Below are 72,089 nucleotides of genomic sequence, written 5' to 3'. Positions count from 1 at the left end.
GAGGAAGCATGAAAAGCTTCTCTCAATACAAAGTCAAACAAAGCCCCCACAATAAAACTCTAAGTTTGGTGTTGAACCCCTACATTCAAACTCTAAGTTTGGTGTTGGGAGGTCCTAACAATGCTCTGAACATCTGTGAAGCTCCATGAGAGTTCACTGTCAAGCTATTGACATTAAAGAAGCGCTTATTGGGGGGCAACCCAATTTTTATTTATCTATATTTCTCTTTCTCTTTTATGTTTTATTAGGTTTATGATCATGTGGAGTCACAAAACAATTACAAAAATTAAAAACAAAATCAAAAATAGCAGAAGAAACAGTACACCCTGGAGGAAGAGCTTACTGGCGTTTAAATGCCAGTAAGGAGCATCTGGCTGGCGTTTAACGCCAGAACAGAGCATGAAGCTGACGTTGAACGCCAGAAATAAACAGCAGTCTGGCGCTTAAACGCCAGGATTACACCCTGAGGAGAGTTGGCGTTAAATGCCAGAAACAAGACTGGAAGTGGCGTTCAACGCCAGAAACATGCTGCAGATTGGCGTTGAACGCCCAAAACAAGCATGGAAGTGGATAACGCCAGAAACATGCTGCAGTCTGGCATTAAATGCCAGGATTGCATACAAAGGGCATTTTACACGCCTAAAGGATGCAGGGATGAGAAATCTTTAACACCTCAGGATCTGTGGATCCCACTGGATCACCTCAGGATCTGTGGACCCCATAGGATCCCCACCTACCTTCTCCCTTTCCCTCACACCTTTTCATAACACTCTTCCCCAAACATCATTCACCAATCACCTCAATCACTCTTCCCCATCACCTCTTCACCACTCACATCCATCTACTCTTCTCCATAAACCCCACCCACCTTCAAATTCAAAATCTCTTTCCCACCCAAACCCACCCTAAATGACCGAACCCTAACCCCTCTCCCTCTACTATATAAACCCCTCCATCCTTTTTGATTTTCACACATCACTACCCTCTCTTCTCCCCCTTGGCTGAATACACATCTCTCTCCCTTTCCTCCATATCTTCTTCTTCTTCATCTATTCTTTCTTCTTTTTCTTGAAGACGAGCAACATTCTAAGTTTGGTGTGGTAAAAGCATAGCTTTTCTTGTTTTTCCATAATCATTGATGGCACCTAAGGCCGGAGAAACCTCTAGAAAGAGGAAAGGGAAGACAAAAGCTTCCACCTCCGAGTCATGGGAGATGGAGAGATTTATCTCAAAAGCCCATCAAGACCACTTCTATAAAGTTGTGGCCAAGAAGAAGGTGATCCCTGAGGTCCCTTTCATGCTCAAGAAAAATGAGTATCCGGAGATCCGACATGAGATCCAAAGAAGAGGTTGGGAAGTTCTTACCAACCCCATTCAACAAGTCAAAATCTTAATGGTTCAAGAGTTCTATGCCAATGCATGGATCACTAGGAACCATGATCAAAGTATGAACCCGAATCCAAAAAATTATCTTATAATGGTTTGGGGGAAATACTTAGATTTCAGTCTGGAAAATGTAAGGTTGACATTCAACTTGCCTATGATGCAAGAAGACGCACGCCCCTACACTAGAAGGGTCAACTTTGATCAAAGGTCGGACCAAGTCCTCATGGACATATGTGTGGAAGGAGCTCAATGGAAAAGAGACTCAAAAGGTAAGCCGGTTCAATTGAAAAGACTAGACCTTAAGCCTATGGCTAGAGGATGGTTGGAGTTCATCCAACGCTCCATCATCCCCACTAGCAACCGATTCGAAGTAACTGTGGATCAGGCCATCATGATCCATAGCATCATGATTGGAGAGAAAGTAGAAGTTCATGAAGTCATCTCTCTAGAACTCTACAAAGTAGCCGAAAAGCCCTCCACCTTGGCAAGGCTAGCTTTTCCTCATCTCATTTGCCATCTATGCTACTTAGCTGGAGTTGTCATAGAAGGAGACATCCTCATTGAAGAGGACAAGCCCATCACTAAAAAGAGGATGGAGCAAACAAGAGAGCCCATTCATGGATCTCAAGAGACGCATGAGGAAGCTCATCATCAATAAATCCCTGAGATACCTCAAGGGATGTATTTTCCTCCAAACAACTATTGGGAACAACTCAACACTTCTCTAGAAGGATTGAGTCATGACATGAACCAATTAAGGGTGGAATACCAAGAGCACTCCATCATTCTCAATGAGATTAGAGAAGATCAAAGAGCTATGAGGGAGGAGCAAGAAAGGCAAGGAAGAGACATAGAGGAGCTCAAGAACACCATTGGTCCTTCAAGGAGAAGGCACCACCATCACTAAGGTGGACTCATTCCTTAACTTCCTTGTTCTTATCTCTCTGTTTTTTGGTTTTTGAGCTTCATGTTTGTCTATGTTTGTGTCTTTATTACATGATCATTAGTGTCGAGTGTCTATGTCTTAAGGCTATGAATAATTCCATGAATCATTCACCTTTCTTAAATGAAAAATATTTTTAATTCAAAAGAACAAGAAGTACATGAGTTTCGAATTCATCATTGAAATTAGTTTAATTATATTGATGTGGTGACAATACTTTTTGTTTTCTGAATGAATGCTTGAACAGTGCATATTTTTTATCTTGTTGTTTATGAATGTTAAATTGTTGGCTCTTGAAGGAATGACGAAAAAGAGAAATGTTATTGATGATCTAAAAAACCATAAAATTGATTCTTGAAGCAAGAAAAAGCAATGAAGAACAAAAGCTTGCGAAAAAAATTAAAGAAAGAAAAAGAAAAAGCAAGCAGAAAAAACCAATAGCCCTTAAAACCAAAAGGCAAGGGTAAAAAGGATCTAAGGCTTTGAGCATCAATGGATAGAAGGGCCCAAGGAAATAAAATCCAGGCCTAAGCGGCTAAATCAAGCTGTCCCTAACCATGTGCTTATGGCATGCAGGTCCAAGTGAAAAGCTTGAGACTGAGTGGTTAAAGTCGTGATCCAAAGCAAAAAGAGTGTGCTTAAGAGATCTGGACATCTCTAACTGGGGACTTTAGCAAAGCTGAGTCACAATCTGAAAAGGTTTACCCAGTCATGTGTTTGTGACATTTATGTATCCGGTGGTAATACTGGAAAACAAAATGCTTAGGGCCACGGCCAAGACTCATAAAGTAGCTGTGTTCAAGAATCAACATACTTAACTAGGAGAATCAATAACACTATCTGAACTCTGAGTTCCTATGGATGCCAATCATTTTAAACTTCAAAGGATAAAGTGAGATGCCAAAAGTGTTCAGAAGAAAAAAGCTACAAGTCCCGCTCATCTAATTAGAACAAATATTCATTGATATTTTGAGATTTATAGTATATTCTCTTCTTTTTATCCTATTTGATTTTTAGTTGCTTGGGGACAAGCAACAATTTAAGTTTGGTGTTGTGATAAGCGGATAATTTATACGCTTTTTGGCATTATTTTTAGGTAGTTTTTAGTAGGATCTAGCTACTTTTAGGGATGTTTTTATTAGTTTTTATGCAAAATTCACATTTCTGGACTTTACTATGAGTTTGTGTGTTTTTCTGTGATTTCAGGTAATTTCTGGCTGAAATTGAGGGACCTGAGCAAAAATCTTATTCAGGCTGAAAAAGGACTGCTAATGCTGTTGGATTCTGACCTCCCTGCACTCGAAACTGATTTTCTAGAGCTACAGAACTCAAAATGGCGCGCTCATAATTGCGTTAAAAAGTAGACATCCAGGACATTCCAGCAATATATAATAGTCCGTACTTTATTCAATTTTAGACGATGCAAAATGGTGTTCGACGCCAGTTCCATGCTGCATTCTATAGTAAAACGCCAGAAACACGTCACAACCAGAGTTAAATGCCAAAAACACGTTACAACTTGGTGTTTAACCCCAAGAGAAGCATCTGCACGTGTAAAGTTTAAGTTTAGCCCAAGCACACACCAAAGTGGGCCTCAGAAGTGGATTTCTGCACTAAGACTTATTTCTGTAAATCCTAGTAACTAGTTTAGTATAAATAGAACTTTTTACTATTGTATTTGGTATCTCTTAGACCATTAGTCTTTTTCCCTATTTTTTGAATTCACATGCTATTTGGGGAGGCTGGCCATTCGGCCATGCCTAGATCTTGCACTTATGTATTTTCAACGGTGGAGTTTCTACACACCATAGATTAAGGGTGTGGAGCTCTACTGTTCCTCGAGTATTAATGCAATTACTATTATTCTTCTATTCAATTCAGCTTATTCTTATTCTAAGATATTCGTTGCACTTTAACATGATGAATGTGATGATCCGTGACACTCATCATCATTCTCACCTATGAACGCATGACTGACAACCACTTCCGTTCTACCTTAGAACGAGCGTGTATCTCTTAGCCTCCAATCCGAAAGATCGGAGTCTTCATGGTATAAGCTAGAATCCATTGGCAGCATTCTTGAGAATCCGAAAAGTCTAAACCTTGTCTGTGGTATTCCGAGTAGGATTCAGGGATTGAATGACTGTGACGAGCTTCAAACTCGCGAGTGTTGGGTGTAGTGACAGACGCAAAAGAATCATTGGATTCTATTCCGACATGATCGAGAATCGACAGATATTAGCCGTGCTGTGACAGAGCATTTGGACCATTTTTACTGAGAGGATGGGAAGTAGCCATTGACAACGGTGACGCCCTACATATAACTTGCCATGGAAAGGAGTAAGAATGTTTGGATGAAAGCAGTAGGAAAGCAGAGATTCAGAAGGAACACAGTATCTTCACGCGCTTATCTGAAATTTCCACCAATGAATTACATAAGTATCTCTATCTCTATTTTATGCTTTATTTATTTTATATTCGAAAACCATTATAACCATTAGAATCCGCCTGACTGAGATTTACAAGATGACCATAGCTTGCTTTATACCAACAATCTTCGTGGGATCGACCCTTACTCATGTAAGGTATTACTTGGACGATCCAGTGCACTTGCTGGTTAGTTGTGCGAAGTTGTGACAAAGTGTGATTCACGTTTGAGAGCTCCAAGTTTATTGGCACCATTGTTGATGATCACAATTTCGTGCACCAGAAAACTGCTTCCAAAACTTCTATCCACCCTTCTATCTTCCCATTTATTTCCTCTTCCACTTTTCTAATATGACTATCTACCTCAAACATGCATTATACAGTGACTTGGATATGTTCAACTGGGCATATTTTACAGGCAAAATAAAATAAAGGTTGATCTTTTAGAAACAGAAATTAAAATTGTAAACCTGCCATGACTGCAATACAAAATATAAACGAACTACACAATTCTCATAACACTGTTTATAAAATTCATGAAGCCTCATGCCTCACTATGTAAGATACCAACAGAACAATAATGGAGAATCATAATTGCTACATATAATTACCAAATTGGCATGAATCTTAGCTACACCAACATGCTTGTAGCACAGAACAGAACAAATATAGCATACAATCCCTCCTTCAGTAATCACTAATGCTCAATTCCACCCCCAAAATAAAAATAAAAGATCACAATATGGCCATGAAAGCGAAAAAGCAACAAATTGTTATTTTTACCGTATAGCAAGATGGCACATCATCGTTCAATCACACCCGAACTACTAACCATATAACAAGATGATACATCATCGTTCAATAATACTCTAACTACTAACAATCAAGGATTTGGGCATTTAAACAAAATTTCTTGAAAAGAAAGCCACAATTATTGCTTCGCCTTTGGACCCAACGTGGACGCTGGCCTTGATGGATGACTTGCTATTGAACGATCAACGGGGAGGGAGAGCCTACGAACGACGGGGAGATGAATTGGACGGCAACGGCGACGGCTCGACTAGATGACGACGGCGAAGGTTGAGACCAGCGGAGAGTAGAGTAGGTGGTGGTGAGTTAACAGGAAAAGGAATTAGAAAGTAGGGTACCGTGTGGTGAGTTTGGAGGTGGGACCGTGGGACTGAATATAGAGTGATGAATTTAGGATTTTATTAGTTTAATTTTAAAAAAATTTATGGTAACCATCAAAAAATAATAATTATTATTAAACCCCATGTGGGATATATTTATAATTTATATTTTGTGTCTATTAGAAAAGTTCAAAAGACTTGAGCTTACTAAAGACATACTCTATTTTTTTCGTTTGAGAATAATTATAGACAACATGTATATAACATTTGATTGTTTGTGAATTGAAAACTAAAAATATATATTTATTTACAGAATTGATTATATGATTTGAAAATATATATGTATATGTGCTTGTTAAAAATTTTCCCAACACATAATAATTTATCGATGAATTTCCGATTTAAAACAAATCTTTAATGAATATTTGCTTCATAATAAAGTCTTATAATATTATAATATAAATTGATAATAAATATTCATCATAAAGTATATACCAATATAAAGTATAAAAGTTGCTAAGTTATGTTATAAAATTATGCCTCCGGTGAGCTTGCAGTGATTATTTGATTGATGATTGATATATTTTGAATAATTTTGATGTTAAAAAAATTGCCCTTGTCAGAGAAAAAAACCAAATGATAATGAATATTGTTTTTAGGTGGATAATCCACTTTAACGTATAACTCGTTCTGCTTAATGTTTGAATTTGTTTCATTTTGAGTGAAACAAGATATACGTCAGCTTTTAAAAGAACAATGGCAGTAGACACCTGTAAAATCACTTTAACGCTCAAGGTAGATTATAAAATGATAGGAGTATTACTCAGAGTGAACAACGTATCTGGTGAATATCAAAAGTTTTTTATTTATATGGTAAATTTGCTTATAGGTAATTGCTGATATTTGCAGAAATATTTGGGGATTTGTTTTCTTGACTTTGTGGTAGGCACTGTTGATATTTCTTGAATTGATCCGTTAGGAGAGGGAATCACGTCCCTTTAGTATAGCACATGCTTATTTTATGTCTTCTAGCTAGATTACAAGTTATAGGTGTGACAGGTCTGGATTTTAGGTAACGGAACACAACCCCCAAGTTTGACCTGTAATATTTCTCGGATGTAGATATGTTGAGCTTTTTGACTTATGACTCGGAATCGATACAATGGTAGCTCCCAAGCTCAACTTGTTTTCATCGTATATACGTGTTTTGATTGGTTTACTTGGAAACTAAAATTTGAAATTGTATTTGTAAAATAAATGAATAAATAAATAAAATTTGAAGTATGTAGATAGAGAAAGTGATGGGACATGGATAATGATTGTAGTTATAGTTACCAATGTCATAATAACTGGTTAAGTGTTGTGGTTCACGATGAACAGTCTGGATTTGTGTGAAGGTGAAGAGGTTGCTTGGGAGTTGTTGATTTCTTTATTTGTGGTGGTAAAAGTGAGGGTTTTGCATTGTCTTTTGTTTTCAAATTTTTTGGAATTTTATTGAAGTTCCTAAAGATGAGTAAAAAAGGTTTGTAGTTTTATTTACGCTGTTTGTTGTTTCGTGAATAGTCTATAGTTGTTATTTTTTGTCTTGGGAGGATGGGGAAAGATATGGAAAAAGGGAATGTGAAGGAAAAAGGAAAGAAGAAGACGAAGGGAAGGAAGAAGGGAAAGAGGGAAGAAGATGATAAGAAAGAAGAATCGGAGATCGTAGAGGTTGATGTAGTTGTAGATAATAATAATCCATATGCTTAGGTTGCTCTTGCTGTGAAGGAGTATGTATTACTATTTCGTAATGAGGGGAGCATTCAACAACTTGGGGTTTCAGGTTGGGTAAGGGAGGGACAAGAGTTTAGGGTGAAGTTTTTACCGTGTGGGTTATCTGACCGCATTTGGCATAGAGGGGAAGGAAGTAAGTATTTCTATATGTATAACTGTGTGTTTTTGGAATTGAAAATCAAATTCCCGTTTACTTCTTTTGAGTGTGTATCCTGACTCAATTGAGATGTGCACCATCTCAGTTGCACCCAAATTTTTGGGCTTTTATTAGAGGGTTTGAAATTTTGATAGAATTTTTTTAACTAGAGCCTTCGTTGGAAGTTTTCTTTGCGTGATTTCAAGCGAAAGATGTGAGAAAAGGTTTGTGGATAAATCTAGCTAGTACTCTGAATCGTTCGATTTTTAGTTTAAGGGGTTTAAGAGAATGTATGTGAATGTGAGGTCGGCCGAAGAATACCCGTTTTACAAGGACGAGTTTTGGGTAGAGAGATTCCCTATATATTGGCATGCATTTACTTGGCAAATTTTAGGCATGAAAAAGATGAAGTATAGAGATGTAGTAGTGAATTTTTTGTGAATAATATATCGTCGTCTTGATTATTAGCTATATCTGAGTTTCTTGAGTGAGAAAAAGATAGAGAGGTTGTAATTGAGTACTTAGGTAAAGATTTATGGTGTTTTGTATTTCCTGTTTGTTTGATGTTAATTTTGGGATTAAGCATCTTTTATTTTTTCAGGTGAAAGGGCTCCGAAAGTGACAACAAGTAGTTTGTGGACATTTTTTAGGAGAAAGAATGTGGAGAAAGAAAGAGCAACGTGAAGGCTGAGGTAGGGGCCAAGGTTAATCAACCTTCTCTTGCTAAGAGGGTGAGCTATAAAAGAAAGAGGGTGGAAGAGGAGAAAGTGGTGGATTTGACTGGCTCAAAATTTGCTAACAAAGAGGTAGACCTTGGTGATGTGGATAACTTTATTGAGAGTCAAAGGGTGTTACATGAATATAAAGGAAATGATGATCTTACTTCAATATGGAGTGAGCATTTTCCCTTTGTGCTTATGGCTAATGAGTATGAGCAGTGTTCTTCATATGTGAAGCTGGTGCAGGAGGTCGATGACGTTAGAGTGGGTGGTCATATGCAAGATAGTAATTTTGGCTTGGTGAGTTTTATAATTTTTAGTACACAACTCTTTGTTTAATGGGGAATATTTGTTATAGGTGATGGATGCTCACCTAAGTGTATGGGACACACTCAAGAGTTGAAGCATCTGAGAGATTCTTTTGATAGAGCAAGTATGGAACAACTGATGAAAGAGAATTTAGAGAAAGTTAAAAAGCTGCAAGAAGCTATAGAAGAGAAAAAGGTTCTGGGTAAAAAGGTAGTATAGTTAGAGAAGAAAGTGGTTGAACTTGGTGAGAAGAAAACTGGATTGGAAACAGGGGGTGGTTGAGTTGTCTATTGAGAAAAAGGGTTTAGAGACAAGTAAAGAAAAACATGGTTTTGAGATGTTTGCTGTTAGGTTTGACAGGGCTTTGGAACAGGCTAGATTTATTGCTCCCTCTATTGACTTTGCTGCTAGGGATACTTGTAAGGTGGTATTGAATGGGGAGCTTGTGGATGATGACCAGGACCAGGAAGGTGAAAACGAGAATGCTAATGTACATGATTCTCTTTAACTTTACTGTAGTTAGGTTTCACTTGTTTTGTATTTTGTGTTTGAATGATGTTAGTCTTTGATGAACTGCTGACCTAAGTATATCTTGGTCAAATTTGATACTTTAGTTTTAATCAATGTTTATGATTTGATGCTATTTAGAATTTTGGAATGGCAGTAGATGTTTTGTTTCTTCGAATGCATGTGATTTCTTTTGAAAATATGTTATCGTTCCATGATCTGGAGTTGTATTTTTGAGATTAGTATGACTTTTATCTGGGTTTGAGGTAGTACTCGTGAAAATGGCCAATAGTATTTTTAATTGTAATGTATGGAATAGTGAGTAACGTATAGCTTGAGTGTGCAAGGAGTAGTAAAGAGTACAAATGATGAGTTGTAGAATAGTGTGTCATTGATTTGAGACTTTTAAAAAGTTGGCAAGTGCGGGAGTATGCCTTGTTAAAACCTCTCTAGTAAAACCCAACTTAGGAATAAAATCTGGTAGTAGGAAAAAGAGTACATCACTTGTCTCGACTTATAGACTTAACTATATTAAAGTTATAAAGATGAGATATTCCAAGTGCTTGGAAGGGTATTGCCTTCTAATGTTTGTAGTTTATATGCTTCTCATCCAACGACCTTGTGTATGCGAAATGGATCTTCACAATTGGCACTTAGTTTTCCATGACCTGGTGGTTTTCTGGCTTCTTCTATTTTTCGGAGGACGAGGTCCCTTTCAAGGAATGACCTCAGCTTAATTCTTTTATTGTACTTCTGAGCTATAGTGAGTTGGGTTGCACATTGTTGAAGTAGTCCTTTGTCTTGAATTTCTTCTATTAGGTCGAGCTCGTTCACTCTGAGCTCGGCATTTGCTTCGTCGGTGTTGCTTTGTGTTCAGCTGGATTGATGTGATACTTCGACTGGTATATTGGCATCACAACCATATACTAGTCGGAATGGGGTCTCTTTAGTTGATGATTATTCTATTGTGTTATAGCTCTACAGAATTTTTGGAATGAGCTCTGCCCATTGTCCTTTAGACTCATCCAATTTTTTTCTGAGTGACTGCAATATGACCTTATTGGCAGCTTTAGCTAGACCATTAGTTTGAGGATGTTCTACAGATAAGAATAGATTCTAAAGTTTTGTAAAAAAAGTTGTGAACTTTTTTTTCTATAAATTGTCGGTCGTTGTCAGTTATAATGAAATGGAGTATACCAAATCTACATACTATATTTTTCCACACAAAAGATATCATTTTTTCAGAATTGATTTTTGCTAAAGGTATAGCATCTATTCATTTTGTGAAGTAATCTATAACAACAATTAAGAATTTGATCTAACCTGGTGCTTGTAGAAAAAAGTCGAGGATATCTATCCCTGGCTTACTGAAGGGCCAACTTACCTCTAGTGTGTAATTGCTCGGCCGGATTGTAAATGATTGGTGCATGGAGCTAGCAATGGTTGTAGTGTTTGACCTTGTTCATAATCTCTTTGTAGTGTAGGCCAGTAGTACCCTGCTCTTAGTATTTTGGAGGCCAAGCTTCTTCCTCCTATGTGTGTCCCATAGACTCCTTCGTGGACTTCATCCATGGCGAGATTGGCGTCTTCTTTGTTTAGGCATTTTAATAATGGTCTTGTGAACCTTGTTTGTATAACTCACCTCCCACCATTGTAAAAAAGTTGGACCTCCTTTTAAATTGTCTCTTGTCTTGGATATTCTCTGGTATGATTCCTATTTGTAAATATTGTTTAAATGGCCTTCGCCAATCTTCTTTCTGGAAAATACTCAACACACTTGTTAGCGTGATACTGGGCTTATGCAGTGTTAATTGTGATAAGCTCAGCTGATGGGTTTGGCTTCTAGTAGTTGCTAATTTGGATAGAACATCAACTCGGTAGTTTTGCTCCTGAGGTATGTGGAATATTTCAAATTTTAAAAAGCAAGAAATAAGATTGTTAACAATAGAGTTATACTTTTCTTAATAATGGATCTCGTACCTGAAAATTACTTGTTACTTATTGCACAACCAATAGGGAGTCACACTTAACTTTGAGGTGTGTTATTCCCAGGGTGTTAGCTAATTTTAGACCAGCTATAAGCACTTCGTATTCTGTCTGGTTATTGCTAGCATGGAAAGTGAATTGTAAAGATTGTTCTATAGCCAATCCTTTGCCATTTTCTAGTAATATTCCAGCTCCGGAGCCTTGCATGTTTGACGTCCCATCGACATATAACATCCATATCTCGTCCTATGAAAGGGGCTCATCGAGTATGAGTTTCGCTATGAAGTCGGCCACTGTTTGGGACTTGATGGCTCCTTGTGCTTGGTATTGGATGTCATATTCTGAAAGTTCTATAAACTATTTGATTAACCTTCCAGCGAGTTTAGGTCGTGTTAGGATTTGTCGAAGGGGGTGTTCTATCCGAACTATGATAGTGTGACTTTGAAAATAGTGCCTTAGACGTCTTACGATTGTAACAAGAGTTAGTGATAGTTTTTCTAGCTTTAAGTACTTTAATTCGATGTTCTATAGAGATTTGCTATGAAGTATACTGGGTGTTACTGCTTAGCTGTTTCTATTATCAAAACGGAACTATTAGCATGATCAATAATAGATAAATACAAGTACAGAGGTTTACCATGTTCTAGCTTTTGAAGTATTGGTGGGAAAGATATGTTCTTGATCTCGGTGAATACATGTTCACATTCTTCTGACCATATGAATTCTTTTTGTTTTCTTAATGTTTTAAAGAAATGATGTGAACGGTGTGCAATCCGTGGTAGGAATCGAGATAGTGCTGCTAGACAGGCAATGAGTTGCTGGACCTCCTTATTTAATTTGGGGCTCCTCATTTCCAATATAGCTTGGCATTTTTTTGGATTTGCTTCTATACCTCGGCAGGTTACCATGAAACCGAAGAACTTGCCGCTTATAGTCGGAGTTGTTGAAATATTTCCTTTAGATCAGTGATATGATCGCTATTAGGCTTGGTCTTTACCACCATATCGTCTACATATACCTTTATATTTCGTTCGATTTGGTTGACAAAGATTTTGTCCATCAGCCTTTAATAAGTTACACCTGCATTTTTTTGTCCGAATGACATAACCTTATAATAGAAATTACCATAGTCGGTAATGAAAGCGGTTTTAACCTGATCGGCCGAATACATAAGTATTTGGTTATAGTTTGAATATGCATCCGTAAAACTTAAGCATTGGAAACTAGGTGAGTTGTCAACTAGTTTGTCAATACAAGGGAGTGGATATGCGTCTTTTGGGCATGCTTTGTTAAGATTGGTGTAGTCCACACACATCCTCCACTTACCATTGTGCTTTTTAACCATGACAATGTTTGCTAACCAGCTTGTGAATTTGAGTTCCTTTATGAATCCAACATTGAGCAGTTTTTGGGTTTCTTTTAAGGAGGCTTCCCTCTTGTCTATACCGAGGTGGCATTTCTTCTAAGCTATAGGTCGACTTGCTGGGTTGATGGCAAGTCTGTGGCAAATTGGGTAAATGCCTGGCATGTTTGCCGGGGTCCAGGAAAATTAGTCGATGTTTTGCTGGAGTAGTGTAATAAGGAGTTCCTTTTCTTTCCCTTGTAAGGCATCTCCAATATAGGTGTGTTTGTTTTCGTCAGTTGTCAATTTTATTTTTGTTAAAGTGTCTGTAGGCATAGGTTGATCTTGATGGTTGGTTCGAGGATCCAAGTCTGCTAAGGCAGGTAAATCTTTCGAGTTATACACTGCTTGTACGTATTGTTAGCTGGTTTGCTTTGAAATGTTTGCTTTAAGACTTGCGTTATAGCACTGTTTGGCCTCCTTTTGATCGGCATGAATGGTGACAATTTTATTGTGCTGTGAGGAAAACTTAACACAAATGTAAAGTAGAAACAATAGCATGAAAAGCATTTAAAGAAGGTCTGCCTAGAATGATATTATATGGGCTCATGTAGTTCCCAACCAAGTATTGAACATCTAGAGTTTTACAATCAGAAAAATTGTCTAATGTCGTTTGTAACCATATATAACATCGAATTGGAACGTGCTCACCTAAGAAACCTACCAATTCTCTTGTTGATTGTTAGAGAGATCTGTCACTTAGCTTTATTTTTTGGTATGTGAAATAGAAAAGTACGTCGACGCTGCTGCTTGTGTCCATGAGGACTTTTTTCACCAATGGCTCGCCGACTTGTAATGAGATAACTACGGGATCGTCTAAGTTTTTGTCTATTGCTTTGTAATCTGAGGGACTGAATGTGATGTCCGGAGCGTCCACGTTGGTTGTGTAAGTTGGTTCAGAGTCAGTAACTGACATCATGGTCCTATAGGTCCTTTTTCTGGCCGAATTGCAACATCCGCCACCTACGAAACCACCGAAAATACAGTTAATAATTCTGTGATGTGGGTTAGGGTTTTCGTCTGCCTTTTTTCCTTTGTCTCTATGATTGTCATTTGATTTGGAGTGTTGATCGAGGTCTTCTGTAGTTCGCCGATATCCTCGGGTATCAATGTATTTGTCTAACAGGCCCTAGTGAGCTAGCTTTTCAAGAAGGTCTTTTGCTATAACACATCGATCTGTGGTGTGTTCATACTTTTTATGAAAGGTGCAATATTTAGACTTGTCCACATATCGTTGGTCCTGGAATGTCCCTGCTTTGTTTGGTGATTTGATCAGCTTTAAGTGTAGGATGTCTTTGATGTTGCCCTCTCTTTTGGTGTTGAAAAGGGTGTATGTGTCAAACTTTAGTGTTAATTTAAAAGTTTTTTATCTGTCTTATTATTCGGGTACTTGTTCCGCTTTTCCTCTTTCCTGTTAGGGTTGGGCCTTTCTATTTTCTGGATTTGTCAAAGCTCTTTTATTTCAATCTAACTTGTTGCTTTTTCTCAAAACTCAGCTAACGTCTTTAGTTTCGTCACAACTATAGTTTCTTGGAATTTTCCAGGGTGAAGTCCACTTTCAGGGCGTGTAGGTGGACTTCTGGTGGGTTGAGCTTAGGGATCTTCATGGTCGCCTTGGCAAACCTTATCATGTAGTCTTTTAAACTCTCATGTTGTCCTTGCTTTATAATGTTGAGGTAGTCTGAATCATGCACATAGATCGTTGATGCAGCAAAGTTATTTACAAAGAGATCGACCAGCTCGACAAAACTTGATATAGAACCTACAAGCAAATTAGAAAACTAGATCAAGGCAACACCATCTAAAAGGGTAGGGAATGTTCGACAGAGTATTGGATCAAATGCACTGCTCATAAACATCATTGTGTAAAACTTAGTGATGTGTATGTTAGGATCGCCGATTCCTTTATAGGGTTTCAGTATCGTTGGTAAAGTGAAATTTTTGGGCATCTGAAAGTTCATAATGCCTTTTGAAAAAAGATTGGTCCTTTTCACCACTAGCTTCGTAGAGGTTGTTATTATAGGCTTGTCTTCCGACGTGTGCTCGTCTTGGTCATCTTTGTTCTCAGCATTCTTATGCTCCCCACCTTACTTTCGCTATTCTGCTTCTAACGTAATAGGTCGGCCATTTTTTAGTTTTCTGCTCGCAAAGATTCGTTAATGGCCAATAGTTCAGCTTGAGTGGGAGAAGGTGAGGGTTGCTCAGTTCGATCGCCATAAGATATGTCCTGCAAGAGAGGGTAAACAATCGGAAAAAAATAATAGTAGGGTTAATAAATCCGGCCCCACAGTGGGCGCCAAATGTTCCTGGGTGGATAAACGGATTCAATGTATAACTTGTCCTGCTTAATATTCAAACTTGCTCCTCGTTGAGTGAAACGAGATATACGTCAGCTTTTCAAAGAATAGCGGTGGTGAGCACCTGCAAAGGCACTCCAACGCTCAAGTCAGAGTGAGTATAAGATGATAGGGGTATTATTCAGAGTGAATAACATATCTAGTGAGTATTAAGTGTTTTTTATTTATAGGGTGAATTCACTTATAGGTAATTACTGATATTTGCAGAATTGTTTGGGATTTGTTTTCCTAACTTTGTGGTAACTGCTGTTGATATTTCTTGCATTGATTTGTTAGGAGAGGGAATGACATCCTTTTAGTATAGCACGTGCTTATTTTATGTCTTTTAGACTCCGAGTTATAAGTGTGACTAGTCTGAATTTAGATAACGGATCAGATATTATTTAAATTAGTGTAATTGTATAGCAATTGTTATAGTTTATGTGAGGGCGATCCTTGTCTTTATTTCTCATTTCCATCCTTTTCAATCAAATGATTAACAATATAAGATAAAACCATGGCCTATATTAGTACATTTGGTACTAGGGATGGCAATGGAGCGGATAGGTGCGGATTTTTACTCTACTCGACCTCGCCCCGCCCTATAATAACCCGCATAGAACCTTTACGCTTCTACCGCAGGTAGTAAAAAGTTGAATCCTAACCCGCTCCTCGGGTACCCACCCCATCCCTACCTGCCCCTATCATTATTAAAATCTAATAAATAAAATGAAATTTTAAAATTTGTATAACCATCATCACATACATAATATAAATTAAAGTAAAATTTTAAATATGATGCAATATTATTAATCATATTACTAAATATTTTACATATATTACACATATTATATATCAGAATTATATATTATATATATACTGGGGCGGATAGGGATAGTATTACTTAAACCTGGCCTCGCCCAAGAACCCGCCCGGCTAAAAATCCACCCTGGTGTGGGGCGGGTAATTACCCGTTCCGTGCTGATAGGGACGGGGTGAGTACCCACGAGTTTAGATGGTGTTGCCATCCCTATTTGGTACTTGATGTTACTTCAGTTCATATAATAAAATATTTTCATGTTTACATTTATTATATTTTGCTTGACTTTCCACGCTAATTAGATAGGTAATGTTACATAAGATTTATGAACAAGTATTGAGAATTAATTTAGTTAATAAATATTAACTAATTTTAGAATTTAAATTTATATTTTAAAATTTAAAATTTATTATTTAAAATATTGATTTAAAATAAAAAAAATAATTTTAACAAAGTTAATTGATATTGGCTAAAAAGATATGGTTATTTAACATAATTCAAAATTTAATAACATAAAATGATCGGAGCAATAGTTATATATTGCTAGAGAATAAAAAATATATAATTAATATAATCAACTGATGACATAGAATTATTATGAATTTTTGGACAATTCAATTTTTGGTTGTGGGTTGACGAATGTTTTGACACATAACTTTTTATGGTAGAGTTGCTACTATTTTATTTGCAAAACTATCAAAGATGTAATTAATAATACCATGAGATTGTGTAGGTGTTTCGACTGCCTTACATTTTTGCCTTTATAATACCTCTAGCCATTGTTTATGTTGTATGTCTCTTCTGTATGTGGTCATCAATGTATTTGTCGAGGAGGTCCTGTCGAGCTAATCTCTCAAGGAGATCTTTTGGAACAACACAATCTTTTGTGGTATGCTCATATTTTTGACAGAATGTGCAATATTTTGACTTATCTACATATTTTTGAACTTGGTAAATGATGGCCTTGTTTAGGGGTTTAATGAGTTTTGTGTATAATGTTTCTTCTATATCCTTTTCCATTAAATTTTCTTGAAATTCTGGTAAAGTGATGCAAACATATCTTTTTTTATCATTCAAAGAACATGTTTGTAATAACTATCCCTTTTTTTATTTATTTGGTCAATGTCCTCCCACACCACTATTGCGTAGTTTTATTTATCGGATATAAAAAGTATAATGACAGATCAAGATGTTCGATTAGAACGAATCGGCAGAGAAATTTCATGTTATATATGGTCATCTTTCTGATATCCGAATTATAGAAAAAAAATTCTATCAATTTTGATGCATTTATCAATTCTCTTGAGAGGCTACAATTGCCGCAAGCACACATATTAATGATGAGGAAGATATTTTTTTATGCTATAAATACTTTACTTATTCTGCTATTCTACACAAGCCTGGATGAGGAAGAATTATGAAGGTACTTGGCTACCGTAATAGTTTCCTAAAACTTTCTAGGACGGAGGCCGCTCTTAAGAGCATGTAAATGGACGTTCTGGTTGAGGTTGGGGGTCTTCATGGCTATCTTGCTAAACCTCGTCAGGTTGGCCCTATTTTATAGTGGTGAGATATTCAAAATCATGAACATAGATTTTGGAAGCTATTAAAGTTGGTGAATAGGTTAGCGAAATCCTAAAAAGTAGAGATAGAATCTATAGGCAAAGAGAAAATCAAAGTAATACAGCATCATCTAAAAATCTAGGAAAGAAAAGGCATTGTATAGGGTTAGAGGCGCTGTTCAATAGCATCATAGAATGGAATTTCTTGACATGTATGTTCAGGTCATCAAGTCCATGCTATGGCTTCAAGGTTGTAGGAAGTGTGAAATGTGTAGGTATTTGGAAGCTCATTCTCAAATGAAGGAGTTGCAGGATTTCGTTGCCCTTTTGGTTGGAGTTGTGTCCACAGAGTTGGTTTTCGAGGTATGGTCATCACACAGGTTGCCATTGTTATTTTTACGATCATATCATCTTGTCATTCGTTCTAGTGTTGAGCTAACAAATTGGTCATTCTTTGATTTACGGCTTGCAGCACGGTAACCACGGCTAATAATTCAGCTTGAATTGGTGTAGGCTCGTCAGACATGGTGAAGGTTCTGTGAAAAGGAAGAAAAAAGAGTGGAAAAAATAAAATGGGGTGATATTAAGCTTGACTCTATAATGGGCGCCAAATATTTTTGTGTATCTGGCCTTGATGATGATATGTAACTAGTCTGATAATCCAAATATGAGTTCATCTTCTTCTAGGGAGGAGGAGGTATACGTCAGCTTGAAAAGAACACAGGTGGTTAGATATTTACAGAAAAGAACACAGGTGGTTAGATATTTACCAAGACACTTTGACGCTCAAGTAAATTTAGAGTATATTATAAGTCAAATGTATTTAGATTGATTAGCGTATATTTCCTTTGTTAGGATTACCTCTTTTATGAGACATGAGAGTTTGAACGTGTTACAATTTAGTTATTGTGTTGACCAAATCTTTTGGTAACAGAAATAAACATATTATACCTGATAAAAGAAATAAGCACACTATATTTTGTTGTTAAGTTTCCGATGTATTGGGTGGTGTTGGTTGAAGATTTTTGACCAACTGGATTGATAAAGGGTGTCAAATTGAGAAGACAAAAGTCGATATCAAAGGTTTCGATTTATTCAAGATTATTAAAGAATGAAGTTAACAAGTCGAAATGCTAAGATCGAAGATAAGATGTACTAAGGGAGCAATTATTTGGATTTGTGTTTGGCAGGACAATTATCTTGTGAATCATTCGACGTATGACACTTGGCAAAATAGGATTGGATGGGTTGCTCTATAAATTAAGAAGGTTCAGTAGCATCAAAGAAGTTGAAATTTCTCTTTAGAAAACACTTACAGCACACTCACATTCATATCCGAGCGACTTTTTGAGTCTGTCTCGAGTTTTTTTCTATTGGATTCCTTCTATCTTTTTTACTTTTCATTTAAGATTCATTGTAATTTTCCTCTGCAATTTACATTTCCTTTGCAAAGTCTTTTTTTTCCTTTTTTAAAATTCTGTATTGAATTTGAATTCAAAGTCTTTCGATTATGTTGGAGGCATTTTATTGCTTTCTTTAAATTTAAAGTTATTTTCATTATTTTCTGTAATTTTAATTTTAAGTAATTTAATTTCAATTTACTTTTCAAAATTTTTTCTTTCTTTATTCATTCAAAAAATAAAATCTTTGCTATAATTGTTGAAATTGATATCATAGAAGAAGAGTAGATTTTGTTCTTAAACTATAGATATCAAACCAACCAAGATTTGATAAAAATCTACATAACAAGTGGTTAGAGCCAAACTATAACAATAGACGGATCAATTAGTATCTTTTAGTTAGTTAGTCTAGAATTTATAGCAACTCATAGCACACTAAGTGCCTACAAGAGCTAGCTAAATAACTTCAAAAACAAAATTAACGAACTCTGCAAGCACATTCAGCTATATTAACTTCTTCCCCAACTCCCATCAGTATCAAACACTAATTAAAATTTGATAGTGATCATCAGGGGCTTCAATTCGCACATCATTATATCACCCGTAAACTAAACAATAAGTACAGAACTATAGGATTATGAGTCCCATTTAAAAGTTTATCACTAACTCCCTTATTTAAAGGGACAAGTAAATTCACCACTCCATCATTTTAAATTGGTTACAACTACACATGTCTAAAGAATGATTTACTCGATCCAAAACTATTAGCGTGTGTGAGGTAGCCGACTCTCTCAACTTTTTTTTTGGGTCATGGATTCCCCAAACCTTAGCCCACATGAGGCGACTCGGTGCAACCCATGGTTTTGCCCACTTAAGAAATATTTTACTTTGAGTTAGCTCTGTCCAGAAATCGTGACCCATCAATAAATTAGTTCATTGAAATTCCTTTTTAATTTGTCCAAGTTTACTGAAACACCTGAAATGGTCCTATCTTGTCCTATGAAATGGGTCCGCCCAGTCCACCCCTTTCCCTACCAAGATGATCATTTATCCAAACATATGACAACGATTTACTACATTCATGAACTAGCACTCTAGCAGTATGTTCGAATTCTGGAGAACTCATTTTGCCATATATACATATCAATATCATCATAGCGCAAAGTGATTATATAAGTATGTGATGCTAATTACAACCGTTAGTTGATCTGGGATATTGACGGTTGATTTGACTGATTTGAAATCTTCTCACGCCCTAGTTCCTGCTAAATTGCCTTACTATAGCTAGTTACTAGATAAAAAATTATTAGATGCAAATGATATGGATTTTGTAATTCAAAAGACACTCGCATTCTTGTGGGCAAAGCCAAAAATATATAGTCAATAAGATAAGGTTTTATCTTTTTTTTTTTTTGTGTGTCACTAAATGATATTTTATGCACACGATAGGAATTTTTTAAAGAAATGCAATAATAATAATGAAAATAGGACAATAGTGCTATATCAAATGGGATTTTTTTAGATAAATATTTAATTTACTGAAATAGGTATTTTGGACACTATTTACAATTTTTAGGTTTTATTACATATCTTATTTAACGTGTAAACAAAATAATTATACACATATTTCGTTTTAATCCAGTTACACATTTAAGTGTTTTTTGCAACCAAGTTTAACCAAGTTGACCCAGAGTCAACAAAAACAATTCTCATCACACTAACGTACATGCGCATTTCAATAACGCAAAACATATTTTTTTTCGTCTTCGTTTTCGCAATATTTTTTTTCGCGTTCTTCCTTCTTATTCTTCGCTTTCCTCCTTCTTCGTCTTTGCATTTCTTCTTCTCCGTATTCTTCCTTGTTCTTCTTCGTCTTCTTCTTTCTTCTTCTTTGCGTGTTTTCTCTCAACCGTCATTCTTTTATTGTTGTTGCTGTTATATTTTTTCTTTTTCTCTTTTTAATTGAGGTCTATTTAGATCCAGAAATGAATTTAATGTATTTTTGTTGATGATTGAGTCTTTTTTAATGTTTGTTCAAAATTGAATTAATTTTAATTCATTTGTAAATTAATTGAGATTCACTTGATGCTGTTGATAAGTATTGATCAAATTTTTTATTCCTTAAGTAATTTCAGTTTATTTCTTAACTTAATTGATGTTCATTTGGATCCAAAAATAAATTATATGTGTGTTTTGTTGATGATTGAGTCTTTTGACTGCTTGTTTAAAAATGAACTAATTTCGGTTCATTTGTGTGTTAATTGAGATTCACCTGATGCTGTTGATAAGTATTGACCAAATTTTTTATTCCTTAATAAGTAATTTCGGTTCATTTCTTAGCTTATTTGAAGTTCATTTGAATCCATAAATGAATTCGATGTGTTTGTATTAATTGAAGTTCAGTTGATGCTATTGATAAATAGTGACCAAATTTTTTAGCAAAGAAGATATTATTCATATCACTTTATTCAATTGTATTAGATTATACCCCATTCCATTCAATTACTTTAGATTTGAACAAGCAGTCAAAAAAATTCAATCATCAACAAAAACATCAAATTCATTTCTGAATCCAAATGAACCTCAATTAAATTAAGAAATGAATCGAAATTACTTAAGAAATAAAAAATTTGGTCAATACTTATCAGCAATATCAAGTGAATCTCAATTAGCACACAAATGAACGAAAATTAGTTCAGATTTGAACAAACAGTCAAAAAGACTCAATCATTAACAGAACACATCAAATTCATTTCTGGATCCAAATGAACCTCAATTAAATTAAGAAATGAACCGAAATTACTTAAAGAATAAACAATTTGGTCAATACTTATCATCAGCATCAAGTGAACCTCAATTAACACACAAATAGACCCGAAATTATTTAATGATGACATCAGAAAAAATCAGAACTAATAAAGATGTTTGCAAAATATTGGTGTTATTGTCAATGACGATAACGAAAAAGGAAAAGAAAAAGAAGAAGACACAACATTGCGAAGGAGGAGAAGAAGACGCAACATTGAGGAAGAGGAGAACCTGCGTGTACAAATTTAGAAGAAGAAGAAGGATGAGAAGAAGAAGAACCTGCGTGCGCGAATTCGGAAGAAGGAGAAGGAGAAGCAGAAGGAAACTGAGAAGGAGGCGCGTGATTTGAAAAGTTGTTATAATAACTTGGTTAAACTTTTTTAAGTATTTTATTTGGATGTAGAGCTTTATTGATCTCGTTTACAGGTTTTTATTTGGCTTGATTTTGTTTGTAAATGAAATATTTAAAATTTGAAAAATATTTGTAATTAAACGAAATATGTATACAATTTTTTTATTTACACTGTAAACGAAATACGTGTATTATCACAAAAAAATTATGATTAAAATAACGTTAATTTAATTTTTATTTTTTAAATTAATCTAATTTTTAAAAAATTTCAAATTTTGATAAACTGCCTCTCTAATATAATTTAATTTATACAATGATATCAATTTAAATTTTATTTAATCCAAAATTAATAATTTAAAACTATCCATTTAAAATCAATACATTATTTTCTTAAAAATTAACCTATTTAAATTAGTACTTACAAAAATTACATAAAAAATAGATCAAATTGAATTGATTTAAATTTAAAAATTTTACATATTCAAGTTTCATAATGAGAAGAAAGACAATAATTGTACACACTTTTAACAGTTATGAAATTAAAAACAGCATAAGGTTGATGATATAAATAAAATAGAAAAAATGGGAGAGATAATTGTTTAAATTGTGTTCACTTTTTTATTCATCTCTAATTTTTTCTTAATTTAATAACTCTTCATCAATTTTATGCTTCTTTTAATTTAATAACTTCTCATTTTTAGTCGTCTCTTGCTAATTAAATGTTTCAAATGGATAATTTTAAATTATTAATTTTAATTTAAAAAATTTAAATTTAATATTATTGTATAAAATTAAAATATATAATATTTAAAAAAAATAGAAAGAAATCACACAGGTGAAGGGTTTGAGGATAGAAGACGAATAGGAGGAAGAAAGAAAAAAATGCCGTGGTTTAGTAGATAGCATAACACAAGTGAGGAATGAGACCTTTTGAATAGTGTGGTAATTGAAATTATTTTAATCATAGTTTTTTTGGTGGTAATACACATCTCGTTACCGATTTAAAAAGATAATTATGAATATATCTTATTTACCGTGTAAATAAAATATGTAATTTATTAAATTTTATATATTTTGTTTGTGAATGAGACTAAATATTTTATTTATGGACGGAGTTTAGTTAAAAAAAAGGAGGCTGTGGTTTCTCAAATTTTTTATTAAAAAATTAGTAATATTTTTTAAAAAATAAAAAATTAGTTTAACTGACTCAAATATTTTGTTATGACTTAAAATACTAAAATTTAATTTTCATCTTTTGTTTTTATTGCACAATAATTTTTAGTTTTAAATATTCAAAACATGTTGAATTTGGACTGAACTGAGTGTATTCGCAGCTCTCTATTCAATAAGCAACACTCCCTTTACTTTTGAGTTCAAATATAAAAAATTAGGTATTTTTTATTTATGTAATTTAATATTATTTTATATTTTACGGTTTATTTAATTTAATTTGTTTATATGATAAAAAATATTAAAATATTCAATAAGTATTGATATTATTGTATTTGTATAAATCGATAAAAAAATTCAGTAAATATTATAAATTTTAATATTTATCATTTTAACTTTTTTTTTTACATATTTTACAAGATATATATTCAAATTTTTATATAAAATAATCATAAAAAATCAAAGAATTAATACAATTTTTAAGAGGGAGACTAATATTTAAGAAGGAAAACATATAACTTTTACAATATAAACACTTGTAGATAGTTTTTCTACGTTAATGAATTACGAAAAAAGTGAGATACAACCTCCAAAAGTTCAACGAGTTGCATCTGATGAGTTTGACCTTATTTTTTTGGAACGAGACCCTGAAAAACGACTTCAAATTTGACAATATCACCCAAATCAGAGAGACGAAGTTAGACAAACTTATTTTAAATGGAATCCATATAAAAAACATCTTGACAATTATCTTTTATCTGGTCCCCCAAAATTTTAATTTATTTCAAACTCCGCCACTAATCTTATCTCAGTTACACTGTAAATAAAATATATATATATATTTCATTTATATTATAAATAAGATATGTCATGAGACCTAAAATTATAAATAGTATTTAAAATATATATTTTAATAAATAAAATAATTAAACTATTTATTTTAAAAATAATCCTCAACTTCAACCCCCACTAAAATTCAATTGAGCGACCGTTAAGAGAGCAATGTGGTAAAAGAATAAAAATAATTCGAAAATTAATTCTTCTATTTTTGTTTTTCCTTGTCAATTAACAAATATTATAAGGAGGTCACTCAGATAAAGACGTCTAAAACGTCTTTTTTTAAAGATGTTTTTATGTTGTGTTTTAATTGGTTTTTATATAATTTATTCAATGTTCCTCATCACATATTATTAAATTCCTCAAAAAATTTTCTTTCCAAAAACAATAAAAAAAATATTTAATTTGGACTAAAACAAAAAAGGTAATAGATTAATTATTAGATCTTTTTAAAAGATTATTTACATAAAAAATATATCACATTCATCAAAATATATATATATATATATAAAGATTATTTACATAAAAAATATATCACATTCATCAAAATATATATATATATATATATAAAAGTAATTTTTATAAATAAAAAAATAATTAATTTATATTCGTACAATATATAAAATAATTACTATATTATTATTATATTATAGATTAAGATTCACTAATTTAAATTTTTTTAATTTTAATATAAGCATTAGAAATAAATAAATTTTTTATAACTAAATATAGTGTAACAAAATATATATAATATTAATTAGTTCTTAAAAAATTCTAAAAAAATAGTTTCTTTTATTTTAGTAAAATAACTATTTATTAAAGTAGACAAATTAATTATTTTCTTCTTAAATACAGTTTTTTTAAGACATAAAATTATTTAATTAGGACATTGGTTAAGATAATTAAAGTCACTATTTCATTAAATTTTTAATTTAAAAAAAATTCTAGTTAATTTTGGTATAGAAATTTCGAATTTGAAAACATTGATAAAAATTATGTTGAATTTTGATTTATTTGATTCTCATTTAAATTAATCACTACATAAGTTAAAGTTCTGTTTTGAAATTATATTTGAGCTTTAATCTGATTGTTAAAGTTTCAATTTACTTAGTTTGATTTTTTAACTTAAGTATCCATGACTCATATTAGGGTTTTAAGTGTTTAGTTAAAAAAAAAAAATAAGGTAAAAAAATTTCAATTGTCACAGCAAATAGTAGCTAGAATGTATAATGTAGCAGTCGTTAGTCCATCTCAGCATGTCGTTAACAATTTTGTGAGACAGGGACAAAAATAAGATTAGGAACCAATGTGAGTCATAACTATTAAGTTGGGAGATTAAATTGAGTAAATCAAAATTTTTGAAATTAGATTGAAACATAGTTGTTAGAACCGAACCAGTGATCGAACCGGTCAAGCTACTGGTTCACGTAAATATAAAATATAAAATAGTTAAAAACTTAAAATTAAAATTTGAAATACATATCTTCACTAACATTTTATGAAGAATCAAGTCTCAACTTCTAAAAATAACTAATATAAAAAATCATAAAATTTTAATACTACAATAGTATCTTATTTTGACATAATAAAAAAATAATTAATTCACAAAACCTATCATCTAACTACAATATCAGTAGATTTTAACACTAACATCAAAACAAATAACCTTAATCACAATACTAGCAATAAAATAGATCAAGTAAATTAATAAATTTTTAGTGAAATTTATATTTATATTAATAATGGTATATGATTAAAATATAATTAATTTTAAAAATAGAAAAAACAAAAATTAAATTAAATTAGATATTTATGTATACTATATAATTAGTATTTGTCAAATATAGTACTTAGAAGTGCAATGGCTAAGTGGCAAGTAGATGTTGCTTTTGCTACAAGGTTCTTGGTTCGAGACTTTGTGGAGACATTTTAAAAAATTTTTCAAGCATACCAGTTCGGTTAGACCAATTTGTACCGGTTCTTATCGGTTCACGCCAGTTTTATTCCTTAAACGGTCCAAGGAATAAACCGAACCAGACTCTAGTTCGGTTCTAGTCCGGTTCACTAGTTTTTCGGTCGAACCAACCGATCCAGTTCGGTTTTTACAACTATGGATTGAAATACGAATATAATTTCAGAAACCAATACGTATTATCTCTTTGTTGACAATTAAGTTGTTTTAATGGTAATCAAGATCTAATAATAGTTTATAATAAAAGAAGCATTCTTTTGTAACAATGAACCTATAGTAGTAGTTAGGGGTGTTCAAATCCAAACCGATCTAAATTAAACCGCTCATCCAATCCAATCCAATCCGAAAATCGATTAAAACCGCACTAATTCGGATTTGATTGGATTCTATTTTTTTACAAACCGCTGAATTGGATCGGATTTCGGATCTATTTTTCATAACCGATCCAATCCAATCCAAACCGCACAATGTGCTATAATATTATTATTTTATTATTATATTTACAATTATACTTATATCATGTTCAATTTGTTATCCATTTTTCTATTATTCATGTATTATTATTATTTAATAAATATTTTATGTTCAAAATATTATTTATTTATTTATTTTAACTAACCTATAATTTTATTTTTATTGTTATGTTATCATTGGTTTTTTAAGATATTATTAAGACTTGTTATGTCATTGTTGGTTATTCAAAATTTGATGTTGAGACTTGTTATATGTATTTAATTTTTTTATTTAAAAATCGCAAATCCAAACCGATCCAAACCACTTGTAATCGGATCATATCGGATCGGATTTCCAAAAAAAAGTTCATCCAATCCAAATCGCACTGCACATGAATTAAGCGTTCGGATCGGATGACTTTTTCTCTTAAAACCGAACCAAACCGCACTGCGAACACCCCTAATATCCATATAAATCCACAGTATTTATTTATCCGTATCTGATTGGATCGAATCGGATCCACACTCGAATCAAATAGAAGTAAATATGTTTAAAAAAGTAAACAAAAAAATTATTGACTTTCTTTATAAAAATAATTTTTTTAATATTTTTTATTTTATGGATATATTTGATATCTGATCTAAACATAAAAAGTGCGAATACGAATTTGATCTAATGAGTTTAGTACGAATTGGATCAAAATTTCAGCCATATCCCATCTGTAAACACCCCTAGCAATAATAACTAAAAAATTATAATGATTATATTTTTAACTAAGAGGAAATGCCAAAAAAAAAATACTAAATACAAGAACATTTAATCAAATATTAAAAGAAAATTTTACTTTAAAACAGTTAGACTATTTTTGCTCAAATATATATATATATATATATATATATATATATATATAATGTAATAATAATAATAATAATAATAATAATAATAATAATAATAATAATAATAATAATAATAATAATATGATAATTGTTTTATATATCACACAAATATAAACATTTTTTTTCTATGATCTTAAGAAAGGTTTTGTAAGTCCCTAACCTTGTTATCGATTTTTGTAGTGTTAGCCCTCGTATTATTAATTTGATTCATATATAATTCGGATGATAAATTATTTGGTGACGTGCTTCCTTTTTTACGATGATATACTTGTTTATTATTATTATTATTATTATTATTATTATTATTATTATTATTATTATTATTATTATTATTATTATTAGGGATAAATATTGTTTTGGTCCCTGATGTTGAGGGTCAGAATCGAAACCATCTCTTATGTAATTTTTGATTTAGAATCGTCCTTAATGTTGTATTTGATTTTAAAATTATCCTTTTAAATATTTTTTTCTAAATGACAAAAATACCCTTTTTTCGCCATTTCATTCTTCTTGTTCTTCTTCCTCCAGGAGAACAAATTCTGTTCTTGTTCTTCTTCTTCCAGAAGAAGAAATTCTTCCATTAACAAACTCAAAACTTCAAATCTTAATACAGTTAACAAAATTCAATTATAAGAATTAAAAATACCCCTTTTTTCACCATTTCATTCTTCTTGTTCTTCTTCTTCCAAGAGAACAAATTATGTTCTTGTTCTTCTTCTTTCAGAAGATAAAAGAAATTCTTCTATTAACAAATTCAAAACTTCAAATATTAATACAGTTAACAAAATCCAATTACAAGAATTAAAAATACTCAAATTCAGCTCCAATTACAAAAATAAAAAATCTATCATTTTAATTACCAAGAACAATCAAATACAAGAAAAAAAAAACAAAAATTAAAGAGAAACACAAAATTCAAAAACAAAAATACAACAGTAATCCAGAAATCCAAAAATCCAGTAATAAGAATAAAAACAAAACCAACAATAAAAATTAGGAAATTAGGGATTATGATGAACAACATCAAATTCTCCAAATCTAACAACAACAACATATTCAATTTCTTTTTAAAACAGAAAGAATGAAACTTTATCTTATAAAAAGCATGGAGGTCACCGTTGTTACTCTTGGAGATCGCCATCGGGGTGGAGGTTGTTGTTGGCCGCTGCTACTCTTGGAGATCACTGCACCGTCGAGGTGAAGGTCGTCGTTGGCCGCTGCTGCGCTTGGAGGTCGCCACGCCGTCGGATGGAGGTCGCCGCGCCGTCGAAGTGGAGCGCCGTGCCGTCGGGGTAAAGGTCGCCGCCATCAGGGTGGAGGTCGTTGTCGAGGTGAAGTGTGTGTGGCGGTTGTGTGTGATGGAGAAGTAGAAGAAGAAGAAGGAGGTGGTGTGTGATGGTTGTGTGTGAAGAAGAAAAAGAAGAGTGATTGTTGTGAGTGAAGAAGGAGAAGGAGTTACACTGTGTGTTTTGTGTTGTAACGGTGGAGTGAAGAAGATAGGGTTTGAAGTTAGAGAGGTGAGAGAATACAAGGGTAAAATGGTCAAAAAGGATGATTTTAATACCAAATATAACATTAAAGACGATTTTAAATCAAAATATATACTAGGAACGGGTTCGATTCTGACCCTTAACATGAGGGACCAAAACAATACTTATCCTTTATTATTATTATTATCATGTACATTAAAAAATAACAGACCAAATTATTGCCATAACATAATAGAAGTATGGAAGTTTATCATTCTTCTCTAATGGAGGAAACAAAATTCTTTTCAATAGTTTATTTAACATTTAGTAGAATAAAAATAAATTTTATTAGAATAAATTTTAGTATGAGTTTAATATTTTTATTCATCATAAAATATTTATAGAATTACTCGTACATAAATTTTGGAAAAAAGAAAAAAAAACCATGATTTTTAATTTTATTTTAAGATAAACTTTATTTTTAATTTTAAAATAAATTTTAATTTTATTTTTTAATAATATTAATTTTTTACCGTATATAATTATTCAATTATTTTTTAATCATATATAAATAAATTACTCTTAATAAGACTTTTTTGTGTTATTCATTTTTTTAAAAAAATAATTAATTATTAAAATAATTAAACTTTTCTCAACAAAAATAATAAAAAAATTATGAACGGAAAAAATTAACCACCCTAAAATTTTTTTGTATTTTTATTCATATTTTAATTATAAACATAAATATAATTTAATTATATTATTTATGAAATGTGACTATAGATGTAGATAAAATTTAGTTATATTACTTATATATAGTTTCATTGTATTGTATTGCTTATAAAGTTAGATTATAATTGTAACACCCTACCATACTTAATCTTATGCTTAAGTCATAAGACTAAGATAGTAAGGTATTACGACCTCTAAGAATAGTAGTATATATATATATTATAAAATAAAAAATATTTAACTAGGAGTCTTGAAAAACGAGTAAAACAAAATCGCAAAATAAAAAGCGCAACGCTCAGGAAAGGATTACGTGCGTGCTAAAAAACCTAATAGGAACATGGTAAAGTTAAGCAAAAGAATAAAGGATAACAAAGGAAGTAGCATAACTAGCCCCTGACTCAACCTGCGAAGCTAAGGCTGGCCAAAGGGTATATATATACATATAAACATACATAAGTGTTCTCAAAACACACCAAAATACTAAGGTAAACTCCTAACTCTCCTTCAACCTCTAAGAGGAGTAGCATACACAAGATACTTGGAGAGTAAGCTAAATACATATATACATATATACAAACAGAAAACCAAAATACACCCAAGGACTACTTCGCTTTCCAGGATCCAGACGCTTAACGAGGAGCCTTTCAACCTGCATCTGAAAACAACAATACAATATGGAATGAGAACCGGAGGTTCTCAGTATGGTAAAAGTGCCACGCGTATAATAAATACGGTCCTGAGAATGCCATAGCCAATCCTAGGACTCCAATATTCAAATATCCAACTTAATACTAAACAGAAGCTATCAACAATGGTAGGTATTCTAAATATATCTAACTTACTTAGTTTCAATCCTAAATTAACACCAAACAATTTCTCCATTTCCTCCATCCCTCCATCATCCACAATGTAACAGAAACAAGCAACCAAATAAGGTCACGCCCAAGTAATGAGCAGATAGTACAAATAGCAAGTATAACAGATAGCAGGTGATATATATCAATTAGGCAAACCCAGGAAATGCATAGTAATCAAAACAAATAAATGCATATGATGCCACTACAAGGCTTTTGTTTATTTGTGGAGGTTTTTTTTCTTATTTGTGGAGGTTTATAACCCCCACCAAATGGTTTGTGGGAGTTTCTAAAACCCCCAAAATTTGAGGTGCCACGAGGTCTTTTGTGGGAGTTTTTAAAAACCTCCATAATCTATTCAGTGGGGGTTTTATAGTAGACTTTTGTAGCAATTTTAAATCATTTTTGTGGCAGTTTAAAACCCCCACAAATTAATTTTTTAATTTAATATAAATTATTTTGTGAAATTTTCAAACCTCCACAAATCCTGTAATTATTTATTTATTTTTAATTTCAAATCATTCATTAATTTCATATCATTTACATACTCTCAAATTAAAAATTTATTTGTTAATATCAAAATTTAAAAACTAAACCTTTTATAATACAATTCCTCAATATAAAACAAAACTCTATATATAAAAAAAATTCTCAATGTCAATAATTACAAACATAATTGCATATTGTATTGTTTTACATAACTATTACTATTTTTCTTTAAAAAGTAAAATAAAACAACTTCAATATTTCAATATCATCTAATTACATAAAAATCTCAAATATACAATCTCAAATATTTACAACAAGAAGCAGCTTAGTAACACCCAATGTTTTTGCAAGCTGGACAGTTCATGAGTTTGTCCACCTCCCTCATATCCAGTTTCAAATTCTCCCTTTCGAGCAGAAATTACCTGATTATTAAGAGAGTCACAGAAAGGCACATTTAAATTTAAATATATACCCGTCAAGAAGCATCTGATAGAAGATCAAAAAATATACCCGTCAAGAAACCCACATGCACCATGAGAAACACAGAAACAAAGTTACAATCTTTTTGAAATTTAATAAAATGGTTGAATTGGGATTAAGAGACAGACAGAGAGAATCCAATCAAACTAGCTGCCAGAAACAATTTGAATTTGAAAACCCATTTGAGATTAATAAAAAAGAGAAACGCTGAAACAGTTATTCAGAAACTCACCTCTCAGAAGCAGAGAATGCAAAGAGGAATATCAAATCAAACAAAGAGGAACCTCTGCAATAAACCATGCATTCAAAAATCAAAATTGAGAAGAAAGATAACGACTTTAACACTCAGCTGCGCAAACAATACACACAAGAAAAAAAATATGAAGCATTGAAAGCTTGGAACTTGAAATTCGGGAATTGACTGAATTGCCCTGTTTCAGTAAACAGGGTAAAAAGGGAAAATATCAAAATTGGAACTTGGAAGAAATCAAATCCAAATCCAAATTGAAAAAGTTAGTTCACAATTATAACCAAATATATAAAAAAACAATGAAATATCGTGCAAGCATACCTCACGGTATGAATGAGATTTGTGCAAACACCAATATGACTCACCGGATTCAGGAAGCTTTGACATATTCAGATAAAATCTCCATAAGCTCAGCTACAACAACAGCTTAATCGACATAAAAGAATACAAAACAAAGATAAAAAAATGAGTTTGAACAATGAGATTTCTTGGTCCTATCACGATGATCATGGAGCTAATGGTGGAATGATATAAAATCTTATTTCTCAATTTATTGCCGTGGCATCCATCTAGTTAGCTATGGCAATTTCTTTTAAGATCAAAGTCATCAAGGAACTAAGTATTCAGAAATTAAGTCATTATGGTACCAAGTTATTCAGATAGTATAAGCTTAAAAGTCATTCTGTTGAAACTTAAAAGTCACTAATTAATCCTTACAAGTATAAGCTTCAAGGCATCCTCTGATAGTACATTCTCTCAAATTCAAATCACCAAAGAAATCATTAAGCCTGGACAAATTTCACGAGACAATTACAATATACTAAAATTATGTAATAAAATCCCATAATTCAACTCAAATTCATTTGAAACTACAATTACCGATCCAAGGAAGGACACTCGAGGAACTTCATAATGAATTATCTTCAAATTATAAGAACTACAGCTACAAACCCTGGTTTCCGTCTTTGCCTAGTGGCTTTGAAGGCAGAGATAAGCAAAATCATAAATCACAAGCAAATTCGAAACAATTCATGACAGAAAACAAATGCATGAAAAGTGCAGTAAGATCTCTTACAAACAAGTCAACAAGTCGGCCCCAAGTAGCCGGGACAGAACCACTGAAATTATTGTCAGCAAGAATAAGATATTCAATGATCGTTAAGTTGGCGATGTAGTCAGGTAAAGGGCCTGCAAGATTGTTGTCCTGCAACTCCCTGCATGTAGAAAGAGTATCCCACCAGGTTACTTTTATGTACCAATAAGTCACTAACATTTGATCAAACACTTGGTGAACACTTTATATATGAATAATAACATTTATAGCATACAGGAAAATGTACTTGAGATAAGCTATGGTAATCTGATTCTTGGATTCGTACAATATTAGAATTATCAAATCTCATAAAAAATGTGAATCTATGACAGTAACAACATACAAGCTAACCAAGTATTTCAATTTGGCAATTGAGGAAGAAAGTGTTCCGGAAAATCCTTTTGATGCCAAGTTCCTGCAAGAAGCAACTAATGCATTGTCAAGGGGACCAGCACATGCATGCCAAAGTTCCGAGTCCAGAACTGGCTTTTCTTCTGCAAAAAGACCTCTAACTTCAGTTTTGATAAAAGCAATAGAAGGCTGATGAGTGTGGCAAAAATCATTGAACTCAATAGCTTTCTCAAGACTAATATCTGTGAAAACAACAGCCTACAAAATAAAATATATACAAATACTAATATATCAAAATAAACTAGATAGAGATACATTGATGATGGGAAATTCAAACAACAAACTTCAAATTAAATAAGAAAGAAACCACAATCAGTATCTATGTTTACCTGGCAACCAAGATCTCCTAGTCCTAATATACGCTCGTCATTAATGACAACAACTTGAGTGCTCTTCTCTAGCCAGTTTTTCAGTACTTCAAAGATCTAGCCTCTGTAGAGTCTCAAACACTTAGTATCTCTTCTTATCTTTCTTTCTTTCTTTCTTTTTTCACCTCAAAGGCTAAATGATGAAACAAAACAATAAATACAAATAAAAAACCATACTTCACTTTCAATATGATGTATAGACACTGCAGTCGACGAAAAATGCTTCTATATTTCTAGCAGGCTTCTCCAACAGTTGGAGGGTAAACAACAAGAAGCAGTTCCTCTATGTTATCAATCAGAAGCTTATAAAATAGCCTCTCGTTCCTCTCCTGAAAAATGACATCAGTGCAATGTCACATGTAAAATGGTGAAAAAGAATGATTGTTATAAATAAGAACCTTCTCATTAGTTCTTACAATATTATTACTGAATCTATTCATGAACACACTTTGAATTGATTATTTCAAGCAATTTAGTATCATACTAGTTATAAAAAACCTGCAGATAAATCATAAGTTTCAGTTAGCCGGTTGTACCTATTTTTCATGACAAATACAAGAGGATTTAAGGTAAAGTTATTCATGCTCACATGGATTTTCATTGTAGTCTAAGGTTCAAGCAACATAGCTATTTCTAAATAAAATCAATTTATCAGGATTTCAAATATATACATTAGTATCAAAGTAAAAGAGTGTCGCGAAATCAAAATTCAAAAATTAGCAAATCAATTTATCAGGATTTCAATTAAGAGAATAAACAATTCATCGAACACTTGGAGTGCTTGAGAATTTGAAACAATGTTATCAATCAATAGATAATAAAACTCATCGAATGTTATATCACATAACAAATCATGCAGATCTGAGAATTAAAAACAAAGAAAACGAATAAAAAAGAAAAAGAGAAGGAGAACCAGAAATTGAGAATGAGTGAAAAGAAGAGCGTACAGAAAGGAAAGAATGTCGATGGAGAACACGAGCGTCATTGCCCAAGGAAAGTTAACCAAAGAAGCGGTTTCTCTCGATCTCAGAGGCTTGGGCGTTGCAATTAGATCTGAAAACGCGTTGATGAAGGAAGCGCCTTGGCTCGATCTCAGTAGCTTTATAGCAAAAGCAGAATGGAGATTAACTTTAGCGGCGGTGACGGCGGCAATGGAGACGGCGGTGGAGATCGTGAGCTTAGGATTTCGGTGACTCTCACCCTTCTCTTCTTTCTCTTCGAGTGTTTCTTGGGTTTTGAAGAAATTTTAATTATGTGGTGATAATTGATAATAGTAGGATTTTATTGTTAGGTATTTGGTGGGAGTTTATCAAAATGCCACATATAAAATAAATTGCAGAGGTTTTTAAAAACCCCCTCTAAAAAATACCCACAAATATATATAAATCTTGTAGTGTGCATGCCTGTCCTATGGCTGATGGGGCCCATCTGTCGGTTATCCAGCCAACCCGACAAGTCCGAAAACCTTAGACTGTCCTCCGTCGCGCATCCCCAAGAGTCTATGCATATAGTTCACATTCAATCATCATATAAATCACTCAATGGGGGTTATCCATACCCGAGAATTTATACGTGCCCGGTCACCCTTACGATGTAGGGTTAACAGAGTATCAAGAATCAACCTGGAACACGTGGTGGCGAGCCACGGTTTTTACCCAAAAAAACTTGTATCTCAGATATCATCATTCATAAACCATAACAATTATCATCAATACATCATTAAATGGCAAGCCTTAACTTTAGACCTCATTAACATTCTCATTTTCTTCATAAAAGTCACCGTTTACAACTTTCTTCACCCTCAAGTTATCTTGTTTTCATAGCTTCTTTTGTCTACTGGACCTAGAACCATACTTAAAGCCTTAAAGGGAAGAAAATGAAGATTTAGAAGTGGAAAATTAGTTTAAAAACAGCCAAAACCGATTTTTGCAGCAGGCAGCATCCACGCGTACACGCAAGCCACGCGCACGTGTGGGTGTACATCAAGTCACGCGTACGCGTGAGTCATGCGTACGCGTGAATATGCACACACGCGTACGCACGCTTCTCGCGTAGGCGTCGCCAAAATTCCACACCACGCGTAAGCGCAAGTCACGCGCACGCGTGGGTGGACGTGTTTTGAAAAAAATGGGCAGAATGCCTAGAATGATTCTTCAACCAGATTTTACCATCCTGCAATACAGTCTTATACCTCAAACTTGCAACATCCATAACTTTCTCTACGAAATTCCATTTTTCACAAAATTGATATCAATTAAGAGTTCTTAAAACCATCTTTTACTTGCAACAAACCATAAATCAATCAAGAATTTGAGGAGTAAATTATGGATGTCCAAAATTCATCAAAATTTGGTTTTAACCACTTTCAATAAAATCACATTTTCACCAACTTAACTTTCTTAACATATAAACCTACATTGTAATGCCATATCCACTCAATTCATCAACAACCATTGCCAATAATAACTTCAATCAACTTAACCAACCTCAATCATTGATAATTACTCACTTTTACCTCATACTTCAACAACCCTTCATTGTTCATATCAACATTTCACATACACCAACTTACACCATATATTTATCAACATCCCATCAATATACCAATTTAAATACCATTAGCAAAATCAATTCTTCATACACAATAACCCATCAACTTAACATAATAACTTGTCATTAACAATTACCAATCTTAACTCATCAATAACAATATCAACACAACCCATTATAAGCAAGTCCAACAACATGGAATTAATAACATCATCATCCCATTTAATGTTCATCAATATTTATACCAACAACAACACAAAGCTACTCTTTAAATGCCATTAACAAATTCAACCTATCTTATGGTTCTTCTAACCTAAGTTTTTGCAATACCGCAAATATTAAACATGCGAAACTTAAACTATACCTTGGCCGATCACTTAATTCACCTAAGGCAGCCTCTCAACACAAAATCACAGCCCCCTCCAAGCTCAATCAAACAGCCCTAAAGTAAGCCTTGGTCACCAACAAACCTCCAAGTAAACCCAAATCAATTCCAATGCATGAACACCCACTTAACCTACACCTAGTACATATATATATGTTCCAAATGAGTTTTCTATCACAATTACAAGATTGAGCTAGGGTTAGAGTGTTCTTACCATACCCATATGCTCAATAGCTTGAGTCCACAAATTCTGGAAGCTAACTTGAACCTAGAACATAGAAATTGGACAAGATTCACCATTAGTTTTCAAGTTTACCAAAGAAAGAGGGATAGAAATTCTGAACCTAATGGAGGCTTACCAGTAAAATTGTTCGGATAGAAAGATAGAGTTCGACGCGCTCAGCGCATGGCCACGAACGGTGCGGCGATTGGAGCCCGGACGGAGGAGTTATGGTGGATCAAAGGTTGTGAGGGTTGAGAGCTCCTCTTCCCTTCCCCAATTCTGTTTGTGTCCGCTGCATGCAATGGGAAAGAAGGAGAGCTGCTGTTTTGTTTAAATGTTTGGGTCCAGTTGGAACCACAGGTCCGGTTTGGGCCCCGGTTCAACCGGTTCGGTCCTTCCGGTCTAACTTTGGGCCAAATTATCGAAATTGATATCAAAATTCTCGTTTTGACGAGTTCTATTCTATTTTGATATCAGTTTTGCGTATTTAATTTTCCTAATTAAAATTTGATTTATTGACTAATTATTTACGATTTTAGCGGGGTTTACAATAATTATGACAATAGAATTGTTCTTGTATTTTTATATGTGTAACTAATTGGTGGTGTTAAAATATTACTCTTAATTATAAATAAGGTTTATAATTTAAAAAATCAAAGACTCAATTAAAAAGATACAAAAAAATGATGTTAAAATATTCTAACTCTTTAAAATAAAAATATTCGAAATTCAATTAAAAATTATTTAAAATTTAAACTCAATAAAAATTTATATTCAATGTGTTTTGTATTAAATATATTTAATAACCTATTATATCATATTGGTTGAAATTAGTTTTTATAATGTTAATTTTTTAATAACACTTTATTAGAAAAAATCATCTTTTCAGAATTTTTTAAAAACTAATTAATATTATATATATTTTGTTACATTACATCTTGTTATAAAAAATTTATTTATTTTTAATGCTTATATTAAAAATAAAAACAAAATTTAAATTAGTAAATTTTAATCTATAATATAATAATAATATAGTAATTATTTTATATATTATAAGAATAAAAATTAATTTTTTTTATTTATAAAATTTTAAGAGCTTGTTTTATATATATATATATATACATATATATATATATTGATGAATGTGATATATTTTTTATGTAAATAATCTTTTAAAAAAAATCTAATTGTTAATCTATTACCTTTTTATTTTAGTCGAAATTAAATATTTTTTATTGTTTTTGAAAAGAAAATCTTTTGAAGAATTTAATAATATGTGATAAGGAACACCGAATAAATTAGACATAAACCAATTAAAACATAACATGAAAACATCTTTAAAAAAAAGATGTTTTAGGCGTCTTTATCTGAGTAGCCTCTATGTTACAAATACTTCAGTAAAACATATCTCAACAATTAATAGTATTGCTAAAAATTAAAATAACACTGTTAAAATGTTCGTTTTTCTACTATTCCATTTTTTTATTTACATGGCAATAAAATTTAAAATTTAAAATCTTGTACATGTTATTTGAATTCTTTACTATTAAACAACGAAAAATGCTAGAGGCTAACATAATTTATTATTTTTAATTATTAATTTATTTTATTTAGTCTTTTAATTTAATAACTTATTTTTAATCTATATTTTTAAATATTGATAATTAATTATTGGTTCTCTAGCATATTTTAATAAAACATATTAGAGAGCCAACAAAATTCATAAATTATTTGAACTAACTTGTCAAGGATTAATTCATCGTGCACAAAATAAGATTCTAATTCTCAACACTTATTTAAAAAGATTAATAAATTAACTACTAGACAAACCTAATTTGGTGGGCTCTTAAGCTATTTTCTAGTGGCCTGGGAGCTAATCGACTCGCTTAACCTTAGCCCCCATGGAGCGAATCCACAAACCTTGGGATTGCACACTTGATTTTCTTTTTTTTTTTTAATCTTTTTGCTTATTAATTAAATGAGTTAGCTGATAGTCCAAAAAAGCTAGTCGTGACCCATCAATAAATTGACTAAAAGACCACTTTCTTTTTTTATTGCGTCAGTGTTAACTGAAACACCTAAAATGATCCTAACTCGTGCTGTGTAATGTATTGGCCCAGTCCATTCCAACTAAAAAAAAGTCATCATAGATCACAACTATTTACTGCATACATGAATTTGCAGTATATTTCTATTCTGGAGAACTGGTGCCATATCATCATAGAGTGAACTGATGTGTATGTAGTACTAGTACCAAAATTACAACCCTTAGTTGATCTGGGAAATTGATGGTTGGTTTGAGATCTTCTCACGCCCTAGTTCCTGCTAAATTGCCTCACTATAGCAAATTACTAGATAAAAATTGATTGGATGCAGATGATATGGTTTTATAATCAAAAGACGCATTCTTATCGGCAAAAATATATTATCAATAAGATAAAAAAAACTTTTGGTCAGAAAGTAATATTTTAAATGCACTTGATAGGAATTTTTGAAAGAAATGCAACAATAATAATAATGAACATAGGACAATCGTACTATATCAAATGCGGATTTTTAAGAATATATTTTTAAACAACTTTATTTTTTAAGTCATAAAAATATAATACATTTTTTCCTAAATGTTGCTAACTTGTGATGGACAGTAATTTGATGCTAAAATAAATGGTGAATTTTATAGTGTATATAATTTGATATCTAATTTTTATTTAATTTATTTTTTTTAATAAATTTTAAGGATTTGAATCCTCTAAATTTTAAATTTTATTTAGATGATAAAATGTAATTTTTTATCATTTATTTTATAAAATTTAGATTCTCTACATTTTAGATTTTCACTTTAGAAAATAAAGTGAAATCTTTTATTATTGAATATTTTTTCTCACATGTTTTCTTTTGTCCTGAAATAAATAGTAATAGATTATACTTTATCTTTTAAGATAAAATTCAAAATTTAAAAGATTCAAATTCTATTTTATAAGTAGAATAAAGAAAAAATACGAGAAAAAAAATCATTGAAGAGTGAGAAATCACACTTTATTCTCTAAAATAAAAATTTAAAAGTTAAAAGATTTAAATTTAAATTTTAAATATTTCAAATTATTTTTTATATTTTTAAAATGAAATATTAATTTTTCATTTTTTTTAGTAAGTTAACAATACCGTAACAATCACCAACATAGATTACCGAAAAGAATATAAACGATAGTACGTAATATATAGGGATAAGGGCAATGATGGTGGGTTTAATGAATGAGAAAAAGTTGACTGAGTAAGAGTTTCAGGAAGGGCAACATACACAAACTTCATTGGAGGGTTAGATTCGACGCAGTGTTCAAACTAAAAAGACACTTCAGTTTTACTGTTCTGAACCGCACAGTGTCCGGTTCAGACACAACAGTACAGTGATCCAACATCGGCATTGGACCAAAACAGAGATAGAAAGAGAGAGACTTTGCCTCTTTCCAATTACCAAAATGCACCTACGACTTACTCCCTCTCTCATATCCTCTTCAATGAATACATTATTATCTGCTTATGTGTATGAATCTCGATCTTGTGATGTGAAAATTACAAATACGTGAAGGGCTAATACTACCACTACTATAAAAGCTTGATACATATAAATAAAAGGCCCAAGTTATAAAGCCCTTGCTTGCAAATCAAACGGTCAATAATCATGGTCAACATCAACTAGATATTATAATGACTAACATGAAAAGTAGTAGTGAGGCTAAAAAAAAAAAAAGGTTCATATGTAACTGAAAGAGAAAGTTAAAGAAAGAAGCTAAGTCCAAAGAGAAAGCAAACTAAGAATATAGAATTATCCCATTCTCACTCCATCCTATGCAAATGCAAGACGGAGAATAGGAAGCAAACAAAACGGGAAAAAAAGATCAATTTAAAATTAAAAAGAGAAAAAAAAAACATCATATTGACGAGACCACAACCGTCGCAATCAAAAATATCTTCTACATCATCCTCCTCATCATCATGATCATCGTAAAACGTTGACGTATATAACTGCTTGGTTTGGTTGGAGGATGGATGGATGGATAGATTAGATATTAGTACTAGAAAGCTACTTCCTCCTTCTTTGAGAGAGTTGTGATGTTTTTGGTTCTGTTATTATATTGTTATTCATATTTGATGATAACGTTGTTCTTTCTTTTCATCTTGTGAAGTCGTGAACGAGGCTTGTTCTGTCAGTAACGTTGAGCCTCCACGACAGGAACGGAATGCCGTTTTCGGAGTCCCGGACATCACCGTCGTCCACGAAACGGAACTCGCTGCCCATCGCCGCCGCGGCCATCTTCTGGCTCTGCGAATGCGCGTACCACGAGTTACTGTTGTGGTGGCTGTACATCTGCGATGAATCCATCACGCCACCAGAAGCTGCGGCGGTGGTGGCGGCTGCTGCACTGGCCCTCCTCTCCTCTTTCTTGAACCGTATGCCACAGGCATTGCATAGAGACTGCAATTCACCATTTCAATAAGAACGAAAGACGAACAGAGAAGTTTATTTGTAATAAGATATTTGATTTAGAAATATATGTACCTTTGGGCCACGGGGGCCATTCCTCCAGAGTGGTGTAGAAGTGGTGTCACAGTTGGCACAACGACGAGCGAGGAGAGGGTCGGCGTTGTTGGAGGGGCGGTTTGAGGAGGACTTGGTTTGAGAGTGGTTGTGTTTGGTGGATTGTAGCAAATCCCAGCAGAAGTTGGAGACGGAGGAACGACGTTCATGGCGGGTACGCTTCTCTTCGTCTTCGGTGAAACGGGTGGAAGGGGTACCGAGGGAGAGGGTGCAGTCGACGGAGGAGGAAGAAGAGGAGGAGTAAATGATATCATGAGGTTGATCGTAAGGGTTGTTGTGGTGGTTGGGCATGGAGAATAGCATGGAGAAGGAATTGGTGGTTGTTTGGCCATGGAACATAGCACATGTGCAGGGACCCATGACGTGCCCCTGATGAGTAGTTCCGCTGCAACATCGATGATGCATCATTGTTGTTTCCCTTCTCGGAATTTGAATTTAGGAGATGATTGGTGATGAGGCAGTTGTATGAGGAGGCCTTTTATTGCAGATCAGGCGACAAGTACAGTACAGGGGAAAAGGGGGAAATGGGGGAAGCTAAGTGCAATAATAAAATGTTTGAAATGGAATGGTAATTGTAAGTTGGAGATAGATAATGAATGAGGGTGGGGGTACGGAGATATGAGAAGGGCTTGTTGTCTGCTAGCTTGAGAGGTTTATAAAATGGCGAAATACCAGTCAGCAGGGGTGCAGTCCACGTTGTCGTTAATTGCAAATGGAGACTTATATATATATGGTGGGGGACTGTGTTGTTTTTTCAGGAGAGGGACCCAGTGGTGGGGGAAGAGAGAGAGAGGCACTATTTGTGACTTTGTATGAGATTTGCCCTTGCGTACTTTCAATTTATAGCAATAGGGGTAAGCAGTGAAATAGAAAGAAAGGGGGGAAAAGGGGGGGGAGTGTGGTCAAAAGAGGGCACGTGACTAAGGTGGGGGAACAGTCTTCCACGGATCTGCCCTTCTCCGATCACGAGGACATGGAGCCATTGTTAGTGTCTGTCTCAAACCCAATACAGATAGATACATCAAAAACCTCTGCCGTATCCGTATTCTCTGCCTCTGCCACTGCCACCCTCCCAAGGAAAATGGAATACTACTACTACTCCTACTCCACTTATTCTCACGCTCCCAACCCCCCTCTCCTCTCCCCTGCTCTAATCCCAATATTTTTTATTTTCTTCTTAACCCTCATATACCCTTTGCCCTCCCTTCTTGGTAATCCAACACATTCATTCACTAATCTCAATGCCTTATACAACAACCAGTATATTCCCAACCCCATCTCTTCTTCTCTCTGCTAATTTACTACTCTACTACTAGTATTTCTCTTTTTAATTAAGAGTTCATTTCTCCCACAAATATCTACTATGCTATTTCTTGTAATTGCATGGGAATTGAAAGTTGAACGCCCAACACTTCTTAATTACTGCAAGAGTTTTAGGCTCTCATTACCAGGGGTATCAAAAATTGTATTGAAAAATAAAAATTAATGTATGTAATAATTGATTTAAAATTTTAAAATCTTATTCTTGATAAATGTTTTTTTATGTGCATAAAACTCCTATTATGAATTCATGTCACGTTGTATATACAGGAGCCTCATTTATTTATTCATTTGAAAAAAGAGTTAAAAAAAATAAAGATTAATTAATAAAAGTACTTGTCACCAAGGAATGCATGTGTTATTTGATTGAAGTCATGGAAAAAACAAGGAGTAAATTCCTCAATAAATTTTATATGTTTATTTAATCAAATTTTTGTATTGAAAATTTTTTTTTAATGACGTGACAATGTATGATTAATAAATAAAAAAATAAATAAATAAAAGTAGTATATAACTCTCTTCCGTAATAAATAGAAACCGAATTAGTATAATGAAATTATGGAAATGTTTGAAGTATGGAGAAAATGTAGATCGGAGAAGATGAATAAACGTTTTTTTTCTGATTATATAGTAATAAAGGTTTTATTTGATGGTTATGTTAGTAGTAGTGGAAGTAGTTGTCACGCACATTGGTGAGAGGGTGAATGAGGGAGAAAGTAGTATGTATAATTTTCAATAGAAGAATGACTAGTCGTGGAACATGCTCTCTCGACTCCGTTAGTTGTTGTTGTTATAGGGGCGTCCAATCCATCAAAATCAAATCTGAGACAGTGGTGGGTATGGTATATATGTTCTCCAAATTTTTCCACCTGTGGCTGGCTGAGCCGTACCGTGGGAATCACGTGAATCTATAACAAGAAAGCCAAGCTCGTCATCATAGTAACCTCATGCCGTATAATAATAATCCACATTGCTTTTTAGGATCCAGTTGCTTATGCCATCAACAGTATTACTAGTTTCACTACTACAACTACTAGATAAGAAGAAAAAAGATCCATCAGATTTTCCATTAGATTCACAACACAACACAAGGCAAGATGCATGCATGATAAAGCTAGAGAGAGATAGAGATAAAGCCAACTAGTATATCACATTTCAGATACTCTGCAATCATCAAAGCAACTCTCTTCCTTTGCAAATCTTACTTGCCTTACTATCTAGCCCACTAGACTCTCTGGAGAATTGATTCTTTGGGTCAAAGATACAAAAACCAAGCCTAAAAGAAAAAAACAAAAAAGGGTCAAATGTATATATAATAAGTACATCAAATAAAAAACAAAGAACCATAACTCCCAACCGTAACTCTTGTTTTCAATTTTAATTCAAAAAAAAAAGAGTGAAAGGACCCCACTACACATAATGATAGGAGAAGGGGAAGGGCAAGGGCAAGATGGATCCAATTTCCATTGGATGAAAAGATTCAAAAAAACATTTGAGAGAGAGAGAGAGAATCAGGTCGTCTAGAGATTGATGAAGGGTGAGTTAGACAAACGGGACGAGACCACCGCTTTCCAAAAGATGCTCTCTCTCTCTCTCTCGCTTTGTAAACTACGACCAAACCAACTACGATTAACCCAAGACGCTAAGCGTTACGTTGTCATTTAACACACCACAACGCAACAATCAACCTTGTTTTGTTTCTCTCCTCCTCACGCGACCCTCCCTCCGTGCATATACACTCACACGCTCTCTCCCCTCTCCTTTATCATGTGCCTCACACGCTCTATTCTTGCGTCTGTACCTGCACACCAAACAAATGACTAAATTAGTATATATCATGCAAAAATTAAGTACCATTAAGAAATATATTTCAAATAACTATATTCAAGGAATATTATGTCTGAGTTCTGAACATAGTATAGGTGGGTATTATAACAAAATTTGTTTAAATACTATAAATGGTTGAGAATTATTTTTAATGTTATCAAGAATAAATTATAGTACATATCTTTTATTATGCATGTTATTGAAAATATATTCTTAATTCTCAAAGTAATCTCAATATGAATAAATAGAGAAACTCTTTAACACAAAACATAATAATTAAAAACTAGTTATTTTAATTTTTTATTTTATTGACATTAGAATATCAAATACTAACATTTTTTTTAAGTAACAAATTATTCTTAAGAATCAATTTTTAAATTTCCAAACAAAAATAAGAATAATATATTTTCATATATAGATAATTTTCGAAAATAAATTAAAATTTCTTGAAACAAACACTCTCTAATCACTTATGAATTTAGCTGACAATTGTCTTAAATACATTAATGTTAAGATTTCTTATTTTAAACAATGTTTTTAGTTTATATACAAAATTTGAAATTTTAGTTTTCAATATAAACTTTTTATATTTAACACTTTGACTAATGTTATTAGGATATTTATTAGCTAAATCTATAACTTATTGTTCCCTTGGTACTTTGTTATCTATATCTATCTATTTATTCTAGTTAATGCATAAAAATTAATTTTAATGTAAAAATGACATTATTGTATACTAATAAATAATGAAGAGTAAGTATAGTATATGGTTAATTGGTTTATAAACATAGAAAGTATTTATCTAAAATAAAATAATCCCTCCGTTCCGTTCATTATATCAGTGAGAATCTGATTATGCTCTTTGTCAAGTGGGTATTATCAAAGTGTGTGGGAGTTGCAAAATCATCCCTCTTTCATTCTTCGAAGAAGTTAAGCTATAATAAAAAATATTTTTATTGATAAATTTTTAATAACAATAATGACATTTTGATAACAGGGACTGAATTTTTAATAATTTTTTATTAAAAATATTTTTATTTAATTTTTTTAATTTTAAATTTATTTATTAATTTTTATATTTATTTTAAATTAAATATAATATTAAAATATAACTTAATTTAATATATTTTATATCAAACAGAATACAAAGATTTAAGTTTTAGTTTTTCTGTTTTTTTTAAACACACTCTTAAAAAACCAACTAAAAATATAATCAACTAGAGTTTATTAATTAAAAAATAAATTTATTACCAAAAAAAATTAATTTTTTATTATTTTAATTTTTTAAATTAAAAATAAAAAAATTAATTTGAATTGACTTATATTATAATTAATTTTTAAAATTTTTTATTATATATTGTTTATGGTCACTAAAAACATTTTAACCACAAATTTTATCAACAATTATATAATCGTGGTTAAAAATGGTTAACAATAAAGTATAAAATAACTAATATTAAATTTCTGATAAATATGTTAATAATTATTGTTAATTTTTATTATTGTAGTCTGATTTATTCTAGCAATGTTAAGGCAGGTAAACCCGGAAACAAAGAAAAAAAGCGTGCGTGTATTGAATGGAATTGGTGGTGACACCGCCTCACAACCGCTGTTTTGCACGGTCTTACATGTAATGCTTTGGTTAATGATGATGTTACGTGGCTCGTTGGATTTGGTGGGACACACCCCCTGTCATAGTGTTCCACTTTCCCAATGTTTTAGTAGCATCTGCTTATACTAATTCATAATCCGACGAAAATCCTAAAATCAATCAATTCAATCCATAATAAATTAATATCATCATCCAAGATGCCACGTGGGTATCCCGGGGTGATTTGCATTTGCATGCATGCAATTCAAGCACTACTTAATATGCTCAACTTCCACTATTTTATTACAATTAGAATAATATCATATTCATTTGGTAGCGGACAGATACAAATCATACACAGTAGTAGGAATATAAATATAAATATAAAATAATAAGTAACACAATTATTACTAAAATAAACTTTGGGAACGACTAAAATTATACATTCCTCAAAAGCAACAAGATACAACTGGAATGTCTGTCTTTCTCTTACTTAGGGGTTTGGGATTTTTTATTTTTTCTTTTAATTTTTCTCTTTATGGGGTGTTCAAATTTGATATCCATTATTATTATTCCATCGAGACGAGAGAGAGAGAGAGAACTTTTTGCTACGTTGGATTGGGATTGGATTGGTCCAGTGATTTTGTGGTTGACGGGATTCTATCTAATTCTCCTTTGGGCAGATAAGGTTTATTCAAAGTAGTGAAGTACCAACAAGTTAGTCACACTGAGTTGAACAAGTGTATGTAACAATTCAATAGGTAATTGGAGGAAGGAAAAGGAGGAGCAAGAATTAAAGTGGTAAACCATGTAGGAAGCATAGTGGACCAACATTTAGAAAAGGATCGTAGGAGAACACACCTAATTAATAAGCCGTCCTATAAGAAAGTTAATTCCTTGTCAGTGTCATAATATAACATATATAACATCATCTGAGACCACAACTCTGTAACCTCTAATTGTCTCCTAAACTTTTTGGTCAAAGCTCCTCTTATTAAAACCACTGTATCTGTGTGTCTATAACCTTAAAAGAACGTTTCTTTATCTTTCCCGTTTTTAGTTTTTGTATTATATTATATAAATATTCTGGTTTGATTTGCTCTTCACGTTTCCAGTAATAATAATTAATAATAATATAGTAGTATGCTATTAGCTAGTTACTTAATGTAACCAGTTTCCTAGTTTTGAATGATTAATAAGGATATATATGGGTACTTTTGGTCAGGTGGGTGCATGTACTCATTAATTAAAGAGAAATTCTTAAATTGGATCCCTTGCGTGCTATTCACATTTTTCATTCTTCAAAACGGCATGCTCAACTTAAGTAATGGCATTCCCCCTCAACGAAGTAATATAGCTCAGTGAATCTGCACCCAAAAAGCATACTGAATCCAACTTAAGTTTTATCGTATCTCTACAAAAAATTGGATGAACAAATAATTTAAGAGAAATACTAAAAAATTATCGGAATTTATTATTTTTAATTATTAATTAATTATTAATATTTAAAAATATAAATCAAAATATATTATTAGATTATTAAATTAAAAAAATTAAATTAATAAATAAAAATAATAATTAAAAATAATAAATTTTAATGATCTTTTAATTTTTATAATTTAATTATATGAGGCTGTAGCTTGTATGACCAATTGTAAATATAGTTAACTATGCATCCTAGATTATGTGATGATGAAATTTTATTTTATAGAATTTAAGATATTGATGAAAACTAATATTGACAAGCTATGATGAAAAATATAGTTTTTGAATAATTAAGGTTGAGTTTGGATATTATTTTTTTGGTAGAAATAATTAAAATACAAAGGACAAGAGATAGAGTAAAAGTTAAAAGAAGACAGATATTTTATATTTTTAAAGAAAAAAAAAGAAATTAAGACAAATTACACATGAGAAACATAATTTTTTATTGTTTGTATAAGAAAGACAAAAAAAATTGTGTTTTATGTTTATTATGTATCTATTTTGTCTGTATTTACATTTTAAAGATAATAATATTCAAACACAGCAAAAGTGAACATTGTGTACCAGTGGTAATTAACACTTGGTTCAAGATAAACCGAAACAAAAAGAAAAGGGAGAGAAAAAAAAAATGCTGAAGTCTTAAATTATTTGCGACACTCACTGACTCGCTAATTGTTAAGTGACAAAGGTTGAAGTGGGACACTGGCGATGGCAACGTAGCTAGCGTTGGATCCTATACATGTTATATATATGAGAACTTTTTTTTTTCCTTCTTTCTTTCTTTAAATTTTTGTCTTCCAGGTTCGATTAGAATATCAGTTTTGTACGTAAACTTTGAATCTTGGTTTGAACCACTTTTGCAGATGATCACGAGATTAAAGTCTATTCTCTATGTCTCTCGGTTGTTCCTGTGTTTGGTCTTTTAGAGTACTCGATTTTAATCATTTCAAATTTGGACAATATTTCTCTCTGTGTCTCTTTTCCCTTTTTTATTTTTTTATTTTTTATTTTTATATAACATGATTTCAAATTTGGACTTCATAGTTGATGCTTCACTTGGGAATATATTCTTTTATGACAGATCTGTATTCTTGAAAATGTTCAAGATATTGAGTGTTAATTTTTCCTTAGGAACTTATGTGAAAATATTGAGCCGTGGAAGGTTGCAAGAACAGAGAGTGTGAGAGAAGAGAGAAGCTCGAGAGAGATTATGATAAAGAAGATTACTTGCTGAAATAGAATGAAGGATCACTGAGATTAAAGTTCTGTTGCAGGCTATATATAATATATACGTCAGAGTATTAGCTAATTAACTCTGGCTTAGGTAATCTCTAACTAACTATTAATTACTCTTACTTAATATGACTCTACACTAATTATGGTAAGTTAATATCTAACAAATTAACAGCAGGATATAAATAGCATGGTATTATATCAACTAACATCCTCCTCAAATTAGAAGTGTAAATATCTAACAATTCTAGTTTGTGATAGCATGAGTTAAAGAGCCTTAGTGAAAGTGTTTTAGTAAGTAGGTCTGACTTGCATATGTGTCTGGTAGTAATTTCATGACTCCCTCATTGGTTTTTTTTTTTTTTTTGTGCATAATGTGACAGTCAACCTCTATATATTTTGTTTTCTCATATAGAATCGAAATGGCGGTCATATACAGTGCTAATTGAATGTCATTATATAAGAGCAATGTTAGGGGTCAGCAATTTTTATGATTGATAGTCAGCAAATAGCCATCGATAATTTAATGGTGTGAGATTTCATCCAATGATTCATCTTTTTCTGCTGGTTATATGCTGGTCAAAATTCAACAAAACTGCTGGCCTCCTAGACTTTTCCATTATATAATATGAATGTCTTCACATGGTCAACACAAAACTCGCAACAATTGAAGAAGCCACAATCCCTCACATGTAGTATTTGCAAGTGTTTGATATTTCGCTTCTGACGACGATTGTGATACAATTTGTTTTTGAGTCCCGCTAGAGAAACAATGGAATATGTATACAATAGTTACAATGGGTTATTTATTGGAGCCCAATTTTTATTAAAAGAGTAATAAACCCAAAATAACCCTAATTTTTAATGGCTGTTTAATTTACTCCACCACCAAATTAATCCTATTTCAAATTTTTCCTAATTACACAATCCTTTCGGTTCTCATGCTTTGTCTCTCCTATCCAAAACCCTCTCAGTCGCTGCAGAGACGGCCTATCGACGAAGAACCACGTGCACCGGAAGCTGCAACCTCGGAAGGCGACCCGTCCTTGCAAGCGTCCTTCATCGCTCCCCTCAAGTCCCTCATCCTGTTGCCGTTGCACACCTCAACGTCACTGGAGCTCAGCCCCTGCGCGCTACGTCGGCGACCCGATATGCAGCCCAGCCTCACCTCTTCCGTTGCACATCTCGTCGCACGAAATCCGTCATATCCAGCAAACCCGTCGTACTGGTGGCAGCCGAGCATCCGATCATGGAAGATTAGCCGCCTGCTCCTCGACCATCCACCGAGACCACTACAAACATCATCGCCGACAGTAGACTAACCATCCAACATAAGTGGGTTTACTTATTCATTAGTTGAATCGTAATCTCTTTGCATGTTGTACTATGGACAAATTTTGCTTCTGATTTGAGTGATTATACGCACTGGGTAATCATTGGGTTCAATTTTAGTATCTTACAGCATATGTAGTATGATATTGGTTGAGATTGTTGCAATTCATGGTGATCTAACTTTAGCGCGAAAATGGTTGAAAAAGTTTGTAATGTTGTATATATAGCAGGTAAATTTTATTTGATTTTTTGTTATCTGCCTGTGTACTCATACTGCGGACAACTGTGGATATTCTGCGATTGATTTTCATATTCTTTTTTGAAATTATAGCAAAGATAGTAATAACACATGGTTCATGGATGCTTGGATTAAAGCGAACTGTATGAAATTTGATGGAGTTTTGGCTTGATATTTTAGAATTCTTTTCTTTATCTGTTTCTGGTTCATGTGATTGACTTTTAATTTCTATGAATTACGGATGTTCAATTTTGTAGGAAACGATGGATGCAAAAAAGAGATTGCTTTAGTGGTGGCTTAACTAAATATTAGTTAAATTGGTTGTAAATACTATAGTTGCATAATGTTTGATGTCTACATATTTATGACTTTATTATTTTCGATCATGGATGTTGTAAAGACTCGTGTTAAAATTTTAAGAATAATACATAGTTATATAGAAATATTTTTTTATGGATGTTGTAAAGACTCGTGACGAATTACTTTGGTTCTGAATTTTATGGAAGACTAATTATAATGGCAGAAAAAATTTTGTGTATATGATTCTGAATAACCATATGGCCATACTATTCCGAATAACCATTTGGGTACCAATAGAAATAAATATCCACTAGTCTATTGAATCTAATATCTAAATTAAAATACTTGTAATTGATCACACACAAAATATACTATGACTATTCAAAATAACCATCAGGTCACCATTATAGAAATAACCATCCGCTACCCTATTGAATCGAACATCCAATTTAAATTACTTTTAACAAATCACACACTACACCCAAATTATACGAAATAACCATCTAGAAGAAATAACCATTCGCTTTCCTATTAAATCGAACATCCAGTTTATAATACTTTTAACGAATCACACACTACACCCAAATTATTCAAAATAACCATCTGGGTAATAATAGAAATAAACATCCGTTATCTTATTAAATCGAATATCCAGTTTAACATAATTGAAACTAATTATACACACCACACCAAGGCCATTACAAAATAACCATCTGGGTATCAATAGAAATAACCATCTACTACGCTATTGAATCGAAACTGACTTTCTTTGCATATGTTGCATAAAAATTCTAAGCCAGCTTCAAATCCCAACTCTTGGTATTTCGTCTTTGGCAAGGCAAATATGATCCGATAACTGCGAATCAATTCAAAACAGACATCATTCGATGAACATGAGAATTAATGGTCGATTCAAATATGCGGTTCACGAAAAAACAACAATATACTAGAGACTAAACCTTATCAACAAGATCTATATCATCACTTCCAGTAATGTCCGTATATTCTATGACCTACAATCAAACATACACAAACAAACAAACTAATTAGATACCGTACTATTAAACAAATTTCAACTAAAAAGATTTTATTAATACTTTTTCCAAAAATATCATTAAAAATTTATTACTATACATAACTTACAAGAAATAATAACAATGAAAAGTGTACTCATAAAAAGTCTCACCTAATTAGTTAGGCTTATATTAAGTATTTATATAGAGTATGCATGGATCTGCCATAACTGAATCGTACCTACACAACCTAAAACCAAGTCCATTTTTATGCTTTGAAAAAGTCAAAAAGCTCATTATTTCTTCTTGGATGTGAATGATACACTCCTATTCTCCATTTTCGTTTCTTCAATTCCTTCCTTGTCAATCATCTCTTATTTCTTCTTCTTATTTATTTATTAATTAATTTATTTTTCTTATAGTAGTAATTAGTGTTGTATGTATTGTGGACTTGCTAATTAGAATTTTGTGGCCTTTGAGTACTATATTGTATGTTATGCACAATTGTACATTTTTCTAGCAATATTATATAGCGTGAAAAAATAAAAAAGAATGCAAAAATAAAAAAACACATTTAGTGAGCATCCAAAATGAACAGCATCTCCACTTAGAGCATATATTTTCATCTATGAAGTGAGTTGTGACCAAATTTGTTTGTGCATGCATGGCATGGAAGTATAAGGATGGGAATTTAAAAAAATCTAATAGCAACCATGTGGAATGTTTAAAACATACATGAATAGGTAATTTCATTCAATTCACTTAACTAAACATGATATGCACTTCTTAAATTACACTAATCACATGACGAAATTTAAAATTGTAAACCAATTTGGTGTTTAAACAAAACTAATAATAAGTGTCTTGTCAAAATTCAATCTAAACATCACTAAAAATAGCATAACATTACACAATTCTAAATTATAATGCCTAAAAATAACAAAATTTAAGACAAATGCTGGCCAAACATAAGAATTAAACAAAAAGTTTCACTCACACATTTCATCAAGCATATGGTGTCACTACTACATACTTGACTTTTACTAACATTTAGAAAATGTTACTAAATCATATTAAAATGTTACCTATGTATATTAGTAATATTTTAACAAATGTTAAATATACCCTATATTACTAAAGAGTTTTACTAACATTTTTTTAAAGATTTAATAACATTTAGTAAAAATGTTACAAAAGATATTTTATAGTAATATTTTGAAAAATGTTACAATAGACATTTCTTGATAACACTTAGAGAAATGTTACAATAGATATTTTTTGTAACACTTAAAAAAATGTTACCATAAATATTTTTTGTAACATTTAGAAAAATGTTACCGTAGATATTTTTTGTAACACTTAGGAAAATATTATTGTAGATATTTTTTGTAATACTTAAAAAATGTTACCATAAATATTTTTTTATAACATTTAAAGAAATGTTACCATAGATATTTTTTGTAACACTTAAAAAAATATTACCATAAATATTTCTTTTAACACTTATAAAATGTTACAATAGATCTTTAGTAATATTTTTTTAGTTCTATTATACTCTTTTTTATTTTATATTATACACAATATAAATATACTAAAAAATTAATTACTACAACATGAAATATTTCATTAAATATACAAATTCACAAAATGAAATTTTTATAGCCTCTTTAATCAATAATCATTGTACAAGTTTGTCTCTTTCATTAAATTCACAAATTCACAAATTCATCTCAATATTACAAGCACACCACTTTCTTCTTTTTTGATCTTTTCTTATGCTGGTCATGCTTCATTTTCTTCAATTTCAAGTCAAGAACTTCTTGAGTAAGAGAAGAACAAAAAGCCTGCAAAAAAATAACTATTTTAAGGCACCAATACCAATATTTCTACAATAAATCTCAATATGATTATTATAAAGCATGAATTATAAATGCTATTTTAAATTCTTCGATTTTAGGTATAAATATACCTGCTTCTTTTTAGGTGAAAGAATCACATTCTTCTCCCTTGTTTGAGATAATGACTTAGTATGAAAATTAAAAACATCTTCTATTATAGTAGATGATTTACTTGGAACCTAAAATATAATAAAATTAAAATATTATTAGACCATCCATAATATTACTAAACCACCCATAATAAGAAAGGGAAAGAAAAAATAAAGGGGCACTCAAAAGTGCATGCAGACTCTGTTTGTTTTATGGCTTTATTTTTTTAATATTCAATTCACATATTAATTTGTTAAGAAGTTTTATCGTTATAATTATTGGTTATTAAATAAAATAGAAAATAATAATATTGATTCAAATTGCATGTGTTTGTAAAGTGAAGATAAAAAATAAAGAAATTAAAAATAAGAGATATATTAATTTGTAGATTAGTCTATACACGCTAAGATTGGTTCATTGTAGATTAAATGATTGAATACATTTAACACTATGAAAAGTAAATTTTATAAATTATTATTAAGAAAAAATGCAAAGAATGATATAAATACCTCTTTTTCAGCAGTAAAAACTTCATGATTTGCTGTTGCAATAGCTTCTACTTCCTTCGTATTTAAAGTAGTTGACAGAAAAGAGAGATTTGGAATTTCTACTCCTGGGAGATTTTTCTGTAGTTGATTCAAAAATACATTAAATCCACACAACATCTGTGACTTCATGTCCTCCACTCTTTCTTGAAGTTTTATTTCCATCTCCTCTTGCATCTTTTGTTGTATATTCTGAATTTCTGTTTGAGCATTCTCTTTAACTTCTTTAATTAATCTCTCCGTCTCAACTTGAGATCTAGATCCCCACAAATCTGAAGCTACAACACCTCTACCATAAGTACGGACACGACCGGGTTGATCTTTTCCTAATACTTGGGAAAGTATATCATCTTGATTTGTGCTTTCTAATTTTTCAGGATGTGAAACTATGGCATCCTCAAGCTCAGACTACAATCCAAAATTCAAACTACATTAATCTATGACAAAAAAATCTATATCACAAAAAATATATATTAAAAGAAATACATATCTTACAAAATTTTTGCTTGTTCCCTCACTCATTGGTTTTCCATCTCTTGACTTGTGTGTTAAAAAGAACATGTTCACCTGAGATGGTTCTCTTCTATCAGGATTTTTCATTGCCTATTAAGAAAAAGCACAATCAACTAAAAAAATAAATACAAATAAGACAAGTGTGAACAGATTAATTCTACCTCCTCTTCACGTATTTCAGCAAATGTTTTTGATCCTGTTGTATGCTGACTTGTATTCTTTGCTCTACTAGCTTTATTCTTCTTGCTTTGTTCCTTTAAAATCATAAAAATATAATTGAATAATTAAGCTTCAAAATACACAAACAAGCAAAGTTAGATAGTATAACTAATTATAATGTCATGAAAATTACATGCTAAGAATTAATATACCTTAATCATATCTAGGCTCCAAAATTGAACAAGAATCTTCCAATGTTCAAGTGGAACAGTACGAGGACAATTCTTTATATTGTAAACTAGTGGCATGTTTTCTTTAAAATATTGATTTTTTAACCGACTTTTATATGTCCTCCAAGATGAACCTAAGGTTTTGAAAACCCACCCTTTAGCTCTTTCTCCAATGTCAAACTTTTCCTACACCATGATGTAGTAATACTTAGTTTTTAAGATCAATAAAGAAAAAAAACACCTAAGTTAAAAGAGGTAAAAGTGTAATACAATGGTAGCTTCCCACAAATCTTTCCAATTATCTTTAAGTCCATGCCAATTTGTGTATGTCAATGGAGCAAGATGTGCATTTCTAACCAAAGTTCCTAAATGACTGCTTAACTTGGCTCGATTGCAACCAATTGGTTGACCATACTTATTTAATCTTATTGGCAGCCGATCCTCATAGCTTAAACCATGAGTTTTAAGGCACTTTGTCGGACCCCTTTTTCTTTTGGTTGCTGGTTCTGTTATGGAAATAAAGAAATAAAAGACAATAATGTAAAAAATAATATACATTGATTATAAGTATTAAACTAAACATAAAACATAATTACTTACTATCATCATCATTAGTTTGGGGTGATGCTAAAACTGGTCCTGTTATCAAGTATTAAAAGAAAAGTCATTTAAAAGGAAATAGATTAACTGTGACAAAATTCAAAAATTTATCTCAATTTCCTAACTTGTTTGTTTGTGTTTTTTTTCTTTTTTAAAAAAAGAATTGGGCAATAGTATTAAGGTATTATCAAATTCAAGAATAAAATACACACACAAGCAGGAAATTAAAAATAGTATTATTTTATTTCTTTCAAATCACATGAAATAAAGGCACACTTACTATCATCATTAGCATATGGTACTAAAGGTGTTTGAGAAGGGCTTGATGCAGTATCCTCTAGCTCACCAATGATATTAACCATAGAACCACCTTTCAATCCTCTACTTTTCTTCACCGTTGATATTAATCGGGATTGACGAGGACCTAATCCAATTTGCTCTTCTTGTTCATAGATAATATCTCTCATTGAGATGCTTGACCTTAAAGTTTTCTCTTTCTTGTTTTCCATAACACTATAACAATTATAGAAAGTGCGTAAGATAAATCTGCATAAATTTAATGAACACAAATTATTATCCATACACCAACTAACGAAGGCAGCCATAAATGGACAATTAAAAGCAAACACAGCCATAATTAAACAATTAAATAAGAAAATACCAGAAGAACAAGAACTAAATCACAGCAAAAATAAGAACTAAAATCAAGAACAAAGACCTATAATAACAGCAAAAGAGCAAGAACAAGAACTAAAAAAATTAAAAAAATCACAGCAAGACCAAGAACTGAACAACAAGTAATCAACCAAGGCAGCCATTATAAACCAACAACATAAATTAAGTGAAAGAAAATTATTCTCCAAACACCAACTAACCAAGGCAGCCAAAATTGAACAATTAACAGCAAACACAGCCATGATTGAACAATTAAATAAGAAAAACAAGAACAAGAAATTAAACCAGTAAATCATAGAAAACACAGCACGACTAAAAACTAAACAACAAGAAAAATAACTTAAATCTAAACTAAACTGAAAAATCTCATATGCTTTACATTAACATAGAACGGCTATATTGAGATTCATTCAAGCCAGCAATCAATCTGCATGTGAGACCATAAGAGTTGGTGGATTTCCTTGTTGGTAGGTATTAATAATGAGAATACGTTACCTTCCAAAAGGGGGTTTGATAAAAAGTAGACATTTTATTTCAAAAATAAAAAAGAGCAAGAAAATGAAAACTTTTAATTTGAACTGAATACTGACTAATGACTAAACTCTCACTAAGGTAACTCTTAAACAGAAGGGTTTCAAATTTTTCATAAGTCATTGATATAAATTGTAAATCTGATATGAAAAACAAAGGTGTTAAATAATAGAAAATATAAATGCAGCAAAGTGTAAGGTATAAGCAATATCCAATTACAAACTCCACACTCAAAAGTATCACTACATGGCATTGATATCATCGCTAACAAAACTAATTACAAACCATAATATTGTGTATTTGCATACCATGAAATTTAATTTCGGCATGTTTAACTTATATTTATAATATATATGTTAACTTCTTAAATTTATTTAATGAAATGTATATATAGAAAGTAAGTAATTATAAGATATGATTTAAGCATAAAGTAAAAGTGATTAGACATTTTAAGTTTTCGTAGTTATTTTGTTCCACTTGGTTTAAGCTATGTATCCTTTGGAGATTGACAAGGGTCATTTAAACATTATATTTATATAACAATATAATTAATTCAATTCACTACATATTTGGCTCAATGGTCCCCCGAATAAGCTGCGCCATTTTGACCTTTCTTCTATTTTGGTTCCTTTCGATTGGTTAATTATATTAATGCATTTAAATATAATAAACTTTTTCTGTAGTGGGAGAGAATATAATATTGTTCATGAATATTAGGTCAGAGATATTTGAATGATCCTAGCCAGTAATTAAAATATACATTAGATTCTGAAATCTGAATGAACCACTTTAAATACAAAATAAAATAAAATATGGAACAAAAAAAAGCATGCACCGTGGAATTAAGTGGAAGATACTAGTTTGGATTGACTTTGTTATATATATGATTTACCAATGAAGTAGTATGTGTGATCATGTGTACTCAAGTAAAAGATATAGAGTTCAGGAATTCATGTTGAAAGATGTGTATGTCAAACAAAACTGCCATCATGAAAATTTTCTGCTCTGCTGTGAGACAAAACAGAACAGAAGCAACACAAGAAACATGATCAAAATGTGATGATATATAGCAATCTTGCCTCTCTATTAGTTAGCCAGCGTTTGAAGAGCTCCTCGCTGTCGATGCGAAAGCTTTGAGAAACACTCTTGAATCCCTTTAAGCAATTAAAGAAAAAAAGCAAGTGAATAAAGACTATAAGCAATCACTATAAGCAATTAAACTTCACTTAATTTCTATAGACTAATCAAATAACTAATGCCTAATTATTCAATTATCATGAATGAATGTTCTTCTGCATTCTCCTAGTATCCTATTTTTAAGAAATTGCTTTACAATTCAACTCTGAATCTAATATTTTTATGCAGAGAAGAAAAAAAAGAAGGAATGACAAGAGATATTAGTGATCAAAGCACACCTCAATATCTTAGTTCAAGCAGTTCTAGCCCTGCTTTAACATCTTCAATCATAGGATAATTCAAATGCCAAAACACATATAATACTAACACTTCATAAAATACATAAAAGCAATCGAAAAGACAAAATATGCTAACATTTCATAATATCCTCATAAGTCTCAATGAAAACAATACATGTATGCTATGATTCAGACATTAAATCAAACATGTATTGGGCAGCTACATCTAACCAACCTATGCTGCACCAAATCGAAATGTATAGAGCAAAACATAGCAATATTGGATATAAACCAGTATTATCAAAGGCAATGAAAAACTAACTGCAATATGAACTGACAATCAATGTACAGAGAAATAGCTTATCCCTCATTCCCAAAGATGCACTTATCAGTTATCAAAAATATTCTTCTGATGTTTCTTGCTTTATCAATAAGTAGCACAAAATAACAAAGAACATTGAAAGCTTCTCATAGACAAAAATGTGGTGCTAGCATCAGGTGAAAAATAGATAGATAATACAAAGTGAGACTTACAGCAGCATCAAAACTCTGAACAGCTGTGAGAGGAAAATATCGACCCCCCTTCAATTGTTTCTAAAACGCCGCACAAAAGTTTAGTAAGTATAAATTGCCAAGTATAAACATAATTTGAATTGAAGGAGCAATTAAACTCATTTATACCTAAATTCAAATAAACAACTTAATTGGTGAGAAATTACATATGCATGATTCAAATCTGGATCAAAATCAGTAAGAGAAGAAAGAATCCGAAAAGAGATTTTTCTTCTCATCCATTAGACTCACCTCAAAATAGAGAATAACAAATCCAACCCTAGAATTTGTTGAAACAAGAGAGAGATTCAAAGAGCGGAGGAGCACATGTGAGGTTGAGAGCGAGAGTGCGAAGGAGAATGAGATTCGGAGTGAGATTGAGAGCGCCAGTGAGGTTGAGAGCGAGAGTGCGAAGGAGAACGAGATTCGGAGTGAGATTGAGAGCTATGACTGGTTCCCGATCTTTCTTCTGTTTCGTTAGGCTAGGTCTCCGTCCAAAGTGTTATAGGAATAGGTAACATTTTTTAAGATTTTAAAAAAAATTATATATATTTACTAACATTTCTAATAAAATGTTACTTTATAATATAATTTTATAATAATTACTAACACTTTAACAAATGTTAAGCAATAAATGTTACCAAATCTTCAAAATGTAGTAGTGTGTGCACAATATGTAAACAGGGATTTTAAACTCAATTTAAGCAGCTATCAATCCAAAAAAATCAATCATCAAACATTTTGAAATCCAAAATGTATCAATCCATTAATCTAAACTTAATCTAAACACTAAAAATAGAATTAAAAATTAGTTAAAATAAATAAACGAAAGAACACTAGCAGCTAATGTTGTAATGTTGTATATATAGCAGCTAAATATTCCATTAAACATAAAAACAAACACCACATTTTCATTGTGACTAAAAATATAGGTTAATCGAAAACTAGCCATCCATGGCAGAAATTGTTGATCGTCATTGCTCACCTTGTTCGACTTCTGACCGTGGACGACGACATCGCCGGATAAGTTTTCCTGTTGGTTTGATAAATTCTTTGCAACCTCAGACAGAACACAAACTAGTAGTTCAACCATATCGCACTCCATTAATGAATTCTGGCTCGGTGGTGTGCATGAAGGAAGACCCTCGTTTGAAACACGTTCGTCTTGCAATGTCGACATTTCGAAGAAGGCAAACCGGCTGCGCAACGTGAGGACAAGAGGGCGGTGCTGGGCGGTGGACTGTGTTGGGCGGTAGACTGTACGATTTGAGAGGGCGGTGGAAACAGAACAACGGGACGCAGTGCTTACCGGTGACCTGTGCTGGGCGGTTGAAACAGACGCAGACAGACGGCAGTTCGTTGTTAATCGAGATTCTCGGATTAATCGAGAGAATGAAGGTTAGGCCGTCTTGAAAGAGGGGTTCGTTGTTTTGATTCTATAACTGAGGGTAATCCTAATTTAATTCAAATTTCAAATTAGAAAGAATTCAAAATTAAATAATTACCCATATTTAACTTTGATTACAATTAAACCCCATTGTATGCATTGTACAATAAGGATATTGTCACCTCATACTTTCCTTTTGCTTTTTACTACTTTTCCAAGAGATTAATGTGATCTCTAAGAAGAAAAAGTATCTAGAATCTAGGATTTGAATCCTCTAAATTTTAGATTTTATTTGAGACGGTAAAGTGTGATCTCTCACCATTTATTTTATAGGTGGGACCAAAGAAAAACATTCAAGAGTGAGAGATCACACTTTATCCTCTCAAATAAAAATCCAAAATTTAAAGGATTCAAATTTCTAGAAACTGATGACCGCCTTGTGTCAAGGCAGGTATCCAATTTGCATCCACAAAGCTAATGAGAATGAAATCATTGTCTAAACAGAAGAAAAGACCAGTGGTTGGGTTCTTCTTGAGGTAGCACAGTATTCTCAGTGTTGCTTTGTGATGCTCAGTTGTTGGAGCTTCTAGATAGTAACTGAGTTTTCTGACAGAAAAGACAATGTTTGGTTGAATGTTAGTCAAATATTGCAACTTGTCCATGAGTCTTCCATATAAGGTGGAATCATCAATTGGGTCCCTAGATGTCTTTGACAAGTGAGTTGAATAATCCATTAGTATAGATACTGGTTTGGTCTCAATCAGTCCAAATTCCTCTATCACACTACAAGAAAAATGTTGACTACTGTCAAATTTATTGTTGGACGTTAGCGGCAAGATTTTCGTCAGATTTACCGGCGGTAATGTCGTCAAAGTCATAAGGTTTAGTAATTACCAGTGGATTTTGAGATCCAACAGTAAATTCATTAGTAATATTTGGATAGAAATAAAAATAAAATGACGCGTTCTTTATCATCGGATTTATCGATGGATTTTTCCAACGGTAAAGCCAATTAGTGAAACAATGCGTTTTGATGACCCACAAAATTTTATGGTCGAAAAAAAATAACTGGGACATAAATTCCAAACATGAACCCTCTTCTCCCTAATTCAGATTCACTCCCTCTCTCACTAGACCACCAAAATCACCATCTCCTTCCCTCTCTCCAAAACCCCATCTACCACCGCCGACACCACCACCATCACAGCCCCTTCCCCGTCGTCGTCAGGTCACCCACACCTGAGATCCTCTTATTCTTCTTCTTCTCCCTCTTCTCTCCTTGCCACTTCACCGTTAACTTTCTTCGTTCTCCAAATCGCCGCACCGCACCACAAAGCCACTACCGCCGCTCCCCAGCTTTGCATCTCTGGTGTCTGCTCGTCACCGCCATCACCACCACCGCTGCCCAGCTTCTCCTCTTCGGATCGATTCTGCCTCTGCAACAATAGGTAACAAATTCAAATGCGAATATTAAAAATAGAAGCTTGTATGCTTAATTCTGATGCATGTTGAACTTTGATTAGATTATACTTTGTTTTGTTAATTGAAATCTCTATATTAGACTAAAATATTTTGTTGTGAATTTAAAAAATTGTCAAGCTATCTATTTTAACAAATCCAAAAATGATTGAGAAATTAATTTATATTAAAGTATATGTTACTTAATAAGGATGCATATTTGAAAAAGAAAACTAGTTTAACCTGTTCTTTTGTTTAATAAAAGTAAACATGGGTGTTTATGTTTGGTTGTTTACAACCAACTGTTTTTCTTTTAATAGATTATATCCACATATATGTAAACAATATGTTGAATGAAACATTTTCCTAACAGAATTTTAGTAGAGTGAAAAAATATTTGTTTTCTATTTAATTATTTTTTTCTTTTTCTTATGAAAACTTGGTTAAATTATATATATATGATGAGTATGGAGACTACGTTTTTATACGTATTTAAAGATTGTTGAATTTGAGTTTATGAATCGGCTAAGGTTTTGTTGATTGTTGAATTGGATTTTCTTATTTTGATTTTGAATTTGAACTTTAAAAATCAACTTTAAAAAATGTTTCAATTATCGAACTGAATTACTGAATATTGTGGCTGGAGTTGTTTGATATTGTCTGAAAGATGTACATTGACTGTGTTATGGCTGGTTTTGATACATGCATACATGACAACAGAAAGAGGTGCTGCGGATCAGGCTGCCAGTCGTGATCGCAGTCGTGTTCGGGGTAGAGGGAGGCTTTCTCCAGTACTCCTGGGACTTCTGGATCCTCTTCCTTTACTTTGACCATCCTGTTCACGCCACATGTTGCGGGTTTAGCAGACCAGTCGTTCATCATGGTCCCTAACCCCAACTATGGCCGCTGTCCAGGGCGACGACGATGCCTCCTACCGCTCAGCAGTTCGCATCCACAGCAACGCCAAGTCCAGTGACGGATGCCACGGCCCCGGAGTCCAGCCACGATAGTAAGGTAGCAACTGATGGAGCTCCACCACCTTCCATCATACAGTTGCGCATTTGGCTTGATAGCGGTACGGGATAAGTATCACGTTCGATGCTCGTGTATTTTCTGTTTATTATTTTCTAGTTTTATTGATTATGATTTCTCATTGTTGCTGAGATTTCTAAGAATTGATTCTTGTTTAATGAATTTAGGTTGATTTAAAATGCTGCTCGTTTTTATTTTCTAGTTTTATTGATTATGATTCCTGTTGTTGTTGAGATTTCTTAAAAATTGATTTCTATTTAATGGACTTAGGTTGATTTGGAATGTTGCTGGTTATTGTTTTCTAGTTTCATTGATTATGATTTTGATTGTTGCTAAGATTTCTAAAAATTGATTCCTATTTAGTGAATTTAGGTTGATTTGAAAGGTTGTTGGTTATTATTCCTAACCAATAATTAACTAACTTTTTTTCTTTAACTTCTTTCTCTTCTCTTCATTTTTGCATATATGTTATTTTATTAGCTATTTATTATTAGTTAAAGAAAAATTGGTTTTCTAACAAAGCCGAACAATTATTACAAGTTAATTGCAATCATTATTAAAAAAATAATGCTATATATTTAAGTCTTTTTATGAACTAAATTTAATCAAGTTAAATAATAAAATTTACATTAAAATAATATTAGTTATAATTAATTTTTATTATGTTAGATCAACTTAATTGTATTTAGCTAACAAAAAAAATTAAATATGTAATATTATTTTCATTGAAATAAAGAAGAATTAAAAAGAGTAATAAACTCATTAATATTATTATTAAAATTTTAAAATAACAAATATTTATAAATAATTTTTTTATTAAATTGTTTGTTATTTATAAAAAGACCGAGCACCATTAATCAGAATACGGGAGGAATTGGTGTCCAATTTATTTTTAAAAATATTTTTCATCATACATAATTCATAAAAAAATACTATTTCTATTCGTGAACTCAAAAGATTTGGTTAAATTATACATTGCTCACCATCTTAAGTTGATTCAATTTTTATTATTTTCATAAAATATTTAATAAATAAAAAAGTGAGGAAACAGATACTAAAGAGTACCTATTGATACACTAATATACATAGATTGAGACTTTGTCGAGATTTTAAATATATCATTCAAATTTCATTGGTGAGTTCTATAGTATCTAAATTGTCTAACTTTTTTTTTTAAAATGAAAAATAAAATGTTCAAAATAAAAAGTAAATGATATAAAATTTATTAAATATTATTTATTTACCTTTTTTAGTAACTTAAGTAGAAGGTGACAGGCACGATAGCATTCACCCATTTCATTATATTAGTTTTGCTAATGACAATACTTTATTCAAGTTTTTTTGGCAATCAAGTTCTACTAAATTGACCCAAACTCAACAAAAACCACTTTCATTACACGCAGTGTGTACATACACATGCTTCGCTAACGCAAACATATCCTTCTTCGTCTTTGCGTTCCTTTTTCTTCTTCGTGTTCTTCCTTCTTCTTCGCATTCCTTCTTTTTCTTCGCATGTTTTCTTCCTATTGTCGTTCATTTATTACTGCTGTTATTGCTGCATTTTTTCTTTTCCTCCTCTTCTTCCTAGTGATTTTGCAGCATTGATTTTTTTTATTCCTCTTATTAAGAGAGTGAAACAAGAAAAATTATGAGAAAATAAAATAAGAAGAAGAAGATGAAAAAGAAGCAGCAGAATATGAGGAGAAGAAAGATGAAGAATTTTGAATTATGCAGAACTTATCAAAATAAAAATACACCAAAATTTCTTAATAAATACACATAAATTTTTTAGTTTTTACACCGAAACTTTGCTACAAAAGTACAAAAATATATTCTTTAAAGTTATATTTTTTTTATACTTTTTTTCTTATTTCTTTCTTTCTTTTAGTTGAATGAATGTAGGTTTTATCCTATTTCTGGTAATTTTGTAATATTATGTATTTTTTCTTCTTTTTTGTTTGATTTTTTTTTAATTTTTATTAAGAGAGTAAAATAAAAAGAAACTTAAGAAAATAAAATAAGAAGAAAAAATGAATTAAAAAAAGAAGATGATAATGATGATGAAAAAGAAGAAGAAACAGCAGAAGATATGGAGGAAGAAGAGGAAGAGTTTTGAATTATGCAGAACTTACCAGAATAAATATAAACAAAAATTTATTAACAAATACACATAAATTTTTTTTAGTTTTTACACTGAAATTTTGCTACAAAAGTACAAAAATATCTTTTTTAATGCTGTATTTTTTTTCTTTTTTTCTTATTTCTTTCTTTTTTTTAGTTGAATGAATGTAAGTTTTATCATCTTTTTGGTAATTTTGTAGCATTATGTGTTCTTCTTCTTATTTGTTTGATTTTTTGTTTGTTTTTATTCTTGTTAAAAGAGTAAAACAGGAAGAAACTTAAAAATGTAAAACAAAAAAAATGATGATGAATTAAAAGAGTAAAACAGGAAGAAACTTGAGAATGTAAAACAAAAAAAAATGATGATGAAAAAGAAGAAGAAGAAGAATAAGCAGAATATAAGAAGGAAGAGGAAGAATTTTGAATTATGCAAAACTTATCAAAATAAAAATACACCGAAATTTCAAAACAAATACACATAAATTTCTTAGTTTTTATATCGAAACTTTGGTATAAAAGCAAAAAAATGTGTTCTTTAATGCTGTATTTTTTCTTCTTCTTTTTCTCTTTATTTCTATTAGTTGAATGAAGTAGGTTTATTATTTTTATTCTTGTTAAAAAAGTAAAACTAGAAGAAACTTGAGAAGGTAAAACAAGAAGGAAAAAATGAATAAGAAAAAAAAAGATGATGATAAAAGAAAAGGAAAAGAAGCAGTTACAAGACCTAGAGTAATTTATCAGGGCTTAACGCAAGTAGTTATGGAATAATTAACACTTTAGTACTGCAACACCTCATTAGCAAGTTAATGTGTAGAAATAATAAGATAAATTGTGTTCTTTTTAGTCGAGTTGTAGATAATATTCTTCCGCACCTTGAAGAAGGAAGGGCTGGACCTCTCATCATTATGCTGAGTTTTGAATTATGCCGAATTTATCAGAATAAAAACACATCGAAATTTCTTAACAAATATATATAAATTTCTTAGTTTTTATATCGAATTCTTAATGATTGCGACATACACACTCAATTCAAAAACAAACACAAACAAGACTGAATCATGAACAAAAAACATATCCAAATTAATTTTAGATCAGACAACGTCATTAATATGACAAAAATTTAACGATAATGATAATAATAACGGCGATAACGATAAAGAAGATGACAATGACATAACGATGATGACGATGACAATAGAATGATAACGATGATGATGACGATGGAGGAGGAGGAAGAGAAAAACAAATGAAAAGAAGAAATCAAATGAAAAAGGGGAAGAAGACGAGGAGAAGATAATAATAGTAGCGGTGACCATGATAACAAAAAAAAAAGAAAAAATAAAATAATAACAATTAAAATGTTAGTAAGAAAAAGAAGAGGAGAAGGAGAAAGAGTCGGGTAAAAAAAAGGAAAAGGAGAAGAAAACGATAAAGAAGAATATCGTAATTTAAAAAATAATTATAATAATTTAGTTAAACTTAAATGAGTATTTTATTTGGATGTTGGATATAGAACTTTATCTTTCTAATTAAGGTGAAAGTTTTTTTGGAAGTAGCCATTGCAACAATAGCTCGAGTTACTTCTTTGTATCTGGGCAAGATCTGTTTCCTTTTTTGTTTTGTTTTAATTTTTTTTTTTGGGAAGGGTCGGGTCCTGGAGCTAGGTGGAAGCTAAGTTTTCCTTTCGAAGCTAATCAACATTATTTTCTCTTTTTCTGTCTTAATTAAGATTGGATAATGAAATAAGTCAAAGTCAAATAGCTAAAACATTGTACAACTGGTGGACCAGATTGAATAGTGTTGGCCCAAATTTGAATATGCCCATATTTAAAGTAATATTGTTAAATGGAGACGTGCCAACTAACAGGCTTTGGTAAGGGACAATTGTAATGGGCTTGGGCCGTAAGCAACAGACACTTGGCCCAAAACGAGTCGTAAAATGAATACGACGCCGTAGGAGAGAAAATCGCCGGCCTTAATGCAGTGCGGTGGTAGAAAACCGAAATAACGAATTTCAGAGTAAGTTCCGATTGGTCCTCTCCAATATCCAGTCCCTGATGTGTTTCTGTTTTAACCGAATTTATTAGAAAGAGAAGAAAATTTCATTGTTATGTTGGTGTCCTCTCTCTTGTGCGGTTAACGGTAGCTGTATTAACTTTGTGCATGCCAGGTGTTTGTGCAATGGCTTCTAACAGTGATGACAAGGAAGAAGCACCAAAGAAGACCTCATTCTGCCAGAGGAACAAGTCTCGGAATGGAAGCTTCGTCTCTACTCTTCGAAATCACTTCCATGATTTTATCCATGCTCCCATGGATCAAAACAAGACATGCTTGGCAGACACTTTTCAAAAGGTAAACATTTTGAGATAGGAATCATTTCTGCAAAATTTTGCTGTTTCAACTTGTATCTTATGTGAAACAGATGATGAATGCATCAAAGAATTTCAGAAAGGAGGGTGACAGCCAAAAATGAACCCTTCCATCATCTAACAGGAGTTAGATGACTTTCTGCTTTCTTCAATCATCACCAGATCCATTATCTACTAAAAACGTTTCTATTCTGTGAGTAATTGCTGCCTTAGAACGCTTGAATTTTATTGGACTGTTGTAAATTTGTAATATAGTTGCTTCTTGTTGCTTTTACGTGTTGAGTAATTAGTACCACTTTTGTTGTTTATTTCATGGACTTCCCCAGTCTCTTCAAGATTGTCATTAATGTTACTCTTTGAACGCTTAATACTGTAGTCACTAGTCAAATTAAGCATGGACCTTGTGGAATTTCAGCCTTTATGTATAATTAGCCTGACACTAGATTCTAGTAATTCATCAAAATACGAATGAAGTTACTTATGTGAAATTCATTTTGCTCACTCATTCCTTCAAAGATAGAGATGCCATCGTGAAGTTTAAGCATGGAATAAAGTTATTACATACACCGGATAGCGAGGAAAAACAAAAAAAGAGGATTGAGGAAGAAAAATACAAAGTTACTTATGGCCAAAGCTCATAATTTTTAGGACCGACTTCTTGAGACATTGTGCAACTCTTCACTTATAAGGCTTCAATTCAGTTTCAAATTCCTCAGCCTGCAGATAATTTTTACCCCAAAAGAAAGAAAACGTTAGCAAACAAGCAGGATGTATCTAGTAATATTGTTTTTACTTTTGTTGAAGTAACTTGTTCTCTAATACTGTCTAAAAAATGCAGGTCACTCAGTCTTTATGTATTTTCCTCTATGTAGGCATAAATTTAAGACGAATAGCATTCTTGGGCTGTAAAGATTCCAACAAGAACTAGCGGATTCCTTAATAAAAAAATATTTTAAAATTAGACATCCATTCAAATTAAAATGGCATGTTTGAAGTATGCAGTACATATATACATATAATATAATATTAATGTTTGGGATTGTGGTCCATAGTCCATACACTAAGTTTTGCGGCTCTCCTGTTGTCATTCGTTTTTTAACATGGATTTTACCCCAAAAAGAGTGTTTTGCCACAAACAGAAAAATGTGTGGGAATCAACTTTTACTGATTGTCCTAGACTGATGGTTATAAACAGGGTTTTACTCGTGAGGTGGGGATTTATATTTTATAGCGGGTCCAACTAGAGACAAGTGGGTGACCAAATGATCAATAATCAGTTCTCGGGAGTAGTTTCAAAACTTGTAACAGTAATTAGTGCAGTCATACTTCTAGGAAAGTTGAAGTTTTCAGCAAGATAGGAACAAATGAAGAATCACTTGAAGAATCTACTTATGGACACAGTTACCTCTGCTCTGCATTGCTGATGTTTACTCTGCTACATCCAGCATTCCTCTTGTAAGCAGGGAGTGGAACCTTGCCTGACTCAATGTCTTTGATGTCCTCTAGTAGCATCTCATATCGTCTCTTGACTTCCACTTCATTTGTTCCTCCAACAAACATGGCTATCTTGTACCAACGATCTGTGGTTTCTTCATCGTATATCGCCAAGGCATTTTCAAACAGTTTGTTCTGCTTGGTTGTCCACCTGGAGTTGGGAGAGGAGAGTGTGTTTGATGCCATTGCAACAAAAGCCAGAAGAGAATATGAGATGGGAAAAAATGAAGTAATCCTTCACCCTAAGGCAAGCAGCTACTAAAATATAAGAATCTTTGACTGCTAAAAATGGGTGAGAGAGAGAGAGAGCAATAGGTAGAAAGACAAGTGGGGAACCCAATGGAGTAGGAAGCTGTGGATGTGAATATTATAGGACACTGGATTCGAAGCTGGACACGGCAAAACAAGTTATTGGTGCATCATTTGAACTGTTTATGGAAAGTTTACAACTAGTCAAACACAGTACATGTTATAAATGCTATGCTTATATAATATGATGCTACATGCAGATGGTTGATAAATGAGAAGAGGTTATTTCTGAAGATTAGTAAGTTGCTTCCTTTTCAAGTCTTCTCATGTTCCTAAGAAAGCAGCAAGAAGGGTTTTAGTCCCAATATCCCAGATTTGTTATTGTTGTTTAATGTCATGTGATCTCTGAAGCACAAACTATCATAAAAATGATGGAGACAATGAACTGATAGTGCCGTTTAAAGTATTGGAGTTGTTAAGTGACTTTATTTTCCTTGATAATTTATAATGTGATAATTACTCCTTATGTTTCCGTAGGGATCAGTTTGGTAGGTAAAGATGGGGATTTTATTTTATTTTTATTGACGAATTAGATAATACCTAAAATTTAGTCACATTTTTAGTCGTATTTGTTTAGTTTGGGAAGGACATTCAAGTTTGTAATATCGAAATAGGGCCTTGGTTTTGAACTAATAAAGCTAATTCCTTCTTGATTGAAGAGAAACGTAGGACAAAGAAGCCATAACACGTGGATTGGAATATTTAAGAACTAAAGCAACGTGTATGTACTAAAATCCTTAATAAATCCTCCAACAAAATTTTAATTCAAAGATCTCGAATCTCACTATTTGAGCACTATTCCGCAATTTTCTTCGGATGTAAAGACATGAAACCGGGTGCTTTTTGTGGGTGTTGCCGTGTTGGGGAATGCGTGCTTTTTAAGAAGGGAGCTACTCAAATGAAGATGCAAAAAACATCTTTTTATGAAGATGCTTTGTATAAAAGTGTGATTTATTGATTTGACCACACTTCCAATAAAAACAACACTTTTATAACATATCAAAATCTAACCCTACACTCCATCATCTAAAGGTCAAAAAGAAAAATCATCACATGAAGACAATTATAATATCTTCATGGGAGTACCCACCTTTTAAGAATGTAGTATCGTACTTGCTTCACTATTATTCGCTGGCCAATTCGATGGCCAATTTTATAATATTTTTTATTTAGTATCTAATTTTTATTTAATTTATTTTTATAGTAATTTTTAAATATTTTAAATTTTTTTATATTTATAAATTTAAAATTAATTATTTAATTATTTTTAATAATTAAACAATAATTTTTAGTCACTATATCAAACACTTTCAGCTAATGCTTGCAACAATGCAAGAGTGCATTTTGATTGTTTTGTTTTTTTTAATATCTCTTCCTATTTAGTATTTATAAAGCAAGGAATGAAGCTAAGAGACGACCAAGTGTATATTATTATTATTATTATTATTATTATTATTATTATTATTAACACGTGCCCCAAAATTATATTAGTAGAAAAAAATGTTTTAATTGATAATTTTAATATATATTCTTACGACAGTTAAATACTTATTATTAAGGTTCAACTAAAACCCTTACAATCTCTTTTGTTCACATTTTATTGACGTTAATAAAGCTTTTCCATAGTAGAGCCTAATTTGGTAAAGTTTTGTTTTTCTTTTAAAATAATTTATTAAATTTATTTTTTTAAATAATCTTTTAAAGATGTAACAATTATGTTTAATAAATAAAATAAACTAACTTTTAATAAGTAAAAAAAATAAAAATATTGTGTTTAATAAAATTGTTTTTAACATTTTAAAATGATTTAATAGATATAAAAATAAGAGTAACAAAAAGTGTAAATATTTATTACAATAAAGCTCTACATCTAAATAAAATATTTAATTAAGTTTAACCAAGTTATTATAACAACTTTTTAAATTACGTGCCTTTTTCTTTTTCTTCCTTCTCCATTTTCTTTTCTTTCTCTATTTCCTCCTCCTCCTCCTCTTTCTCCTCCTTCTTCTTCCAAATTCGCGTACATGGGTTCTTTTTCTTCTTCTCTTCTTCTTCCTCTAAATTTGCGCACGTAAGTTCTTTTCCAATGTTGCGTCTTCTTCTTTTTCTTTTTCTTTTTCATTATTGTCATCACCAATAACACCAACATTTTACAAACATCATTATTAGTTCTGATTTTTTCTGCTGCCATTATTAAATAAGTTCGATTCATTTTTTAATTTATTTCGGTTTATTTATGTGTTAATTGAGGTTCACTTGATGCTATTGATAAGTATTGACCAAATTTTTTATTCCTTAAGTAATTTCGGTTTATTTCTTAGTTTAGTTGAGATTCATTTGGATCCAGAAATGAATTCCATGTATTTTTGTTAATGATTAAGTCTTATTGACTGTTTGTTTAAATTTGAACTAATTTCGGTTCATTTGTGTGCTAATTGAGGTTTACTTGATGCTGCTGATAAGTATTGACCAAATTTTTTATTCTTTAAGTAATTTCGGTTCATTGGATCCAAAAATGAATTTGATGTATTTTTATTGATGATTGGGATTTTTTTATTACTTGTTCAAATTTGAACTAATTGAATGGAATAGAGTGGAATCTAATGCAATTGAATAAAATGATAATGAATAATTTTATTTTTCTTTGTAAAAAAATTTGGTCAATACTTATCAGTAGCATCAAGTGAACCTCAATTAACACAAATACATCGAATTTATTTCTAGATCCAAATGAATCTCAAATAAACTAAGAAATGAACCGAAATTACTTAAAGAATAAAAAATTTGGTCAATACTTATCAACAGCATCAGGTGAATCTCAATTAACACACAAATGAATAGAAATTAATTCACAAATGAACCGAAATTAACTAAAAAATGAACCAAAATTATTTAATGATGACATCAGAGAAAATCAGAACTAATAAAGATGTTAGCAAAATGTTAGTGTTGTTGATGATGACCATAACAAAAGAGAAGAAGAAGGACAAGACGAAAACGAAGACGAAGAATGATATATTTTGCGTTATTGAAATGCGCGTGTGTACACGTTGGTGTAATAAAAATAGTCTTTGTTAAGTTTGGACCAACTTAATTAGATTTAATTACCAAAAACACTTAGATGTATAAGTGGACTATATTTATTAA

The 72,089-nt window shown here is 32.0% G+C and overlaps 2 protein-coding genes and 2 long non-coding RNA genes across 24 annotated transcripts; 1 reads left to right on the top strand and 3 right to left on the bottom strand.

The window, feature by feature from the left end:
- Positions 1–30,999: 30,999 nt before the first annotated feature.
- On the bottom strand, positions 31,000–36,932 carry LOC112800710 (uncharacterized). 11 transcript variants are annotated; one of them, XR_011861894.1, is made up of 14 exons: positions 36,765–36,932; positions 36,620–36,673; positions 36,385–36,543; positions 34,844–35,092; positions 34,418–34,697; positions 33,648–33,799; positions 33,432–33,534; positions 33,035–33,106; positions 32,674–32,812; positions 32,478–32,574; positions 32,316–32,386; positions 31,964–32,024; positions 31,581–31,634; positions 31,000–31,290 (listed from the first exon to the last, which is right to left on the bottom strand). It is a non-coding gene; the product is annotated as an uncharacterized lncRNA (long non-coding RNA). The 11 variants fall into 11 exon arrangements; XR_011861901.1 differs by lacking the exons at positions 34,418–34,697; positions 34,844–35,092 and adding an exon at positions 31,717–31,779 and having other exon boundaries at positions 31,920–32,024; positions 33,035–33,300; XR_011861902.1 differs by lacking the exons at positions 34,418–34,697; positions 34,844–35,092 and adding an exon at positions 31,717–31,779 and having other exon boundaries at positions 33,035–33,300.
- A 3,364-nt stretch (positions 36,933–40,296) lies between these two features.
- LOC112800709 (GATA transcription factor 18) lies at positions 40,297–41,923 on the bottom strand. The gene is made up of 2 exons (XM_025843078.3): positions 41,187–41,923; positions 40,297–41,102 (listed from the first exon to the last, which is right to left on the bottom strand). The coding sequence occupies exons 1-2, from the start codon at positions 41,631–41,633 to the stop codon at positions 40,800–40,802; spliced, it is 750 nt and encodes a 249-aa protein (XP_025698863.1). The 5' UTR covers positions 41,634–41,923; the 3' UTR covers positions 40,297–40,799.
- Positions 41,924–53,203: 11,280 nt separating this feature from the next.
- LOC112800708 (uncharacterized) lies at positions 53,204–59,413 on the bottom strand. 11 transcript variants are annotated; one of them, XM_025843074.3, is made up of 12 exons: positions 59,025–59,413; positions 58,755–58,814; positions 57,885–57,959; positions 55,880–56,145; positions 55,600–55,638; positions 55,270–55,505; positions 54,982–55,185; positions 54,772–54,864; positions 54,593–54,700; positions 54,062–54,505; positions 53,534–53,641; positions 53,204–53,408 (listed from the first exon to the last, which is right to left on the bottom strand). In XM_025843074.3, exons 4-12 carry the CDS (start codon positions 56,106–56,108, stop codon positions 53,301–53,303), a joined length of 1,569 nt encoding a protein of 522 aa, XP_025698859.1. In that variant the 5' UTR covers positions 56,109–56,145; positions 57,885–57,959; positions 58,755–58,814; positions 59,025–59,413; the 3' UTR covers positions 53,204–53,300. The 11 variants fall into 11 exon arrangements, with proteins under 11 accessions (XP_025698859.1, XP_025698858.1, XP_072052481.1 ...); XM_025843073.3 differs by having other exon boundaries at positions 55,880–56,112; XM_072196380.1 differs by having other exon boundaries at positions 54,593–54,664; positions 55,880–56,112.
- A 7,279-nt stretch (positions 59,414–66,692) lies between these two features.
- On the top strand, positions 66,693–69,380 carry LOC112800707 (uncharacterized). Its single transcript, XR_003201466.2, has 4 exons — positions 66,693–66,789; positions 66,941–67,122; positions 67,193–67,332; positions 67,656–69,380. It is a non-coding gene; the product is annotated as an uncharacterized lncRNA (long non-coding RNA).
- Positions 69,381–72,089: the final 2,709 nt, after the last annotated feature.

This window comes from Arachis hypogaea, chromosome 5 (assembly GCF_003086295.3).
Source record: "Arachis hypogaea cultivar Tifrunner chromosome 5, arahy.Tifrunner.gnm2.J5K5, whole genome shotgun sequence".
In the NCBI taxonomy this organism is placed as follows: Eukaryota; Viridiplantae; Streptophyta; class Magnoliopsida; order Fabales; family Fabaceae; genus Arachis; species Arachis hypogaea.
The sequence above is the reverse complement of the archived record's forward strand: the minus strand, read 5'-3'. Positions and strand labels throughout refer to the sequence as shown.

Bases quoted from the DNA above. Each gene is read 5' to 3' on its own strand.
- LOC112800709 (XM_025843078.3), bottom strand. From the start codon at position 41,633: ATGATGCATCATCGATGTTGCAGCGGAACTACTCATCAGGGGCACGTC. The intron at 41,103-41,186 runs GTACATATATTT...GGTGAATTGCAG, and splicing joins ATGGCCCCCGTGGCCCAAAG to TCTCTATGCAATGCCTGTGG.
- LOC112800708 (XM_025843072.3), bottom strand. The intron at 55,639-55,879 runs GTAAGTGTGCCT...ACTTGATAACAG, and splicing joins ACCATATGCTAATGATGATA to GACCAGTTTTAGCATCACCC. The intron at 54,701-54,771 runs GTAGAATTAATC...TTTTCTTAATAG, and splicing joins CTGAAATACGTGAAGAGGAG to GCAATGAAAAATCCTGATAG.